Source organism: Ischnura elegans, chromosome 9, assembly GCF_921293095.1.
Source record: "Ischnura elegans chromosome 9, ioIscEleg1.1, whole genome shotgun sequence".
In the NCBI taxonomy this organism is placed as follows: domain Eukaryota; kingdom Metazoa; phylum Arthropoda; class Insecta; order Odonata; family Coenagrionidae; genus Ischnura; species Ischnura elegans.
Window position 1 is genome coordinate 88,898,561 of NC_060254.1, and position 72,089 is coordinate 88,970,649.

At 38.8% G+C, this 72,089-nt stretch overlaps 4 protein-coding genes across 5 annotated transcripts; 1 reads left to right on the forward strand and 3 right to left on the reverse strand.

The window, feature by feature from the left end:
• Window positions 1-2,316: 2,316 nt before the first annotated feature.
• On the reverse strand, window positions 2,317-12,008 carry LOC124164989. The gene is made up of 17 exons (XM_046542228.1): window positions 11,779-12,008; window positions 11,418-11,634; window positions 10,479-10,701; window positions 9,267-9,480; window positions 8,439-8,602; window positions 7,754-7,902; window positions 7,335-7,471; window positions 6,987-7,119; window positions 6,661-6,888; window positions 6,061-6,213; window positions 5,421-5,606; window positions 5,140-5,324; window positions 4,920-5,059; window positions 3,862-4,016; window positions 3,261-3,409; window positions 2,809-3,030; window positions 2,317-2,424 (listed from the first exon to the last, which is right to left on the reverse strand). The coding sequence occupies exons 1-17, from the start codon at window positions 11,943-11,945 to the stop codon at window positions 2,346-2,348; spliced, it is 2,901 nt and encodes a 966-aa protein (XP_046398184.1). The 5' UTR covers window positions 11,946-12,008; the 3' UTR covers window positions 2,317-2,345.
• A 3-nt stretch (window positions 12,009-12,011) lies between these two features.
• Window positions 12,012-30,099, reverse strand: LOC124164990. The gene is made up of 16 exons (XM_046542229.1): window positions 30,014-30,099; window positions 26,873-26,954; window positions 26,700-26,750; window positions 25,994-26,244; window positions 23,778-23,905; window positions 22,083-22,124; window positions 21,845-21,996; window positions 20,799-20,933; window positions 17,765-17,893; window positions 17,272-17,430; window positions 17,044-17,186; window positions 15,615-15,789; window positions 15,347-15,534; window positions 14,032-14,200; window positions 13,764-13,908; window positions 12,012-12,274 (listed from the first exon to the last, which is right to left on the reverse strand). Exons 1-16 carry the CDS (start codon window positions 30,097-30,099, stop codon window positions 12,012-12,014), a joined length of 2,298 nt encoding a protein of 765 aa, XP_046398185.1.
• A 1,405-nt stretch (window positions 30,100-31,504) lies between these two features.
• Window positions 31,505-33,754, reverse strand: LOC124165608 (piggyBac transposable element-derived protein 4-like). Of its 2 annotated transcripts, none has more exons than XM_046543069.1 (3): window positions 33,334-33,754; window positions 33,122-33,235; window positions 31,505-33,015 (listed from the first exon to the last, which is right to left on the reverse strand). In XM_046543069.1, exon 3 carries the CDS (start codon window positions 33,011-33,013, stop codon window positions 31,652-31,654), a length of 1,362 nt encoding a protein of 453 aa, XP_046399025.1. In that variant the 5' UTR covers window positions 33,014-33,015; window positions 33,122-33,235; window positions 33,334-33,754; the 3' UTR covers window positions 31,505-31,651. The 2 variants fall into 2 exon arrangements, with proteins under 2 accessions (XP_046399025.1, XP_046399026.1); XM_046543070.1 differs by having other exon boundaries at window positions 31,505-33,018.
• Window positions 33,755-41,309: 7,555 nt separating this feature from the next.
• LOC124166032 lies at window positions 41,310-42,815 on the forward strand. Its single transcript, XM_046543611.1, has 5 exons — window positions 41,310-42,103; window positions 42,251-42,304; window positions 42,386-42,469; window positions 42,551-42,616; window positions 42,712-42,815. Exons 1-5 carry the CDS (start codon window positions 42,058-42,060, stop codon window positions 42,813-42,815), a joined length of 354 nt encoding a protein of 117 aa, XP_046399567.1. The 5' UTR covers window positions 41,310-42,057.
• Window positions 42,816-72,089: the final 29,274 nt, after the last annotated feature.

Sequence of the window (72,089 nt, forward strand, 5' to 3'; positions counted from 1 at the left end):
TGAAGCCGATTGCAGAGCTTTTTCTTCAAAATCCTCCATGAAGAGGTTGGCAATAGCTGGAGAAAGAGGAGATCCCATAGGAACTCCATCCATCTGCTCATAATATTTTCCTCCATAAAGGAAATAGGTTGATTTTAGGACATGTCGGAAGTGTCTAACTGTCATCTCGTCAAATTTACTTTCCAGGATGTTAAATGCGTCTTCCAATGGAACTCTTGTGAACAAGGAAACTACATCAAGGCTCACCATGATGTCTGAAGGTTTAAGCCGTATACCTCCAAGTGTCTTCACAAACTCGGCCGAGTTTTTAATATGATGTACGCAATGCCCAACTATAGGCGACAACACGGAAGAGAGATACCTCGGCATTCAGTCTCAGCCCTGAAGACGATGAGTGAGGTACTCATTGAAACGTTGGCCTCAAAAAGCCTGACCCGGTGCTTAACCCGAGAAGATTTTATTCATTCGATTCGCCGGGAAAAACTACGATCATTTATCCACCGAAGTGTTCACTTTCTGCGTCTTCTTGTAAGCGGTCGTGCATCCCCACACATAACAAGTTCGAGAATTGCAAATATTTTCCAAAGAAAATCTCACAAATTGATGAATTCCGGAGCTCTGCACACAAGCGTCCGTTGCCTAGCGTTGTAATGTAGTGACTAAGCAACCCAGAGAATATTTTTGGCGCGACAAGTGGCAAAAGTGGGGAACTAATAGACGCGGGAGTCGGACCACAGCGCTTTCAGATTACAACTGGCAGCAAGACAACTAACCTGTGTAATGTATTAATCATGCGTCGGGCTCTGGAGGGGGACATAACTGAAGCGCCCGTCTGGGGCGCCGGAAGGCGCTTGAGAGGGCTTACAGACTTGGGTCGGGAGACTAGTACTCTCCCAGGCGACAAATAGTCTCCTTTCTCCGGCGGGGCGCGCTAGAGACTTGGGGCGGGCAACAACTTGAAAAATGATGAGCAAATATTCCGAATTGTAATAATTGTTAATTCAAGTCGTCAAATAGCATAATTTACAAATCTGTCATTTTTGTCCAGACAGGAATTGTCTGAAAAGTGTAGATTGTTTTATAAATCTAAATATATTTGGGCTCAGTGATTTCCAAACCAAATCCACTCCTTATCGTCTTCTTTTGACCAATATGTTGTTGTGGAAGTCGGTGATATCGCTGATTCGTGAAGTAAGGAAGGACTAATTCGGAATGAAAGTACAAAGTTTTGTGTGCCATTGCACCGGAAATGCTTTCACGTATTTCATAAATAGTAATTATTTTTGCAATTCAATCTGTGGTGATAAAAATGTCAAATAGAAACTGGGAAATGCGTTATCTTCTGTAAAAATATTTGATCTGACTCATTTCTCTCAGATCTCAATGCATCTCTATTTTATATTGGATTTAGGTTAAATAATGCAGCATCTCATTGGAAACATACTACCTAAGAATTTTAATAGTCAAATATAACGATATCTGTCAAATAAGTGGCACAAAAAGGCGTAGGGATTATATCCGACAGTCAAAACGGTATATTCCTACGAGATGGCAATATATGGCAATGCGGGTTGCATAACGGCCTATAGATACCTGATTCGGCCAGTTGCGAAAATTTCTTATGTTCTTTCACCGGGTGCGGATGTAACATCCTGTTTGACCAATACGTATCGCTGAGCTGAAAACTCATTAAATACACACCACTAGTTTCTAACATTTGATATATGTATAAATGCTGAACACTTGATACGTAAGCCTCATTAATTTGTGTACAAATGCGTCTGTTCTTTTTCAAATTCATTCTGCGGGTCAAGATGTGACAAAAGTATTTCATGCTAATAATAGTTTTCTCTGGCTGGATCTCGTGTATCGAAAACCAAAACTTACGGATCCGTTTAAGTGGAAGGTTGTGAAAATTTTTGCGAATGTTTGATTCGAAAGGCTTAGCATTATATTGATTTCGGCATTTAAAATTTGGCGTTTGAATACATCAGTTATTTACTTTCAGTCCTGTTTATAAATTTTGTCTCATCCGTTTGGGATAGTTACTATTTTCATCTTCTGTGTCTTCCATCGTTAATTTTAATGTGAATGTACTGCACTGTTGTTCCCATGCAGTGTCGTAAATGTGCGAATAAATACCTGGTAGCACTTTCCTTTTAAATGTGAGACGTAATAATTTTTGGGTGTTTCTTTGACTGAATAATGTTCATGATAATGAGTTACGGAAGGATTGGATGTAAAAGAAACAACAGTGTTCAGAAGGTTTTTTTATTTGATATCAAAATAAGCAGCTGAGAGCGGTTGGCTCTCTATTCTCTCAATACGAGCAACGAAAAGTTGATTTATTGGTGATCGCTGCATGTTACACGCTTAGCCATATCCTTGGTGATTTCGGGACACTTTTCACCCAAAACGGTGTACCTGAAAATAAATGAAGGCATAGTATTCAGTTCATTTGTTTTAATTTGGTTATCATGATCCTAAATGAATAGGATATTGATATGTTAAGTTATCGCTGAGAAAGATATCTTTTCGATCTCTGTATAGGTTGATAGTAATTGTTAGATTCACCACGTAAGATTCGATATAGTTTCGTGCAGTTCACGATTTACTTATTACATGTTACCGTTAACTGGATCATCATAAAATATATTAATTCAAAGTAAAAAACGTGATCAGTTTTTCACTTCATTAATGAGGCCCAATTGAAAATATTAATTAATACCTATCAAGATTTTTGCCTGAAGCTTAGTGACTTAATGGTGAAAAGTTTTTGTGGCATTCTGGATACTCTTTCGCGCTTACCTGTATCCTAGGTAGTTTCCGACTTCAGCGTCGAAGGGGCAGGTCTTTGAGACTTCCTGCCTCTCGGTGAAGGTGGTGTCGCTGTTGTAATTGCCGCAAATGCCGCAGTTGTGTCCACGGTACATGCCGGGAACAGTTACACTGACGGAGTGCCCTGTGTATTCAACCATCACTCTTGAGAGCTGAGAGAAGAGAGTCACAAATCCGTCCTTGTGCCAAAGCCTGTGGAGGAAAAACATTGGTTTTCTAATATGTGGATTGCGGGGTGAAGGACAATGATAGTTGAAAATACAGAGCTGTATCCGTTTCTAGAGACAGTTTAAGTCGGTAGAGATAGGTTAATAGGTGACGTAAGGCGACGTTTACAGAAAAATTATTTTTCGCTCACTGGAGGAGACCACAGAGAATTGCCTCAAGGGAGGTTGAACTACTGCAATTTAATTTCCACTTACTTGAAGTCGTAGAACTGTTCACCCTCAGGATATTGGTATCCGTTCTTAAGGCCATCGGCGACTTCATGGCCATTGACGTTCACGTGGAAGTGTCCACTGACGTCGGGAACGATCTCGAGGTAATTTCCACTGACGTAAAATTTGACGGCCTGAAAATGGGTGAAATAGCACCGTTATGAAGCTAATGAAAAAGAAATAGAAGGCCCTCATTCCTCTGCTTAAGATCATTGAAAGTGGTTCTCTGAAGAATTCTCTAATTCTCAATAGAATTTTTTGAGATATTGGCAGACCATTTTTCAGCTGCAGTAGTGGTAAAAAAAACATTTTTGAAGCTATTTCAGAAAAATAATCATACACATCATGACTGTGTAATTTTTTTGGGGGAGCAGTATAGCAATGCAGGAACTTGACTTTCCTGAATTGAATTTTGTAAGAGCCTTGCTAATTGAGGCTAAAGAAAAGTAGAACTCCTCTATGAAGCCCAATAAATCATTTTGAAATGATTGCGTTGCGGCGGTGATTATTATTTTTAGTTTTTCACCAATCATTGCTCATTCGATGTGTGGAGACTTAAGTGATAATATGTGAATTTTTCTCTTACCAGATCGTAAGGTCCCTCGACCCTCTTGGTGAAGACGGCGTACTTGGGGTGATCGGAGCAGTCGGCGCTGGAGAGGGTGTAGCAGTGGGATGAATGGTAGTGGTAGGTATCGTTGTCAAGGGTGAGCACGGTGGATGGGGTCACAACACAGGAGCCTAGAACATGATTCGGTAAAAATAAATTATAACCGGATATCTCAATGCGATATATTTATAAATCTTGAGAAGTTTGTAAAATGGCTAAGTCTTTCCGGCTCACATTGAATAAATTTTTTTATATTAAAATGGAGTTATGAAATGTTGGTTGAAGAATTGAAGAAATTGATATTCATTTGTACCAAATGGGAAGGGGAGGTAAGTTTGCATCAATGTGCAATATTGCATGATTCGATTATAATTAATTATACCCTGAGATCAAATCCAATTCATTTGAAATATTTATTAATCTTGCATAAATACTATAAAATGGCAAGGTCTTTTCGGTTGACATTGATTTGTATGCGAAAATTTCACAGAAAAATTTCACTCGCCTTGACCGGGATTCGAAGCCGACTTTTCCAGTCGAGTGCTTTAGCCAGTTATGCTAAAGTGAAGTTGTCACTGTGAGAGACTCCGTAAAGATATCTTCGTTTCTAATCTCGGTATACTTAAATTAGTCAAGAGCTCTGACGTAGTGCGTACGACTTAGTCTGCTAGTCGCATAATATGCTCAGCAGTCCAAGCATAATCTTTTACGCTATAGTCCACAAATTTCCACCAACTTGAATGACGCCTTGGTAGCTTAACTGGCTAAAGCCCTAGTTGGAAATTGGGTAATTCGGTTTCGAATCTTGATCAAGTCGAGAAACTTTTTTCTCTGTTGAATTTTCGCACAATTTGTGCGTTGCGGGTGACCCCGAAAAGTTATCACCATAGCTGGTCCCGTTGTATTAAAATACATTCCTTATATATTTAGATACATTCAAGTGATAGCAAAATTGTGGGATGGTTCTGATAAATATCCGTTTCAAGTTGGAAGTGGAGGCTAGTTTAATCGATATTAAACTAATTATTCCTTACTTAAGAAACCAGTTTTGTATCCCCAGCGCCTGAAGTAGAAGAAGCGAGAGCTCAGTATCGCCAAATCTTCTTCGAAGTCTACCAAGAAGTGCTCTTCCTCCTCTTCTCCTTCCCAGCCAAAGTGGAAGTCAGCGTATGGCCTGGAAGAAAAAAGAATTGTCTGGAAATGCTGATATGGAACTGGTACACATTATTGTAAACAATATGTCATGAAGCCCACCTGTCCTTTTCGAACTCGAACTCGTATTTCAAAACTCCGGTCTTGCCCGAGCCAGTGTGAATCTCGGTTGTGGCTGGCACCTGTACGGTGATGTGATGATGATCTTCGGAGATCTCGTGCACGTGGAAAGCGTCCCCTATTGTTTCGTACACCATCTTGGCAGCTTCGATGAACTCCTCTGGTATCTAAAAAAGAAACAGGAAGTTTATTTTATCCGTCTCTTCATCACATATTTAGTCAGAAATTTTAAATATTGCCTCATATCCGTGCCATACACTCACATTGTAGTATTTGGCGTATCCAATGTATTTGCGAAGGACGGTGGAGTCGTAGGCGGCTTGGAAGCAGGCAGTTGTCACGGGCTTGTATGGTTTTCCCTTCCACTCTGGCTTCTCGCTGTCCTTGACGCACTCGCTATAAGGATACCGATCGCGGTCAACTTCGACGGGAGTACCCGTGAATTTGGCCTGGGGTAAAATAAAAATGGTCCATTATATTTCGTGGGGGAGATAAAGAGAGTAAACGTTATTTTAAGTTAGTAAGGGGAACTAGGAAATACAGATAACAATAGATTGCATTCACAATGCGTTCAATTCAGCAACGCGAGATGTGCGTAATAAATTAGCGGTTGACATTATTCGTATTTTATATAACAGCCATTGAAATGGTCCCTTAATTGATTACCTGCGTTTGAGCGTTAGCTTAATATATATTTCGATTTACTCATTGGAATTTTCAAAAATATTTACGTATTTAATGCAATTAGCTCCGTTATCGACCTAGGGTGATACTCATGATTGTTGGGTTTATCCTCTTTGGCGTTTCCTATATTTCTTTTTAAATAAGGATTGCTCATTAAAGAAAAGATATGCTCGTAGGAAATTGGGATTTACCAGCGGGTGGATGCAATTGATAACATACCTTGAAGCCGTGGCCGTTGGTGGGGCACTTTCCGTCGGTTGTCTCTCCCCATGCCACAGAGAACTTGCTCGTCATTTCCTCATCCTTTGGCTTCCTAATGGCGAAGTGATCAGATGGCCAGTCGGGGTACGTGGCCTCGGCGTCGACACATACCTAGAAAAACAAGAATTTTGTGCATTAGTAGGCCGTCGGGTGGATCCGAGTTCAAATGTCGCCATTTTCGTGGTGTCAATTTCTTGTAGCATTGGCAATATTATTAGTAGTACAATGGATCAGTGATATGGGAAACTACAAAACGAGATCAGAAATGAAAGTTTTCATGACCTGGTGCTAGAGAAGGATGATTATGATCAAATTAACGCATAGAGTTAGATACAAGGTGAGGTTAAGAAGAAAAGTGCGTAGAAATGGACAACAGTATTCCAGAAAAGGCCCAGGTCGATTTGGCATGTCAAAAGACATAGTAATTACATGAAGGAGGAGGTATTATAATGGAGGAAAAAATGGAAGCCGAAGTCCTCGGAGGAGTGTCGAGACGTTAAAATGGAAAAAAGAGCTGCAGAGTAGAAATCCTAAGATTTCAGTATTATGATTGAATACCTTGTAATCCTTTTCTGATGGAGTACTCTTGGTAATCCTGATGCCGAGATGGTTGTTGATGTGGTTGGGAGGCATATCCAGGAAAGCATTGAAGTTGAAGGTGTGGTAAACCTTGGAGTCATCCTTGAACATCACGGATCCGCGGACAGTGCTTCTTCCACCAGGGAAGACTGAGGCGCTTTGGACCTCCGTTTGATCATCGGTTATCATTTGAACAACTCCTTCCATCTGATGATAAATGGTACGACAAGGATGCGTCAGTGAAAACATCCATTAACTAATATTTCACAGGTATTATACCATAAAGAGATTTCAATTTCTCTAACCTGGTTGATGGGGTATTTTGTGCTTGGAAGAGCCTGAAGAATGATTCCACAGCTTCCTGCTTTCGGTGAAAGGCCAAGGTATGTGTGCATTTTGCGGAATAACATGTTGATTTCGCCGAGAATATTTCCTTGTCTGAGGACGTAAGTAAGTATATATTAAATTCTGTGGGTTATGGTCAAAATGGACTTCTGCCATTTTGGATATATTCGTGAACTATTTTCTTGGGAGTGTTATTGGGTGACAAATTTTCATTTCCGATGGCGGAATGCCTCAGACCATGTCATGGATAGGGATTGTACTCAATGCATTTGGCAATTGTGTATTTCTGATGTCGCTTTATTACTTACGCATTAATGTGGCTGGTATCGAACATCCTTTCCACTAACGGCAAGAGCTCGTAGCGTTTCTCATACTGGTCGCAGTCGAATACATCAACGGAGTACTTCATTCCATCATACTTGTTTTCGAAGGTGAATACGTTGAACTGAAAATTGAACATAACATTTTATTAACTATCGTCATCCAGCTTATATCGTTGAATTTTATTAGCTATCGTCATCTAGCTTATATCGTTGAACATTTTATATTGTATTTATTATGATTTGTGGGATTTTTTTTGATGCATTTGCTCATGAAATTGTATTGACGATTTGATGTATTATTTTTTGATTTCCTCTGGCAGAATAGTTGAAAGTTCACTGAGTAATACTTTTCGGTAAACACTCCTCAGTGTTCATGTTGGGGTTGGCATTATATTTCAACTTACCCCGCGGTCTCCGCGTCCGGACTTGTGAACGGTTACGAATCTGGAGCAAGATGGGCAAGACTTGTGAAGGGCATCGTCGGAGATGTGATCAGTGGCGAAGGTCTGAGTCCTCACGTGGTACACCAAGCCCAAGTTGAGATCCTTAGTTTCTATTGTTTTTTTACGGTAGAGGAATTGAATGATTTCGATTAAAATAATTTTTTGATAAGTTAAGGAAAGTATTAATCGATATCACTTCGTTTATCTGCTATTTTAGGAAAGTTTATTTGCCACATTTATGAATAATAAAAATAATGTACAGTATTATTGTGGAAAATAATTTGTTTTTCTTTCTGTCTACGAATTTAAATTAATTATGACAAAACATACTTGATAATTATTATCACTTAATAAAATATTTATCAACCTTTTTAGTTTGATGCTGTGTCCTTAATTACCAACATTTCACGAAGGACAAAATATATTTAATATTTGTAGTAATTAATATCAGGTTTTTTGCAGTTTAAGATGTTATCATAATTAATTAAATTGATGTTCATTACTGCAAGCTTATTTATTTTGAATCTTTAAGCGAAATTAACTTTATCATGCCTTTTATTGTGGTCATGGTGGTGCATTTGTAGCTATTCTTTCAAGTAATATTCAAATCAATAATTCCGTTTGCACTTTTCGTTTGCATACTAACCGTCTCTGGCCATGGTGAACTTGAAGTGTTTCTGTGAGAAATCAATGCTCATGTGATTGTTGATGGGAATGGTGTACATGTGGACGTATGTGCGATAGGATCCTTGCCACATTCCTCCGAAGGGGTTGTAGAAGCTCAGGGAGTTGCCTCCGGTGCGTCCATACCTAAAGGAAGGAAAGGTAGATGAGATGTGCGTGGGTTTGCATATCATGGGTTTTTATCGTAGTGACTATTGTGGAAAAAACGTAACATTAAAAAGAAGAACTTTGTGCTTTCACATTAATATTTATTCTCAAATTTACGGCCATGGTTTCAACGTTAGACGTCATCATCACGTTCTTCTTTTTAATGCTAATTATGAATCGCTTTCACCAAGTTTCGCCTCAAACAATCAATTTGAAAAAAACGTAACTTCGTGATTTTTCATTTAGAAACATGACGCGACGGATAATAATGCCTGAGGCAATTTTTAGAAGGAATTAAACTTTTTAACGAGTTGGGTGTTTTAACCTGACGACAAAGGAAGAAATATTAAATTTTTCGTATCGGGAGCGAATAAAATGTCTTTATATCGCTATGTTTTTATCAATTATTATCTATTTATCACTCATTTTAAACAATTCAATTGTGGGAAATGAACGTAACTATCCACGCACGGAGAAACAAAATTTCAACTACTACTGAATCCTGTAATAGTATTTTAGCTCTTATGCTTATGTGTCGTTTTAGACGGGAGAATTTACAAAAGTTAGGAATATTTGTAAAGAGTTAACGAAAATGAGTGAAATGTCCCATTTAGGAAGCTCAGCGGACGTAGTTATCACTCGCCTGAATTCCAAGGAGTTCTTGCGAGTGATGCGGGGTCCCGTGGTGTCATGAGTGAAGTCACCAACGATGGTCTGAATGTAAGGCACGGCCACGTTCCAAACAGCTGGCAGACCCATGTCCGTGGGCTGGACATACTCGTGGATGGTGGTGTAAAGGATGTTGTGCTGGCGAAGCTTGAAGTCGCGCTGAAGGCTGCTGCCGATGCCCTTAATGTCTGTGGAATGAAAGCGAAGATGAAATGAGTCTACCGTACATTAAGTAATGATTGTGTTAAGTAAGTAGGTAATGATTGGGCTAAAGCTCGCTGAAAATCACGAGTAATTGCATTGAGTTATGTATGAATTATAAGTTTTATACCTGAGATGGCTTAAAAGAGTACGGTAATTTAGATTTGTTGAACGAGGACTATCCGTTTGCTTATCCGTTTATCAAGGTTTGAGTTTCTGGCGCTTACATATGTATAATAGAGGTCAAAGTTATTGTTTGTCTTTATTCTCTGTCGCGAGAATTCGATGAATACTTTTTTCACTGAGAAGCGTGGTGGAAGGCTAGTTGGGATGACCAAGAAATCACTATAGTGATAAAATGAAGCTTAAAGCCGTGAACTAAGTTGCGAATGAAAGTTACCATGTTACAAACCAATTTATTTCAAGGTTTCCTCAATGAATATCGTTCTTATCAAAACCACTTGGCCTTTTCATCTGTCATATTCTTCGTACTTGGTCAATGTAGCTCATAGTATCAGGAATACATAGTAAGGGTCAGTAGAAGAATTCTGTCGGAAAGACGATTATATATATCGATATCCAATTAAGGGAAGGGGTGCCCATAACACTTTCGTGGATAGTTCTCCTTCGTGTTCATACCTTGTCTTTCGACGTTTGGAGGCATTTTAACTCACACGTGATGTTTTTCATGCAATTCGGTGTGCTAATGCTCTTATTTAAAGTTCAAACTTTATACTTCACGACCCCTTATTATATATATATATATATATATATATATGCATATAAATCCACAGGTAAGGAAAGAAAGGAAAAGGAACATGGAATAGAAAAAGGACAATATATATATATATACATTTTTTTATATCACGAGATGTGGGTCAAATCTCGTGATAAAAAAAATATATATATACTTATTTAAAGTTGTCTTCCTTTTACTTCCGAACTTTATGTTTGATATATTTTAGTATAAGGTTGAGATACGTACCGTCCACTAACTTCATGAAGTTGCTTTCGTCGTAGTACAACGTCTCAACAATACGCAGGTTGGTGGAAAATATGAATTCGACGTGGAATGGCTCCAATGCTGTGGGCTTGATGTGCAGTCCCTCCAAGATCTTAATTAAATCTCCCATCTTGACAGCTTCTCTGTCTACCTTGAGCAGTTGGTTCGTGATTGATTCAACCACTCCACCGAGTCTTACATGAACCTGCAAATTGAGGGAGGATAAATTATTTTGACTCATCCGTAAACACTAATGAAAAATAAATCAATTCATCCAAATTTCTTAAATGTACTACTTTCGTAACAAAAATGAAGGAGCTTTAGGTAACTTCGGTCGTCAAAACACTGGTATGACAAAAACAACAGCTTCCATCCTAAAATATAATGCCATGCTTGTCCAACCAAACATAATTTTTTTAATTGTAGATAAATGTATAAGTAATAATTTGATCCGTGGCATAAAAGTATCTTGAGAATAAATGGAAATGAAAGTTATAAGAAGAGATAAATAAGAGCATATAAAAAATTTTTGCATGCTCGTTTCGGGAATTAACAAATAGGCAAGAGTATTAACCTTGCAGAAAAAATATACGTAACATTTTTTTCTTTATACAAAATATGTAACTGCAAATATTTATAAAACAATGATGCATTTGGTATGATGTATTTGAATATTTCAGGGCAACATACTAGTAATTGCCATGGATTGAAATAATCTCTGCAACTCATGTAAAAGACTGAATGCATGAAATAAGTATAAATCAAAATAAAATGCAAACATCTCAAATGCAGATCAAAATGATCCCTAAAATTCACATAAAAACAACTTACATAATGAAATGGTTTCGACGACAATCCATATGTTGTAATTAAGATGGATTCTCGTGGTTTCATTTCATTATTAGTTCGTAACAAACTTACAGCAAAGTATCCATTTGTGCAGCCGGAGAAGTATCCTCCCATGGAAAAGTAGAAGAGGTTAGGGGCACCAGTGTGAGCATCTCCAATCCATGAGACGAGAGAATTACCTCCTATGGAATGCTCAGGGTCCATGTAATCCATGTAGTAATCTCCAGTAAAGAGATAGGTGGTGGTTGGTACCTTGGCGTAGCGGATGAAGCGCTCAGCATGGTGTCCACTGAAATAGTTGTTCAGTACGGTAATTTATCACGGAAGCAAGACACCTAATGCTGATGAATGACTTTGGGAAATAAGAAGAGATACAATTCGCGTCGACGGAGTTCAATTCAATCAAAATATCGCTAATGATTAATTGACTTACATGGTCTTGTCGCAAGGATGCTGGGTGGTGCTGATGCTCTTGAGACCAGTGTAGAAAAAGTAGTACAGCTGGCTGCTTGGCTCTGATTGCATGTACCAGAAAATGCTGAGGAAGCGGTCGAAGCTTTTATCCGTGGTCATGAGGAGTTTCATGGCTGCTGCGCGCATTTCCACTGGTTCTTTGTAGTCGGTGAATATGGGCCAGTACAGGTTGTAGACCTGAGGTCACGGATTTTAGAATAGATTGCAACGTGTATCGAGAAAAGGAGATGCATCATTTGAAAGATTAAAGAAGGAATCATGGCTTATCAAAAACTTTCGTACCTTGGTTGGGTTTTTCATTCCTCCGGCGTGAGTTCCCCAAAGTGCGACGTATCTCAAGTGACTGGAGATGCTCTTGTCTTGCACCACCTGCACCAAGTAATCGAAGGCTTCTCCGTCGGCAAGGTTAACTAGCGCGGTCAAATAGTTGAGTTTCACCCCATACTTCGTGGCAGCTGAAATACAATTTTCGCCAGGCCATTTATTTTTAATGAAACACTGCTTGCAGAATTATTTAGTCTTAAATGGATTTGCTAGGATTCCCCATTTACCGATTATAGTCGGCTTGGGATGGATTTGAACATGGTAAGGAGGCCCCTGCGGGTTACTCCGTAAAACATTACTTTACTAACATCTTTTTACACTTGGTCATTAGTAACTTTGTTAACTTATAATTTTATTTGTTGATTGTAAATAGAAATATATTTATTTTTATGTAATTTCTCTGCGTGTAATTTCGTGAGCAACTTGACAATGTATTTAACTGCATATATTTCATGTTTGACGAGGGGTTAGATGGAAGATAGGACTCTCTAGTCCCAATCTCGCCCAATGAAGACGTTTATTATTATTATTATTATTATTAAAAAGCATACCACGTTCTACTACGCGGTGAAGTTCCAAATAACAAATAACACTGGGGAACAATTTTTAATATATTTTCTGTGGACCTCAATTTTCGACCTGCCTTATGAAAAATAGGCATGTTGATTTCAAAACTGTTGCTGGTTTTCTTCTGCCACGTCAAGTTTTTTCACTACACATCTCTCTGATATATTAGGCGTCGGTCAGAGGAGGCATCATTGCTCTCCAATTGGCTGACGTTAGCCTTATCAGACTGGCTCCGAGTTGCTGATGCCGTAGGAAACCAGCGACAGGTGCATAGCAGTTTAGTTATGCAGGAGATACTATAATTATTTCTTTTCTTCTTATCTTGACCTCGTTTAATACATGTTAAAATATTTCCACGAGTTAAGGTCAACGTATGTTACGCAAACAAGTTATAGCCAAGATTTCTGCTTATTTAAAACCATCATCAGGGCTATGAAAGCAAAAAAAAACATAAGAACAACATAAAATACAAAGATAAAAATGTATGTATGTAAATTTTTATGTAAAAATATTGTATATCTTTGTTATCTTAGTATTTTTCATTGTTCTTATGTTTTTTCTTTCATAGCCCTGATGATGGTTTTTAATATATAGGAACGTTGGCTACAACTTGCTTGCGTAACATACGTTGACCTAAACCACAGGAAATATTTTAACATGGAGATACTATAGTGAGACGAAGACTCGTAGCCCGCCTTTCACTTCTTGGGGTAGGCTTTGGTAATGCCCGTGTTACATACGCGGATATTTTTTGTTGTCAACACACGCGTGTCGGTAAACCATACCTTTAAATTAATTACGTACACGTTTCCTGAATGGACAGTACACAAGCTATAATTTTTTTTTAAATTTCTTCATTTGAAATTTTTTAATGACGTGTGAAACGTATAGAGGTTTTCCTGTAGCTCAAATCGTTGACGTGATAGATAAAAACTGAGGTAATTTTCTTGTTCCTAGCTCAATAGTTTGTCAAAAACAAATCTCAGATCTAAGGCAACAAAATGACATCCCCAGTGTAGTGGTATGAATGAATTTGAAAATCTAAGTACTCACTCTTGAATGACTCGAAGAACTTGTCGGCGAAGTGGTTGAACATCTCGGTGTCGTGGACTTTCTTGTATGCGACAGACGCCATGTTTGCTACGCTGAGGACTGCACTGTTCTTCACTCTGGCGTCCATATCTACATTGAGTATAGCCTGAAATTCAGGGAAACGGATGTTTATGCAGCTACTTCGGAATCATTTTCTGAAATCTTATTTAATAATGTAAAGAAAATGGTATACATTGCTCTCATGAAGGGATTAAATAGTGTTCAGTACCTCGTATTCCTTGGCCATGGCGGCGGTTGGATCGCGGACGTAGAGAGGCACCAAGCGTAGAATTTCGGAGGCAAAAGAGTCGGGGATTTTGTGGCTCACAATCATGTCGCGGATGAACATCACGCTAGCCTTGGACCCGACTTGAGCGGCCATCTCCAGGAAGGCGACCCTGCAATGGTGTGCGTGTTTTATAGCTATGCATTATGTACGAATGAGAAGGAAAAAAGGTATGAACTACACACAATGAGTAGGAAATTGAAGAGAGTTATTCACTATATACGGTGTCTCGACATCACTTCGCCATTATCGCGTTGAAATGCAATTTGCAACGTGAAAATGTTTTTGCACTGTTTCCGTCTAATCATGTTTGTGCACGTTGTTAAAAAAATGTGATCGAAAAAAATGGCAAGGAAAGTAAAATATACCAAACGAATAATAATAATAATTATTATTATTATCTTAATTTCTTTGAGATTTGATGTAAAAATTTTCCATTCAGCAATTAACAAGTTTATCTATTTTAATCCAATTAAAAATTTACGGTTTTTATTACTACTAACATTAGCGCCACGATGTGAAATATGTACGTTGTAAAAATAACTTACCCCGTCAATGAAGTAAATAGTCACACATTTATATTAAACCTTTTAAGCAAAAAATTAGCCACTACCCTCCGAGAAAGCCAGAAATTATCATTATAATTGCAATAGAGGCCCATCACTTCCGATGCAAACTTAAGCCTTCGTTTGATTTACGTTTAAGTTATAGTTAAGTTAGTTGTGTTGTAATTGTAGTAATTTGGAGAGTTATTCACTATGTACGATGTGTCGACATCACGTCGCGATTTTAATATAAAAATGCAATCAGCGACGTGAAAATGTTTTTGCGTTTTTTCTGTCAAATTATCAATGAAATTAGTCAACAAAATTTGAAGTAACAAGTTCGGATAAGGAAAGAAAAACATTGCAAAAGAATAATTATTTTGTTTTCTATCAGGTTTATCGGTATTTTTTTCAATTTGCTATAAATTGTTATTTAAGTTAGCTTTAGGGTCTGTTTTTGTTACGACCATCATTTTTTGGCCGCAGACGGAACTCTGTAAAAAGTAGCATCCCAAGGAAAATTGTAATATTGCCGGCATTAAATCTTTAAGGCGAAAAATTAACGACTCTCCTTCAAGAAAACCGTAAGATATCATGAAAAATATATGGGAAATCCATCACAAACGAAACAAACTTATTTTAACTTAAATTGTGTCGTTAGTTGCAGTGAATTTTGTCGTCATTTATTACTGTGAACTCAGGTCATTACTTACCTCATCTTCTCCTCGAATGGTGTTTTAGGCTTGGTGTACTTCTCGAAGCATTCAGCCAGACTAGTGGCGTCCAGCAATCCGAGGTAGTAGGTGACTGGTTCTATCACCTGGCGGTTGAGTGTTGTTGGGTCAGCGACGACCTTCATCTCGTCCATGTAGTGGACCAGTTTTTCCAAAGACTTGTATGCCTGGAGTTAAACATGCATTGTGCGTACAGATCGGCATAATTATAATATATATTACTGCATAACATATTAATAATATTTACCTTATCCATAATTTCTTCCTTAGCGAAATGGACGCGACCGCCGGTGACATCAGCCATTGTACCATCTGCGTTGTAGTAACTAGGAATGACGTATGTGAGGTCCTGTTCCTCATTCGCCGGGGTGAAACTAATCGGTTGAACGATGGGCTTCACGGACACAAAGGTGAAGTTTTGCCTAAGGAATGAAATATTTGTTGTACATTTATCTCAAGACACCGCCTGTTTTGACAAAATTTAGAATAATTGCATCAATTGTTGGTATAAATTAACATTACAGTCAGTCGGTTTTACTTTTTACCGAATAAGTTTCTGAATTCGGTGCACAGGACGACTTAGCAGGGCATGAAAATCCCTCTGATGAAGTCGAGTTAGATTTATTGGTTTTGAATTTTTTTACTCGAATTTTGGGAAACTTAAGTTATTCATACCAAGTTCTTTCAACGGAGGCAAAATGCGGGCGTACGTTCAGTTTTCCAGCAGAGATACTGTAAGCTGGTGCTAGATTGAAAAACATCAGTTCATATTTACCAATATTCCAATTTTACTGTAATTGTTCTTGGCACGTGTTAAAAAATTTGGTTTGCTAAGTGGTGGTACAGTCATTATAAAAAAGAAATGATCACGTTCTCGCCTAGAGTATAAGTCCTGAAAATGTGTATTTCACTGCATGAAACTTGGAGGAGGCGATTAATAGCTAAGGTCATATGCGCCATGAGGGAAATGTATGGAAAGAATGGTGGAGAAAGAAGCCCGCGTCGACATTAGTGTACCCTTAACGAAAGGCAGTAAGGGGATCACGGTTTAACGTCCCCTAAACGGGTGTTATGGGAGCACATTTCATGGAAAAAACAGCAAAAAATAGAAAATTCGCATATTTTATTGTTTTTCGCGGTGTTCCACCACCTAAATGATCCTTTTTCATTACATTAGACGAAAGGTATTAAAATACTCCTTCGAAACACATTTATTCTTTGTGGCCCTCTCAAAAATATTCTATGAAAAATAGCGTTTGAAATTTTCAAATAGACGCCATTTCTCCTTATGCTACTGAAAAGTTGTGAAAAAAATTGGGCAACTGCCCCATTAAGAAAGCCATCAAATGACGCAAATTGCATTGAAAATATGCTTTCTATCCCGAGATATTTAATAAACGGTGGAAGTCGAATTTTCGAGCTGGCCGGCCCTGGTGGGCCTCTAGCGGGCTGGAAGTGAGGGGAGGTTAGTCCTTTTTGATCCCAAATCCTATGCTCCAAGTCCGAGAAAAATCCCGGTGGGGGGACTTTTCACCCTCTTATTCGGCTATGCCCTTTAAACTTCCGTCATTTTACGGAGGGAGTGGTTTGTTTGATAGTTTTTTGTTCTGAAAGAGGGCTTTTTGCGAGTAATGGACTTGTCTGAAGAGAACTTTAAAGACCGATTAACTGCTTACCTTACGAGCACCGATTGATCATCTGAAGCACCGTTGAAGGGCACAGCTGCCGCGACGGATTTTGCGTAGATCTCCTTGATTTTCAATCCGCCCTCTGTGGATAGTTTGTAGTACCTGGTTCCACCCATCAACAGATAATTCTCCTGCGGAAGGCGAATATATTTATGATTTATATGTCCTCCACAAGCTCCCTTGTTGATATCACATGCTGTGAAAGTTAAAACTTACCTGATGATCATATTTGCATTTTTCGTATTCGCCGTTGCTGAAGTACCTGGTGGGGAATTTTTCGCACTGACTGTATTCCTGCATCTTCATGACGTCAACATAGCCAGATTCCTTGGGAAGGATTGTGTAACCAATGTTGCACTTTCCAAACAGTGATTTCTGTAATGGAACAAACCAATGAGCTAGATTTCTCTTTATATGGTTATTGCCTCAAATAGGGATCGCACCAAAAAAAGGTGGAAACAAAACAAACATATTCAATGGAAGTGTTTTCACCTTGAAGAAAAAATGATTTTTTGGAGACTTAAATTGATACGGTGATATATTTTTATTTAATTGAGTATTTGTATCGTCTTTCATAGTACAAGGATTTTTTTTAGCAGCCAAAGGGTTTTCTTACACCACGCTGCAGTGACAAGTTGTTTATAGCTTAAGCGGCTATGGTTATGATTAACTCCTACATTTGCGAAACCGTATGTGAACGATCACTCACCTCCTCGGACCAGAAATTACTAGGCTGATCGTAGTGGAGTTGTGGAAGGTCCAACTGGAAGATGGCTGCAACGGCCTTCTTGATATTCGTAGACCACAGTGGCTCCTCGAAGGTCAGCACGGATTTGACCTGTGAATGCGATTGGGGAACATGCTCAATTTTTTCAAAGTACTACAATAAGAAGGTCCCTACCAGGCCTCGCTCACTCCCATAAGGCCCTATAGTATAGCTTTTTGCCCTCTCTCTATCTCTCTTTCGACGGTGGAGACATCTGGCTCGGACTTATTTGGCAGCTATCGATAGAAGGTCTCATGATCGATTGTGGCTCTCACAATCGATAGGGGTTGACACTATCGATAGAGATGGTCACCGATTAGGATCGAAGTGTCGTTACCCGGATGAATTCCATTGTTTGTTTTGGAAACGGTGATGCATGTGTATCAGTGTGTATCGTTATTTTGATCCCATTACGCGCTCCTATTTAATTATAACTTGTTTTTGTGTGCGTGTACCTGTACTCCGGAGTGTTTTCTTGCTCGTTGGGAGTGGTGCCGAGCTTTTACAATATGAATAGCGGACTTTGAAAGAGATGTATCTGGCGATTATACCACGGACTTGTGAAGTTGAAGTTTTGTGCCTGCGAATCCCATCAGTTTATATCATGATGAAGGACAAAAGAAGAAATAGTGACTTCTTCAAGAAATCCAAATTTGATTAGGTTGGCTCGTTAATGATGCTGTGACTTTCGCATGTTCAGTGAGTAACGCCATTAACAATGTTGTAGTAAAGTAAATCATTCTCTTTCTCAAATTAGAGGACACTAACATAGTGAAGCAATAAGATTGGATGAATCGAAAAAATCCATGATTAATGTAAGGTATCCAGCAAATAAATTCCTAAAAGACGATTGCTGTCTTATTCTTTATCCTTGTAATATTATGTTAGTAACATGGAAGGAGTAGGAGGATTGCGCTCCTCTCCTCCTTCTTCCATAGTAGTAGTCTATTTCCTTTTTTTTGGAATTGATTCTTTTCATATTATTGGTTTCATTGCATCCAATACCATTTACTGAGATTTTCCTCACATTGCGTACTCCTAATACTATTTATGCATATTAATTTAGTAATGTCGTTTATGATTAAAATTTAACTTGGCTATTGTTAATGTAAAGGCATGGTATTCTAGTTAACTGCTTACTTAGTCTCAACAGTGGACAGGGTCGGGCGACATAGCTAGGGGACGACCAAATTTGATAGTGGGCTATTCCATACCAAACCCCAAGTAATTCGGGGATATCTCATGCCAAAACCCCCAGTAGGTGATTGACAAAACAGTAGTTTTCCGTGGTAAGTATTTTGCCTTGAGCCGGCCCTGACAGTGGACGTCGAGAAAAAGAGTGCTGTAGGTCAACGAAGTCACCGGTAGTATTATTTAAATCATAGAGGTATCTTGGCTACCTTCGTTTCCCAGCCGGTGAACAACATGAACGTAATGCCTCTTGCTACAAAGTTGCGGCATTATAGCGAGAGAAAAATCTTAGTCAATAAAGACATAAACTACGTACAAGGATTTCCCGATTTCCCCTGTGGATTTTCGAATTCGCGCTTTAATCAGTGCCGAGCCGCCAGAGGCGCTGTTCCCGGCGACTGCCCTGACATCTTCAGGCATTCGTTAGCATCTGCCTAGTGAGCGGGGCCTGGTCCCTACCTCAAATATACTCGCCGAAAATTTCGCGGTTGAGTAATGTTTTTAGCCGAGTTATGAGTCTTAGAAAATTAATCTTCTTCGGCTGCTTGAAAATACGATGTCATCGGAGCGTGACGTCAAGGAACGGTATCCGCTGATGACAGACTGAGGAAGTGGATAGAAAATCGGTCTATGCAGGGGCTCAAATGCAAATATGGCGAAAATAATTTTTTTTTAACGTCAGACAGCAGATTGTGAATATGCTGGGTTGCCAAGACGTTATTGAAACAAATGAAGGGGATTGTTGCGTGAGATTTGGATGCAATCACTATTTTTCAGAAAATCAGCCTCCATAAGGGAGTCGACCAAAAGTAAACTGTCGTATTGTGCTTTCTTAAATCCCTCTTAAATCATCTTGTCCTTTGAGGAACTACTACAAGGTCGTTGATGATTTTTACTTCGATATATTGCAATCAAGACTCTGCCCTTCTACTCTCTTAGCGAAGTGAATGGTGTACCGTGCGATGACGTCAGAAGGCGTTTCAGGTCACGTGACATCAAGCGATATTCTACCACTTTTAACAAGCATTTAATGACGTTTGTGGAGTTCTAGGAGAGTTTTGGCTTACATATTTGGACTCGTGAGAAAATTGTCTATTCAATGAGACTTACTAGCGTGATTAACAAATTTCATGCATGTTCCCCGTTATCTTGCGAAGAATTAGAATTTTCGTGCGCCTTTGCTCAATCAGGTTGATTATCGAATGACGAGGCAGAATAGTCATTAAATAAATTTGTGAAAGTAAGTTTGGTAGCTCAATGCGTAAACGTAGCTTTTAAATGAAAATTGAGACTGTCGAGAAAGTGCTCTTTATATGTCGTTTTAAGTGTGAGAATTCATAACTGGAGATACAGAAATATAGCAATCATTCTTTTTTGCATCTGAAGCAGATATTAGGTTTAAACTTCTGCTCAAAATCATCAATTCTCCAGAGCATTCCTTTAATTCCAATTTTGTTTAATTTCGCGGTGAAGTTATCTTTTTTTGACTCGTTCAGATGCACATTGGCATCGCCTCTATACATTTAGTAATTTTCGCACTGCGAATGGTCTAGTACAATGCTTTTATTCGACACGTTTACGCGCAAAAAATTCACTTGCGTGGAAATTTGAATATTGTTCTGCACTTCGCATTCTCTTCTCTCCATTGCTATGTATGCCTACTTTCGTGCTTATTCGCGAAAATTAATATTTACGAACTTTCCATAATTCTATTCGTCATATATGGCATATATGTTGGTGGGATGTGTAGGTGATCATTTATAGATAAAAGTGTTTTAGATCTTACCTTCCCTCCCTCGTAGACGACCTCGAACGGCTGCTTGAGGACATCGCTCTCCGGTGGTGAAGCAACGAACTTAGCATCGGAAAATTCGTGCGTGTCCAGCTTCCCATTTGACACCTGGTAGCTGACATCTTGGAACTGCAATGGAGAAGGTTTCACGAGATAAGTTCTTCTGAAAATTCAATACTCTTTATTTATTTAATTTATGAGAAACATTGCGTGCTGTATTGCTGTATGGGAAATCATAGTTTTTCAATCAAAGAAAATGGCCACCATTCTAAATATTCCCCAGTTAAACAGAGTAGTGCTTGGTGTGAGAATGAGTAATTTGCGTCCGATGATCTCTCAGTTGTAGATGCTTTGTTAAGATCTGTCCTATGCAAGCACTATGAAGTATCACATTAATGGTATTGGCCGTTTTAATTCAGAAATTCAAACTTAAGTTTCAATGGAGATATAGGACTACAAAATATGATTTTGAGCGGTGTCGGAGACATCTGTATTTGGCAAGCCCTTACGAATCGATGCAATATCCGGGAATAGAAAAATAATTTCGCTAGCCGAGAAATTATATGAGGCTCATAATGTACTATACTTATCCATGGGAAGTCGTGGTTGATTAGTACATTGCAATATAACAAAAAAGTAGCAGAAAACTCAACGGGATATATGCAATAACATCTTAAATGAGAAATTATTCTTTCAGTGAAAAAATTGAAGTCCTGAATCATTTAGTAACTGGGTAATAATGGCCACCAAGAGAGGTATTCCCAATATATCTTTGAAACGTTGGGATAAATCTAACCATAAGCTAAAGAAAATATCGGTAAGCGGTGTCAATGGTGGAAAAGTATAATATTTACGTAATGATGATTTTGTTCGGCTTTATTTTAACGATTTTTTTAATTTTCGGCTTTGTTTTTACCGTCTGAATAACAACTTATCTGGTTTTTAGCAGTGTATACTACTTCAGATTTTGTTAAATTTACAACTGCATAAGAAATTCTCTGAAGCTCCGCTGCTTAATTGACGTCTCGTGTGGCTCATACCTGGAAGATGGCCTTTGAACCTTCGATGCTTTGAACGTGGAGGTCCGCCTTGATTCCAAACTGCGATGCGTATTCCTGTGGGACTTGGCTCTCTGCTCTTACATCGGCGAAGTATCTGTACACTGTCTCGACGCCACTCCCGAAGAATCCATCTGAGGAAGGAAAAGTAATCGTCATATCCCATTCTATCTAGGTAACATACTAGTCAAATAGGCTTGTATATGTTGTGCGTACGTACCGTCAGCATGGACGAATCCCAGAACCGCGAGCGCGAAAATTCCTGCAATGTAAAAGGGATGGATAAATGATCTTTAGAGACGGGAGCCCTCAAATCATTTGTCTTTGCGGGTATTTAGTGCAGTTGCAGGTGACTCAGTATAACGGCGTTGGCTATCCCGCGATATCAGCCAATCATCTTTAAATTTTTAAATGTAACCAATATCATGCAAAATATTATTTATACGGCTTCTTTTTGTTTGTAATTGCTATGATTCGAGCATTCAATAGACTTCAAGTAGTGATCACACAATTTATGACACACCTTGCAAGACACCTTTCTCAATTATCAAATTTTATCCGATTCCATTAGTATTGGAGCAGAGATTTATTTCATTTTCAAACCACCGAATATAGCTCATATTGGCCATTTTATATCGGGGTATTCAACAAATTTTAATAAGCAACAGACTTCAAGTAGTGATCAAACAATATATGACACCTTGCAAGACTCCTTTCTCAAGTATCAAATTTTATCCAATTCCATTAGTACTGGAGCAGAAATTTATTTATTAAATTTATTTTCAAACCACCGAATACAGCTCATATTGGCCATTTTATACCGGGGTATTCAACAAATGTTAACTAGTAAACGTACACGAATAACCAGGCCCTGGATTGAAGAAACCTGCCCGGGTGGGACTCGAACCCGCGACCTCTTGTTTGGGAGGCGAGGACGTTACCCCGCCGCCACCGAGGCCGGCGACTTACATCGACAGAGGGATGGATGAAATCAAAATGTTGATTCCGAATCTTTCTTGATAACTTTGAATTAGAAGAGAGCGATTCAGTGGTGAATCATGCTGTACATGATCTACAGGGTAAAATTATGTTTGGTGAACTGTAGGGTGAAAATCCTTAACGTAATGTCAGTGCGAAACGGCATATTTCGATAACATTATTAGATTCTCAAATGGGTTGTGATGAAAATTTTTTAATGCTCAATGTTCAACTTTAATCCAAATTAATTCAGTTTCTTCTATGGTTTGATTCGTATGCTATGATTAAATGTACTAGTTTCAGGGTTTTGCTGGTCTTGATTGTAAATACATTTAACTACCCTCTAATATGCTATTATTTTCCAAGTACCTAGGTAGTAATTCAAAATTTACTCCTTCTGATTTCGAAAGCAAAACATTACATCCAATGCCGATATCCAAAGATGTATATGAGTCTTGCCTATCTTCACCCACGACACGAGTACACTCTCTCCAAATTAACAGTGTTCGGTGAATTTTTGGATAAAAATTCTTAGAGTACTACGTTAGAGAGCATCTGAGGATACATATTTCGCTAACTTCTTGATATCCTCATATGGCTTGTAGCCTAATTTTTAAAATGCCTAATATTAAACTTTAATCTGAATGAATTCAGTTTCTGCTACGGCTCGTTTCGTACCTCATGGTTAAATGCAATATTTTAAGGTTTTCCTTGTGAAACGATTTAAAAATAACTTGAAGGTAATAAAACATTGCATTACCCTCTAGTATATTATTATTTTCTAAGCTTCTATGGAGTTCTTATTCAAAATTCACTCCTTCAGGTTTCTCAAGTATAAAATTTTATCCAATTCCATTGGTATTGGAGCAGAAATTTAAATCGACAAAGGGGTGAAATGAAAACGGATCAAGGGGCATGGGCTGTGACAGGTACTCACCAATAGTCAGTCGTGTGGTCCCCATGGCTGACACTGAGACTAAGCGATGAGTAGAGGGCCGCCGTCTCCTTTTATTCTCCTCCTCAGAGCCCTCCTCCCACCCACCCACTTGGTCCAGGAGGTGGGTGCTGTGCGGGCGGGGTCACGTTAACAATGGAATTGCCAGTGGAAGGTGGTAGGGTCATCGGAGAGATTTGATAGTTAAGAGGGGGGAGAAAGATTGATACTACAAAGCAGTGATTGGGAGGGGGATTCGGGCTCCTCTCTTTTCGCTGGTTATCGCTCCCACTCTTTGCCATCTTCGATTGTTTTCGACTGAGTCGGGGATCATGGAATGATTGCGCACGTGCCGTGGGTGAAGTTGGCATTGTTATTTCGTCTGTTACGCAAGTGTTTGCCGATTCGCCCCAAATTATTGTGAGGAGAACTATGTGTTGCGATTTTTTCGTTAAAAATGCCATCGCCGGGGATAAGTGCGTGTCTAAGCTGTGAGTGTTTAGACTCCTTTGCGATCGAATTCCACGTTTATTCTATTAATGAAATAATCGATGCTCATTTTCTTACAATCGGAAACATTACCCATTTTTCTCGGAATAGTATGTTTAACCATTGAACTTCATCGATTTTTTCTTTGAATTATCTTGGGAATCATTATTGAGCGAGAAACTCATGCCGTCAAATCTGAGATATGTTTGTAAAATGTGAGCGCATGCAGAACATTCCCCGATGACGTTTTTTGGAACCCATATCTTTGCCAGTTAAACTTTTTGCTCAGTGATCGTATAGTTTTTCGCTCGAAATCTCCGATGAGATTACGGATAAGGCTTTCATGAATATTTTAACCTCACTCAAACTCTCCAAATGTTCTCCTGATAGCATAGCTAGAGGTTTCCTCTTCCTTTTTTTCTTTTTTGATTTTGAAGAGTGAAGAAAACGGATATAGCGGTGAAGAGGGGGTAATCGAAATGAATGTTTTGTTTCGCGTACAAACATCTCACTCATCGGTTCCATCTAGTTCATTTATGATATTTTAGCACCTCAAACGTAACATTTCATGGAGGGCTTTCGTGGGGAAAAATTGTCGAACCTTGGAATGCAGCATGGCTATTTTCAATGAAATGATGATTTGAAACATACACAGTAAAGCTGTTGTAATGGTTATAACCTCTTCGACTCCCACGACTCTTCACATGTCATCGTAGGCTCGTTGCTCTGCGAACGGCTTCGATCCCATGGCGGCCCCTACTTAACTGCTTCCTTCTAAAATCTTGCTTTTATCTAAAAACTGAATGCAGGGAAATAAATAAATATATACCAGTATTTTTTTCGTGTATATTACTTCGCATTCCCAATTTATTTCAAATTACCCACATTCTTCCCGAGATCTTCCTGAGAAGGGGAACTGTGTCTTCCGAACTTGTATCGGGGACATCTGAATCCGATTCGATGGATAGGAAAGAATGATTTGTCAGCAAACAAGGCTCTTCGTAGCTACTAGTATCACGTTCCGAGTCTGAAGAGTCCCACGAATCATCGGAGTCCATTGGCAAAAAGTCACTCTCTTACGTATAATTTTCAGTGTTACTGTCACTCTCATTGTCACTGGCACTACTTGCGTAGGCATTCGCCATTTCATCGCACAGTCTTTTCCTTGCCTCACTCATAACGCCAAGCTCAGTTGTTGTCAGAGGGCGAGGGAGAAGCAAACTGGTGGATAAAATTGGGGGAATACGAAGTTAGAACTGACAGCACTGAAACTATAAAGAGACACAATCGGATACCAGGCTCCCTAGCTCGTAATGTCAACACATTAGAGGTTCGAAATTGTCACACAATGTAACTGCTTCTCTCAACTATTCTTGCGATAATGTACTCGTCCCTCGCAGTGTGACCGGAGTCATTACCGGCGTGGCGTCAGGGGAAAAAAATTCGTATGACGCCTCGCCGGTCGTTGTGACCGTAGTACAAAGTAATAGTTAAATATTTATTTTAAAATCAGGTACAATAACACATTTGATGTTTTATGATCCGGGAATAAGTAACGAAATGAAAAACACCAATGGCTTCTAAGGACATATCTACTAAAAACATCATGGCGGTCAACGTGTTAAGAAAAATAAAATTTATAAAATTAAATGATTTATTACTTCAATATTTATGATATAATAATATAACTTGTTAATTATTTTTGGAAGTTTTCCTCCAATAACTCCAACCTTGATTCTAATAATTGCACAATCCTCTCCACACTTTTCTGCTTCTTCTCCTTCACTTTCAATTTCCTCTCCTTCAATTCCACCTTCCTCTCTTCAATCCGCAACTTCCTCTCGTCCACTTCCAGTCTTCGCCTCTCCAATTCCAGCCTCCTCTCCTCTACCCCAACAAAACTTGCCACCAGTTTCCTTCCTTGACCACGTCTCTTCACAGCCTCCGCCTCTGCTAAACCATCATCAGCTTCATCACCGACCTTAAATATAACATGAACATGCACACTCATTTCAAAGTATGTTTTTGCATAATTTTAATTTCCTCATTCATTATAATTTGGGTGGGAGGGAATTTTTTCAGTTCTATTGTTATTATTCGTCTGATTTTAGGTCGTGAAAGGGCCTCTCAACACCTCATAGCCCTCAACTTGGTCTTAATAGCCAATAAAATAATCCAACTCCATCATTTAAGGGGTATTTCATCACGGAAATACTGCATCAATTCTGTTAAATTCTAAATTTTCAACGGTTACTTTGAGTCCTTTTCATGTTTAAAATGTTCAATAAGAATTTAACAACCTTATTCGCCACAGCATTACTGTTATTGGCGATATAGGTATTTTAAAATTTACCGATTCCCATTCGACAACTTGTAATCTCTTAGATGTAGGCAAAATAAAGTCACAATATTAACCAATAGCTAAACAGTTCTTACCGGGTCTGACACCTCGCTCACTTCTCCCTCCCCTTCTCCTCGGTCAATTTCCTGGGAAAAAAAGCTTAAGTTAGGGTTTTTGAAGGGAATTATGCCGCTCTCTCTGTTAGGTACAGGTACATCGGCATCATTTGGAAAAGACAGGAAATATATAAAAACTCTACAATACTTGCCTCTTCTCTCGGAGGTGGTCCTGCCTCAGCTAAATTTTCATCCCCTTGGACACCCTCCGGAGTAAGGAACAAATTAGCCTTTCTTCAATTGCATTTAGGTCAAATGGCAATGGTGACCCTGACCCTGTTGCCGACCGATGGGCTCTTATTCGGATATATATGTTTTTTTGGTGTTGCATTACCAATCCTGCCATACCTATTAAATAATAATAGTAATAATAAATAAATGTAAGCAATATATTTTTCAATCATGCATGAAAATACATTTGATATCTAAATATAGTAACCGGCCCTGTGCAAGTCTTGGGTGCTGCTCCATGAAGTGGAGCATTGCACCCTGTTGCCCATTTGAAATCCTAGCTTCTCTGTAATATTTTTTACTGAGAGATAATTTTTAAATGCCCTGGGTGGTGAATTTATCGTGAAAAGCTGTGGCACAAAAAACAAAAATAATGCTGTCTCTATTTCAAGCAAATTTAAGACTATTTACTCCTTTCTTACAATTTACTTGTTTTCAACAATCACGTACATCTATACCCCAAATGGTTGTTAAACCATCCAGGCGGGCTTTGAAACCGCGACCTCCGAGGCCGAAAAACAATATTGTTTTCAGAAATAGACGAACGAGTAATTCGTAATTTTATCTAATACCGTCCATTATTTAAGGAATGAATGATGGATTCAGAGACAATGGTGGAATAAAAATAACTTCGGAAAATTAGAAAAGGTGAAATTGAAATCAATTAGCGCACAAGGCGATGGAGGAATACGTTGAAATGCTTCTTATAGAATTAATTACTCAATGCAATCAGCGTAAAAGTTTACTTCCGAGCAAAAGTGATCACGTCCGTTCACGCACTTGTTCTAAATGAATCAAGTAAATAAAATACTGATACAAGTTCTCATTTTCTCAAAAACCAACATAATCTGTTAGAATGGTGTTTTTTCTTTAATTTTCCGTAATCTTAAAGAATACAGCCCATCAATTCTTACCGTGCAGTAACAAAATGGCGGATACTGTTTTTCGACCAAGTTTTACATTTAGGTAGAGTTTCAAATAGGTTTTCGGCAAAGTCGCGCAGAGTAACTTATATGAGAGCATTGTTTGAAAATTTCTTCAGGTCTTTATGCAGTTTTCTTTGAAATAAGTTTGCGTCGCCGGAAATTACATTGATTTTTCGGTCGCGCGGCAGGGTTCTCCGCGCGTCGGGAGTTGGATTAGCCGCGCCGCGGTAAGGTTATTGAAGCTATATGGGTTTTAACGCTCAACATTCACCGTTTTTATGCTTTGCTTCAAGACACCGATTCTCAAATGGTCTATGGTGAAGACAGTGGAGGTTTTTCATGCGATGTACTTGCACGTTTCATTGAAGTTCATTTCGTTATCTTTGGATACGATCGAAGACCATGCTTCTATTAAAAGCGTTCAAACCTCGACAAAGTGAGTTGTTTTCCTGGGACTCATACAAAAAGACCTACCAGAAAGTTACCAGCTGAAACCCTTATACCTTCTTCAATCACCGATCCCTGACCCTCAGGATTCTAATTTCGAAAACGGTCGTTTTATAACACCCTGGAGTGTAGCCCTTGGCCGTCTTAACGGAGGTATTTCCATGGGAACTTCTAGCTTTTTTAAAATGTGCATCATACCCTCAGTTCTACTTTGACATACAGATTTTCATGTCTTTACACGTTTACCATGCGTTCCTCCCCGTGTACGCATTAGGGCATTGGGATATGATATGTGATTCACTAATTGTAAGATTATAAAACATAGTGGTGAAAGTAGTGTGCATGGGATCATCTCTCACTCGAGCATTGTCCAAAAGTATTCTCATATTAGGCCAGGTGATATATATTGGCACTAGGTGCTTTAAGGTTTGAATTATCTCCTTGAAAGCACCATGGCATGTGCTTCTTGATATTCCAAACCGGTCTCCGACAGCGAGAAAACTCTTCTGGGGGGTTACCACGTAAACGCCGATTCCGAACTCTCGACTTCGGCAAGCGGAGCCGAAGTTACGTCACATTCGAAGAGGTTCCCGATTGTTGCGACCACGTAAGCATTTCATTCCGAACTTCGGCACGACCTTCGTATCGAACTTCGGCATGCGAATTCGAAGGGGTTTGAGGCTTCGAGTACTCAGTGCCGAATTCGGATTCTCGGTTCAAGGCTTGGCGAGCTTTCGTATATCGTGATTTTTGTGTCCTCTGAGGTTAACCACGCTGCTTAAATTATGTTACTATTTAATTTAATTACTTTTAAACATGGCACAGTAACAAAATCCGTTCACAGGCTTCGAATTGTAGATATTTGAATCAATTCCCGGTTTTGTGTTTTGGCCAAGATGATAATATCGTGTATCGTATTATGTTGAATATAGTTACGTTGAGGTATGAGTAAGAAATTGAATATATCTAATATTTCTGAAGCTTTCTTTGAAGTCATGAAGTAGTCAAGTTTTCAAATTAAAATGCCCAAGTTATGTTATCGTTCGAAATTACTTCATGCAAGTTGGTATGCAACTAATACATTCGCGTTGTTTGGGCCGGCATCTTCACGATTAATTAAACATGGAGTTTTTAAGCTGCATCGGTAAGTAATCATCGTCATTACTAACGTTTCCATAATGCCATAGCCAATCAATTATCTCAATAAAAGTCCAATATGGACAATAAACACACATTGATGAAGTTAGGTTGGAATATTACTGTCACGAAAACATAATGTCACTAAACATTTTCGATGAATTCGTTAATTTATTTCCGAAATATTGCAATTTTGGCTGTGGCAGAAGTGATGCTTCACTAACTTTCATATTTGAGGCTAATATAACATAATAAGAGCTACAATTCGAATGGTGAAACGGATTTGTCGTCATTGCCATTTAGAATAATTATGATATTTTAATCTCCATGTTATTTCTTTGGACATAAAAATCTTACCTTTGATTGATCTGTGATGCATGATGAAACTCTGAACTAAAGCTATGGATGCCATATGGGGACTCAACTTTTTGAGGAAAAGACAAAGAGAGAGAGAGAGAGCAAAATATTGCATTCAATCGCGCTAGGTTGCGTGGAATAAGAGATTCCTCTGACCCTTTTGCCGTGGACGAGCTCGTCTTCAAGGGGCTCTACCGCCTGACAAAGGATATGGTGCGTGGACTTGTGGCAGAGTTGAGACCACACATGGCAGTAGCACGGAGGAGCACAGCCATACCCATTGAGTTAAAAGTAAGTTAAAATAAATTACGGCTAATAAAATGATCTCCGTGTGTGACTTACACGCTAATGACTTATTCCAATTACTTACTTAGGTCCTCTGTGCACTTCACTTTTATGGTCAGGGGAGCTACCAGAAAAGCACCGGCAGTGATAGCAATTTCGGACTCTGCCAAAGCAGCGTGTCCAATTCCATCGAGGAAGTAACCGAAGCTCTAAACACAAATGAAATCCTTACAAAATGGATCCACTTTCCATTGCGGAGAGAGGAAAGGAGCAGGGTGATTCGCAAGTATGGAATCAGTATATTTTTAATTCTTGATTTATTTATCATTAACATTACATAGTTATTGATTCATTTAACAATTTAATAAATTAAAATATAAATTTACTTTATTGAAAAGAATAATTTGGTTTACATGAAATCATATAATTAGAATTAAAATATCGAAGTTATTGTCTTCTAATGAACTCGATGAATCTATAAAAGAGAAATCGAGTATTAATAATAACATACATATATACTTTCTCTTCACCCAGGAATTATCTTGCCACACAAATACCTGGCACGATAGGCTACATTGATGGAACTCATGTAGCCATCAAAGCTCCAAGAGAGCAGGAAAATTTATTTTTAACACTCCGGGAGTGGCGCACCTTTTTGTAACTTGGCTAGTGGCGCGCGGTCTGTGAGACCGCAAATTTTGTACAGGATTTATAGAAGTAGTTTATTGTTTTTCATCATTATTTATTTTTCTAGAGGTTTTGTTTATCCATTTTTTCACTATTTAGATTGCTTTTTAGTTAAAATTATTTTTCTTTTTGAAGAAAATAAAAACAAATTCAATCTTCCGCGAAAAGTGAAATGCATAAATTTTTTAAGCGATAATAATATTTAATATTTTTAATAAAAGCATTGTATAATTCTCAGTAAAACATAATACAGACTCAAGCATACACAGTGTTACAAAAAAATTCAGCTTTACATCTTTCAATAATTTGGTTAGACATACAGGCACTAATATGTAAATTTATCCAACCATTGAATAAATTGACAGCTATATTTTTACAAGTACAAATGAAAAAAATACAAATACAAAATATTTTGGAAGGACAAATTATTTCAATATACTACTTTTTTGTATCAAATCCGACTACGTGGGATATGCATTAACTTTCACTCGTGAATGTCGTCAGAATTTATGTTCCCTATCACACAGTTATTACAAACAGAGTTTATATGCTCAAGGCACATGAATTTTCTGCATAAGTGGCATGCGTATCGAGTCTTTCTATTTTTGGAACGGTCGCAGAAACTACAACGTCCAGAAACTCGGAGTGCTGACACTGAATCCTGCTCAGGAGGAATTTTCAGCATGGTTTGTATTCGTAGTCGTCGTAGTCGTATAAGTTTTGGAATATTTAGGCATGCCTGTCGATAACGAAGTTGATTGTCCATAAGTTTATAGGCCAATTCTTCAATATATACCCTTCTCAAAATATTTTTATTGCTGTTAGCCTCAAATATAATCTGTGAGTTTATGGTAGCCACATTTAGAAGAGTGTAAAAATCACAACTGGCCAACGATTTGTGTTTCTTTGACAGTTATATGAACTGCACATTTTATCTACAATGTCAACTCCTATTTTTCCTCGGTTGTAATCCATGATAATGGCTGGCTTATTCGTTTTTGAATCTATTTTTTTATCATGGTGAATACTTGACAACAAAAGAACTGCCTTATTCCGTTTGGGAACATAGGAAACCAGAGTAATTTCATTATGAAAACCAAACAATGAAGAATGCACTGCGCGATCTCGAGAATTGAGAAACTCAACAGGAACCTGTCTTTTGTTTTTCCGCAATGTTCCAATCATTGTTGTCTTATGTTCAGAGAGCATAGTAGTCATCAATTCAAAACTGGTAAACCAATTATCTGTTACTACATTTCTGCCTGAACCTAAGATGCAATTACAAAGACGAGGAACCAAATCAATAGGTTTGTTGCTGCATCTGTATGGCCCTTCAGGTTGTGTGCCGACGTAAACCTCCATGTTCATCACATAAAAAGTTTCAGCGCATGCAGCTGCTTCTATTTTGATGCCGTATTTATTTGGTTTACTTGGGATAAACTGCCTAAAACGACATTTTCCCCTAAATGCTGGGAGCATCTCATCCACTGTGACCGTTGGTGAAACTGTAAAACCCATCTGGCATTTGGAAACAAAATTATCAAACACTTGCCTGATTGGAGAGAGCTTGTCAGATTTGAGTCTCTCTACTCTCGTTGTTTTGTCATCAAATCGAAGGCATCGAAGCAGAAATCTAAATCTGAATTCACTAGTGAGGAGTCTACAAACTTCAATAGAGGATCCATTGGTTTTGAACAAATCTTTGGCGTTCATGCGACTACATTTTCTAATCCCACATAGAAGTAGCAAACCAATCAATCCTTCTATTTCGCATGCATTTGTTTCATAGGCATATCTCTCTCTCTTGTAGTTACTTTTTATAGACCTTATGTGCTGATTGGTACATTTTACAATTATTTCAATGATATCATTGCTTACAAAATACCTCCAGCATTCCTCGACGGTTTTCAAGTTTCGAGTTTCTGGTGTGACTGATGGCATTGTAGTTCTGATTATGTCACACTTTCTTGCTCGAGAAAGGAGTGGAGGGTCGCCTCTCCAAGGTGTGCCATCCTTTCCCTTGTACTGCTGGCCTTGAGTCCCGTCGTCGTTTGATGCTTCGTGGCCATCCAGATCAGAATCGCTGAATTCCTGCTCTGTGTCTGTAACATCGTCCTGGGTATCAACATGATCCTCCTCATTTTCATCTGCCGAATCATCACCTTCCTCTTCAACTTCCTCTAAATATCGCTGGATCCTTCTCTCCGCTTTCTCGTAATTCATCCCTACTTGAGAACAATCAACGTGGAATATATTATTTTTCTCATTGTAAATCCTGTTACATGGGCATGAGAATACAAGCAAATGAGATTGAGAACTAATTCAAAATACCTGCAATATTTTGGACGCCTTCCAAAAAACAGGTTATGTGGGTATCCGAGACAGCAGCGCATTCATGCAAAGTTTACAAGGTTCAGCGTAGAATTTACTCCCTTCCACTCAACACTGTAAGTTATCAAAAAACGTTCAAAATATAAAATGTATAATTCTAAACCTCATCAAGACACAATAATAAAAAAATTCTAATAGTGAAGGTAATTTACCAGCAGAATGATGGGCGACACAGCAAAAGTCAATTCAGCGGGTACCTGATGAGGGTGCTACTCTCGTGTAGCGTGTGTATTCAATGAAAACCCACCGTGGAATGACTAGCAAGCCTCGAACAGCGCACAGAAGAACACATGACTGCCGTAATCAAATGGATACAAAGTAATGAAACGGAGAAAGAGCACTATGGCAATTACGGCGTCAGGCAGTCGAAGAATGCCATAAGAAGTGGCGCGGGTCTCTGAGACCGCAACTATGTTTTATGCTCGAAGTATACATTTTAGGCTAAATCTCTCTAACCAACAGGAAAGAAGTTCCCAAGATAGACAAAGTAACGAAAGGATATCCACATTTGTTTTCTAACAAAAAAGTTGTAGACCGTAAAGCAGGTGCGCGGTCTCAGAGACCGCGCGCCACTCCCGGAGTGTTAAACAGAAAGTCATATCATTCAATCAATGTTATGATAGTAAGTGGATATCTAGTAACATAGTATTTTTCCAATCAATCCTATTAAAAATAGAGTTATCCATTTGATGACAGTAGTTATTCGAATGTAAGGCAAAAATAATATATTTTTTCATGAATAATTTTTTGCAGGTATGTGATTGTGACATGATTATTTTAAATTGTTTTGGGCGGTTTGGGGGAAGCACCCATGACTCATACATCTGGAATGAATCCACATTAAAGACTGTTATAAGGCAAATAATGGGGAACTGGTGAACAGTGCTGGCTTCTTGGCATGTACCATGATATTTTCCACAGTAATTACGGCAGAATTTGTGCATTTAACGTAATTGTATTAACATGAAAGAGGTTATTTTGATTTTGTAGGAGACTCTGGATATCCTCACCAGCCATGGCTCCACACTCCCATTTTAAATGCGCCTGATGGGTCTCCGGAAGCCCGGTATACTTACCTGCACATCAGGGCAAGGAGTAGAGTGGAGCGATGCATAGGTTTATTGAAATCTCGATTCCGCTGTCTCCTAAGACATCGGGTGCTGGATTACACTCCCCTGAAGGCAGGGAGAATAGTCAACGCCTGTGTAGTACTGCATAATATGTGCCTCAGAGGAGGATTAAATAATGAGATCATAGAGGTGGAAGAGGAGGTAAATTTACCTCCGGAAAGACTTCCATTGGAGCAGATGCCACAAATGGCCCTACTCCTAGAAGCTAGGGCTGTTAGGCAGCGCATCATTAACCGGCTAGCCAATCAATGAGAGTTTGACTGCATTTTAGTCTAGCTGCTAGCCTAAATAGTTTTTAGTCCAAAATAATTTCCTGATTTTTTTGTTCCTGACTGTTGCAAATGTTTTAATATTTTGTTTTGAGGTGTTTTGTTTGGTCATTTCATTAATATGTGTTCATCCATGAGTTAATGTATTTTTAAGTGCAAGGTTATATGATGGAGTGTGGTAAGGCAGTGGCTGGAACACCACTGATGGGAAATTCCTAAATTCAAATCCCATATGAAGCCTTCATACACACTAAAAGAAACTTTTTCAAAATGCAAGGTGACCCAGGGAAATGAACTGAATTTCATACCCTGAATTATGAACATCCATCCTCTTAAGGCCTAATAAAAATTCTATAATTCTGGGATCGTTGATAGGTTCTCAGTTTTAATTGGGATACTATAACAAGAAGCTAAGAAGAGTGAGAGAAAAGAGCCTCCTAAATACCTTAAGCAGAAGATGGGACAACTTAGTTGGCCACATTTTCAGGAAGGATGCCCAGATGAAAACAATCATAGAAGGACAGGTGAAATGGAAGAAGAGCAAGGGACGGCCCCGAATGAATTAAAATAGGACAAAGGGTTACCCTATTGGAAAAAATCTGCTGATTCCATTGAAAATTTCAATTGAATTCAATGGAATTTGCCAATTTTCAATGGAAATCCACAATTTTCAATGGAAATCCACAATTTTCAATGGAAATTCCCAATTTTCCATTGAAATTCAGAAATTTCAATTGAAGTTCCCAAGTTTCAATGGAATTCAAAGAAAAAATTCAATGGAAATTCCCAATTTTCAATGGAGATTCCAAATTTTCAATGGAAATTCCCAATTTCCAATTGAAATTCCCAATTTCCCATTGAAATTTAGAAATTTCAGTGGAAGTTCCCAAGTTTCAATGGAATTCAAAGAAAAAATTCAATGGAATTTCCCAATTTCCAGAGATTCAATGGTATTTCCAAATGTTCAATTGAAAGTTAGGAAGTTCAATTGAATTCAAGAAAATTTACAATTGAATCCCTAATATTTAATTGTATACCCAAAAATTATATTGAATATCCAAAGATACAATTGAATGTCCAAATATTCAATTTAATATCTAAGATTTGAGTTGAATTTCTCAACTATCAAATGCGAATACACATATGTTTATATTTTTCAAACTATTCCAGTTAAAAAGTTTTTAACCATAAATTTAAAACACTACCTTGAAATAATAACCATACATATCGACTGATCATATGCAATTAGAGTTGTCATTATTGACTATAGTTAGCATTTTAATATAGATCAATATCAGGTGCTAGTATTAATAGAAGGAAAAGGGAACATAGGCAGAAATTATTTGCCATTGTTAGGGATTTTACTTAGTGAATTTCTATTTTAATACCAAATACAAGATCCATAATTTCGAAGTGTTAAAAGTTAGACAGGCCTCTGTCAGCCTGGACTGACATTTCATCATTATAACTCGCCCATAGCAATCCTAAGATTTGTTTGACGCAGCTCTCCACTCAACTCTCCTATCAGATAATATATTCACACCTATGTATTTCTTCTCTTTCACATCCTTCTTTACCTGTTCCATACATTTCGCTTGAGGCCTTCCTTTTTGGTTCTTACCGGCTTCCAACATAATAGATTTCATCCACATCAACCACCATTTGCTTCTCTGTCTTAATTTTGGCCTTGACTTCTTTTCTGCTGCATACTAATACCTTATTGCTTTGCTTTGTTTTTTTTTCAGCTGCTTTTTACCCATTACCCTACCCATACTTACCAGAATATTAGTAGGTTAACCCAGGCCAACCTCAGCTCAGTAGGTAAATGTAGTACATATATGCAGATGCAACAAGAGGGCTTATAGGACTTTTAATGAGATGCAAAATGAAATAAGCCATTATAAAAAAACATTGTCATGTTTATTCCACTGTTTCATTTCACATTTCAAAATGTTTATTCTACCTCAACACAATATATTCATAGAGATGTACAATCCAACATAGCAGTTACCAAAAGTGGTACTTGACAATAATTCCAATAGTTACAATAGAACGTGAATTAGAGAATTCATTTGGAATGGAATTCATTTAAGAAAACATAACAAAAAGAGGTATCAGTTGTGGAACAATTACGAAAACGAATGAAATACATCTCACAACACAAATACAAATAGTAACCACTGCAAAACTACTGAAAACTGATTTCACAAATTTAACAGAAAGTGCTCAGCAGGAATTGAACAAATATAGCGCTCTTCCCCGATGTCGACATGAACACTAACATTTTTTACAGAGGAAAATTCTAATACTACTGTTCCTCCTTGCTCATTAATTTTATGGATATGTTCTACACCTGACAATTTCTGCGTTTTAAGCATAACCACTGCAGCATAAGCTCTTCCTACATTGGTTTCCCCATCATATCCCGAAAGTATATGTTTTATTTGAGCAAAGGAGCCATTTCTCAATTCAACATAAGAATTGTCTGTTTTTCTTTTACCATTTAACACTTTCTTTGAGTAGGTAACACCATTTCTCACAAGCCTGCCGTACTCCACTACGTTTGAAACATTTCCAGGAAATTGTGAAACACAGGAGCAGGTAAAATGTTTGTTTTTTCCCAGTAAATGGTCACTTTCCTGCTCATTACTAATTCCTATTGGGAAACAGTTAAAATCTGCACAAAATTTGCTAACATCTTGAGTGCAATTCGCACTCAACAGCAGTCTGCAGGACTGGCTCACTTCAAAGTTTCTCAATATTTGATGTGGCACACCCTTGCTGGCCTTAAGACTTCTCCTCAACTTACCAATGGAGGATTCGAAGGGAAATCCACATCTACTCCATAGTGGACCCCATCGACGAGCACTTTCAGCCAGGTGACTCAATTGGTGGATGTTGTAAGTCATCTCCTGCCTCCCATATAATTTCTCAGTTTCATTTACAAATAGTCGCAGCATCATCTCCACTCTATTGATGTCAGTATCTGTAAAAAGATCCTGGAGAAGAATGTAAACACTGTTCACTAGCAGTCTCCAATGCTTCAAATATGGCTGTGGCAATGTTCCATTTAAAATTGGAATGCTGTAGAACATCATCCAGTTTTCTAACTCCCTGGCTTTCATCACTTTTCTTTGAGTCAATGTAATAGGCAATCTTTTTAGAAACTTAGGAGGCTTTATTCCCTCTATCATTTTATCCATGTGCTGCATAGTTTTTGGAGCCCCTATATAGTATGGCATACCAACCTCTGACAGCCACATTTCAAGGAATCTTTTCACAACTCCCAACAGAACACAATGCATATAATCTGGGGTAAATCCCCAGACCATGGAAAAAGAAGACAAATTAATCATAGGGCTAACACAGTTCACACCATTGTCTTTAATCCCTGTTGCATGGAATTTTGTGCAACTCTCTTTAAAGTTGTCCTCTGTTCGAGGCTTCGGTGCTCTTGTTGTTGCAGTATACTTGATTGTCCCATTCACATTCTCTCCTGCATGCAAGCACCAACTGCATCCTCCATATCCACTGAAGGTGGAAATTCCCTGCATTGGCGCTCGTGCCACAGAGTCAACACAACAACAGAGTGTTAATACTTTCACTTTAATTTTTCTTCCTGACAATGAGAAAGAAAAACCAATCCTTTCCAATTTGTTCATCTGTTCCACAAAGGGCTGAAGATACACTTCCATCCTTGGCTTTTCTTTGCCATACCACAAACTAGTCAAGATCAAATTGCTTCGCCTCAATTTTAAGGGCAATTCATTGACCATCAGATAAATAGGCCATATTGCTGTTCTGGAGTCCTTAGTAATAGGAGCTCCATCAGTATTGAAAGTGACCGATACATAGATTGTACTTGCACTGTCCACAGAACCTTCCAATGCATCACGGTACATTTTTCCATCACAAATGTCAGAGTAATCACCCTGGTCATTGGCTTTCCTGCTAATGATGTCATCATAGTTGTGCTCAACAACTTGGGAAATGCCTTTTTTCACATCAAATGTTGCAAAGCAGTTTTCATAATTATAACCGCACACAGAGTTCAAAAGGCCGCAGCTTGAGCATTTAAATTCATTGCTTCCCTTTTTAATCCCCAAGTAAAACCCACAATGCTCACATACGCAATGGAGAACCATGCCACAGTGAGGGTTAAACATTTTCTTATACTTAAATTTAGAGGACGGAAATAGTTTTGTACCCAAAATCAGATTCAACATTTTCATTATATCGGTTGCAGCAGTAAGGGTGAAATTGTGCTCCCTATGCTAACAAAGAACCATAAGAAGTATTTCAGAAAATGATTTGCTTGTTTTCCAATCAGAGAAACTACCGTATGTGTTCAAGAACTTGAACATGTCCTTAAATAAATGGGCACTCTCGCTGTCTACATCACCTCCCAGAGAATCTGCATCCGATGCTGAGTCATTGAAAAACCCACTGTTGGTATGACCTTCATCCTCTATATCACTGTATGAGTCACTGTTGTCCCAATCATGTACACTACCAGAAGAGGAGGTTGAATCCTGGTTGTCGTGATTGTCAGGGAATGCCGGGATGTCCCATTCCTCCTGGAAAGAATATATGACACTTTAAACAACAAGCGATGAGATGCAATTTGCAACCGAAAAAACATCTTGCACTCTTGAATAATGCCACTCTCAAAATCTGCTAACTAGTACCTCATTGTTGATCACGTACAATCAACTGACATAAACGTATGACATGATGTTAAATACGAATACAATGGAAGCCGGAACCAGTGGAAAACTTATGTTGCAATTCATTTTCTTGCTTTTGGTGTGCTCATTGCACAGGTCAGGTTGGAAACTGTACTTTCCTGTGTTGATTTGAAATGGAATGACCCTATTGGAAGAGCAAAACTTAACCACTTCGTTATGCGGCATCATCAAAGCTTAATGTTTTGCAGTGGGTGATATTGAAGAAATATTCAGCAGCTTACATTCTTTATGTAAACTGTAAATCGAGGTTAGGAGGTGTTCTCCACAATCGCCCTTAGTTTTCATCTAATCCTATTCACTTAGAAATAATATCATCTTCAGAAATTTTTGGTTGTTACTCAGAAATAACTACACATAAATGGTGACTTTGATATATTTTAACGTGGCTCTTTCTTAGGTGAATTCAGTAAAATGTGCATTGGAAAAATTTAACCTTTCAGTAGTTTCTACTCTGCTCATATGTAAGGGATATTTTCATAGCAAACATTGACGATATGACTAAGCAAATCTCTGCGTTAACAACCTATATTTCCATCTTGATCTGTTGAGGATAATCGGGCATAACGAAGGCATAACACGTATTGCGTTCAAACCACATCAAGATGTGTGGGAGATAGTTATGACCTACAAATGAACCCACCAACAATTTTCCTGGCTATAGTTTTGTTCCAAAGAGAAAGATTTTAGAACCTCGAGTAGCCATAACTCTTATGTTCCTCGTGATAAAATTCTGTAATTTCGTATTTTTCACTTTACTTGTTTTTTGGTAAAGTTCTGTATATTTCCAATGAAACGAAGAGGATCTGGTTGGACACTGCGCTTTCCTGTGTCGATTTGAAATGGAATGTCCTCATGATATAGCAAAACTTAACCTCTTGAGAGACAAGTACAACATTTTACTTACCGTCTCACACTCAGGAAGTGCTGACTCCTCCATGCGATCAGGATTAGTGCGGGGAAATTGGCTTGAAGGGTTATTTGAGGGTGGAATAAACAGCCTTTCCATAGAATCAGGGTTCCAGGACTTCAGAATAAGGCCCGTTATGTCGTCAGACGTTTGATTTGAGGCTCCATCAGAAGCACATAAAAACTCATTCTTAAGATTATCCTGTGAATAATAACAGTAACATTTATTGGTTCGTAGGCGACAGAGGTTAACAGAATTTCAAATCACGTCAGAAAAATAGAAAACCAAGTTAACATGGTTTTTCCTTACTAAGTAGGTAATAACTGCAGCCAAAAAAGCATTAGTAGTGATAGATACAGCAAATACAATTGGTAGCGAAACAAATTAAATGTGAAGCAATTAAACAACCACGGTCCAAGAATTTCATGATGGGTAAAATACAATATCTCCTACCAGTAATTACTGTGGTTGAGGGCATGAAGCAAAATCGAATGCAAAAGGACTTACCGCTTCCCTCCATCGGGCGAGATCTTCTTGCAAGGGTAGTCTTGCATTGCTTCTGTCCTTCCTAGCCTCACGTCGTCGCTTGGTTCGGGATTGAAAACCTTTCCCTCCTTTAAGAACGTACATTTTGTACCGTCTTCCAGTACACCCTTCACCCCCAAGCTCTTCGCTGGAATTCATTATCACCAATAACGAAAAATGAAGCGACCAGCAATCAATAATAACTATCGTACAATCGCAAGTTCAAACCTTAACGGGTTATAAAGGTAATCACATAAATACTCCACACAGTAATATAAAATATGGGTATTGACATGGTCCGTTTGAAGATGGCTGATGATGGCTGGCACCAGCATAGAGGGCATAAGCAGCTTAGGGAAACGAAACAAACGAATACCGTAACACCCACAATCCTGTGTTGATACCCATTGTTACTCTGCTGTACAATACGCCATATTGAAACCTGTTGAAACCAACAACACGCTCACGTGGTTAATGGTAAACTACATATCCTTAAGACATGTATTACGCCTACGTTCGGTATGTGGAGGATAAGAAAACGGAGATTGTCCCTCAGACCCGGGTGAAACATTTGGACGGGGATAAATTCTCACCGGAGAGTGATGTAGATTTCGAGTTGACTAAACTGTATCTAGTGAAGTGGACCGCGGAAAGTGAGAGCAGTGGGGACGAAGAGGAAGTCTTCTATGAGGCGAGAGTACTTCGAATTAGTAAGTCAGAAAGTTCCCTGAAGAATTGGGTGAGGACCAATTGTGAAGAAAGAAGACTCGCCGTGAGAAAGATCCCGTTCAGCCCTGAGCCCGAAAAGACGGCCGGGTCGTCACGGGCGGAGAAAATGTTGGCGAAACGAGTCGTTTCTGCGGAGGCTCAGGTAATCTTTAGTTTTGATTCTATCCCATGCTTTGAATTTGATACATTTCACTAACAAAATTAAATGTTAAAACCGTGCCAATCATGTGCTATTTTGCATGTTTTCCTTGGTGGTGAAATAGTTTTCCTAACGGTAACGTTGATTTCGTCTCTTACTACTCTACAGAAAAAAAGAAAACTTTCTATACAAACGGCAAGAAAAAGGACGCAGTCCTAAATACTGGAAAGGAGTATAGATACAGATCGGCGTAAAAACCATGAACGAAGCGAGGAGAGTAAGGAAATTTCGCGATTGAGGAGGAGAGTTCAGGAGGCGGAAAACACTATTGAAAAATTGAAAGAAGAGAAAGAGGAATACAGAAGGCAGTTCCTTCGCCTGTCAAGGAATTTAGCAGACATCTCCAGTATTAATGTGGAACTGCATAAAATGCTTTCAAAAAACAGTGCGGCAGTAAGCTCTGTACGGACTAATGGTGAGCAATATTGTGATTTTAAATTGAAATTTGAACATTATCATTTAACTTCCTAGTATTCCGAACTTATTGTTGGACTTCAGTGCAATGGCTTGGTTGGGAATACATACATATGTTTGTGATTGTGATGGGATTCTTATATTTTAGGAGCACGTGTGGTGCAGCCTGAAGGCAACAGTTCCAACGTCATCAGCATTTCTGGTGAGTAAAATATCTGAAGTAGCTGTTTTAATATCTTCATTTAGTTCTTATAATTAATCTACCCGCTCTCTACTGGCACAGGTGCAGCACTTAAGGAGAAAGAAATTTCAACAGAAGTGCTATCATTACCATTTAATGATGGTTCCAACGTCATCAGCATTTCTGGTGAGTAAAATATCTGAAGTAGCTGTTATGATATCTTCATTTAGTTCTTATAATTAATCTGCCCGCTCTTTACTGTCACAGGTGCAGCACTTAAGGAGAAAGAAATGTCAACAGAAGTGCTATCATTACCATTTAATGATGACGATGGTAAGGAATTTTGAATGTGATGGAAAATATTTTGTTTGTTGTCATGGTGGTTTCAAAGCTTTTTAATGATTGGCATGAAATATTTTTCATTCCAGATTTTGTTCTGGCTGACCCAATAGAAGAAAAAGAAAATTCTGAGTTAATTCATGGTGAGTGGCATTGCATTTTACAGAGTTGCATTACACAGTTACTGGGTTGAAACCCCTTCAAGATGTTTGGGAGATATTAATGACTGTAGCCCCTACAAATGCACCCGCCAACATTTTTCCTGGCTATAGTTTTGATCCGAAGGGAATACTTTTAGAACCTCAAGTAGCCATTACTCTTATGTTACTGTTATATGCATATTGCATTTCGTTGCTTGATTTGGGGTATGGGCGTTTTTATAGCTTCCTTCTAATATTGTATCATTTAACCGACCATAACAATAACTACCTCAAATTGTACATTTTCCTTCTTTCTCTTTAGATTTTGTTGTTAATAATGCATCAAAAGAGCCAGAGGTGTGCTCCCTCAACGCAACTTTCATGCTACATCCCAATCGTGGGATTGACGTCATTTGAAATATGGAGAATGATGGGTATAACACTATGTCGATTTATATGGACCAAAAAGTTTATGCAATATCTCAAAAAAATAAAGAATATAAAGATATCAATAACGATAAGGAATAAAATTGTGACAAAAACACATAGACAAATGTACGATTGTCATGTCTTTTTCAAGAATAAATTTTAGGAAATTATTACAAATAATTTCAGCCGTACCTCCAGATGGTTGTTCATCAGACAGTAATACATGGATAATAAGATCAGGCAGGCAAGAGCAATAAAACAGAATGATGACTTTCAACAATTTATTTCTCCATAAGTTACACTGCCTTCTTTCTTTTTGCCAGGCTTGAACTCTTTTCTCCGATCCACTGACATATATATATATTCAGCCAGTGGAAAATTAAATATGAAATAATAAAAAAATTTAAACTTAGTCTCTAATCCCTCAAAATGTTGAGAGATATATGGATACCTTTGTCCTCTTTCAATTTAACTTACTCATTTCCAACAGCCTGGAAGGTCTCCGCCATTTGGGCCACAGCAGCACTTATCACTTCAGCTGCCCTGACCATTCGCTCATCTAGCGTAGTGGAGTTATCGTCTGAAGTAAATTTATTCATGATGCATTAGTCTTCCCAAAAAGTTGAAATTGATGTATGCTTATGAACCAAATATTTATATGGAAGATTACAGCCAATAAATAAATACTTTGAGATAGCATGCAATGTAACACTGAAAATATTTTAGATATCCATACCTTGCAAAGAAAATAATGGAAAATTGCATTGAATGGTAATTATCATGTTAAGAAAATATGCAGAAAGTGCCTCTGCCCTTCTAAAAGTAACTTTGTGATTGCTCTCCATCAAAAAGTGAAAATTGCTCTAAGATTTTCAATCGAATGACTACCTGCATCTCATTAAGCATAGACTCACTTAGTCATGAGCATCAAAATGTTTGTTCTGGCTGTAGAAATTACGCATGAATGATCTTAATTGAAGCTTCATTACAAATAATGTCAGGTATTACTTTCATTCCCTTCAAAGATAAAAGTGTTTGACTACCATAAATATATTATATTGCTCTTTGGGAGTAGTTTCCAATAGATGCCATATGTATTAAAGTTATTTCAGTGCTGGCTGGCATGGAGACAAAGATAACCCAAATACCCTATGGAGATATTCTTTTTTAACAAACTAAATGAAAATAGTGAAGACTAATATGATTATGACAAATTACAGCAATATTTGAAAATCCCTTACATTATGCATATTGTATCCAATGAGACAGATACTTTCAGTTACTCTATTTCAAGATGCCACTCCATTCCAGACTAAGTAATTGACAAGCAGTTATCATCACATAGCAAGAAAACTTACCACTTCTTTCCCTCTTCCTTATTTTCCCCCTTCCCTTAGAGGCTTCGTCTGCAGGTTTGGGGGTTGAACTGGGGGGGTCATGCGACATAGAAGGAACAGGAGGTGAGGCAGGAGGAGTGCGGCAGGGTGATGTGCAAACCTCAGGAAACACGAATATTAATTCGTTTTCCTGAGGAATGCTGGATGTGGCAGGTTGATGTGGACATTCAAGTTGGACCTGAAAGAAGGAATTTCTGGATAGAAAAATTACATTGAATGGTGTCAACTGCAATGTCCTTATAACAGCATCAGCTTTTTATGCCAGGCAACCATTTCTATTTGACCATGGGAGAGATAAGTGTTTGCATAGTATAGTAGGTATTATACATTATTGCAGCATAGAACATGGCGCATTTTATGCCCTAAACCACACATGAACCAGGCAAAATGTTTCTTGTACTTACCTGAATGGGGTCTTTTAAGTCCTCCATGCCCACAGATGCTGTCTGCCCCATGACTTGCAGCAGCCGATCCTCAATGTCTGAGAGGGGAGGCAATGGAGGTCCTGCCCCTGTACCCCCAGCATGCCTCCTCACCGTCTGCCCCTTACACTTAGTGTCTGACTTCCAATCCTGCCAGCACTGAGAACAGACATGGAATACTTGGAGATGAAACAGCTTTGAATTCATGAATTCCCACTGAAAACATTTACAATAATGCATATTGATATTGACCTTCATCCACTTCTCCACCGTTTTACTGGCCCCTGTGGGACAAGCATTGAGACTATCTCCCAGTTATCTCCATAGCTTTTGTCTCATTGCAGCCCCTTGTGGGCCGCAGAGCTGGTTGCGAGCCAATGCAGGGTGCTCCTCCATAAATTGGAGCATTATGGCTCGCTGCTCAGGAGACACCCTGACATTGGCTCCTTTGCCTGCATCATGCTCTGAAATTGAAAATAGAAGTACTCTAAAATGATGAATTGTGAATAATCAATTATAACAAAACTGTTGACTACTTAAATTATAATAATTCACATTCATTTAACTAATCAAAAATTTTGTAAACTTAAGAGAATAGATGTATCATCGGGAACATCATTATGGATTTGAAGACATGTGAATGCTGGAAAAAATATTATCACCTAACATATGTTTTTTTAAGGTAAAATTGTTATAAAAAACATATTTTAAGGTTACAGTTTTTCTTTTTGGTATAAGTACGCCTTCCTTTCATGCACCAATAAACAATATGTAATCTTTGATGGTAGAGAAACATAAGCATAGATTTGAAAACATAATGAAGCAATAGAAAAAACATTATTACATACTCCAAAACATCTTACCTTTCAGACACACAAATATACTTTCTATTAATGTAAAAATCAATGACATTTGTAACAGCGGAACATCTGAATGTCATGAGAGTAACTTTAAGATCTGATTAAAATTGAACATATTTTAAACACTACATAGAAAGGCCTTCAATTAATATATTGAAATATATATTGTAATGGTTCAAGCCCCATTACAATATATTTTGAAATATATATTGTAATGGTTCAAGCCCCATTACAATACATCCACTCGGCGCATTTTCTTCCCTACCAGTTTACCCGCTCGTTCCACGACCTTTCCAAAACCCCACCCCCAAACCAAGGCCCGTGGAGGAAGGCGTGGATGAGTAAGAGGGGATGAATGTGTTTTCACCGATTTTTGTATGGTTGTGTGTGAGTGTGTGTGTGTGGGAGGAGGGGAGCTCGGGTTTTCCCTGAGTGAGTGGCGTATTACTCCTCCCTCCCTTCATTGTGCATTACCCCCACCCCTAGTTGAGGTATGATAAAAAGGTGGTGCGCATAAGCGACCAGGGAGAATTCCTAAGTGACTGTCGGGCGGAGCCTATGCCCAAAATCAGTGCGACGCACGGCAGGAGGAGACAAGGGGCCCAAGTGTTTCCAGAAAAATTGATCTGAAGAAGAATCCCCCCCCCCCCGTCCGAAGGAGCAAAGGACCAGCTGAAGAGGACGCATTATCTCCGTTCCGGATGCAGCTTCCTCCAACAAGGGAGAAAGGAGTGCAGTAAATGGAACGAGAGAGTGTTGGATCCGACCTGGTCGAGACTCGGACTACGACAAAGTAAGATTGCAGCTATTCCCCCCCCCCAAAGCCCCCTTGTGTCTCCTGCCAAGCCAAGTTAAGACAAACTGTCACGGAACGCACCCGTTACATTAGTGAAAGTGAAATCAGTCATCAAGTACAATTAACGTTCGCACCCCAAATTTATATTCGACGGGATGGACTATCATTTACCTCCCCAGTCAAGAAATCACTGAATTTGTATCATATTTACGTGTTCATCACCGAACTTTTATTTGTTATCATCATTTTCTATATTGATTTTCATCTAGAAACCAAGTTATATTGTTGTTTTTTTTATTGTAATTTATCATCGATGTTTCATAAGTGGCTTTCACCAATTCATATTTCATTAGCGTATAAGAGGGTTCCTTTTGTTTTTATTTTGTCATATGCAATCTTATTTGTGTGAATTATATTTTGTTTAATTGAAAGTGTTTGAGAGAGTGTTTTTGTTCTGGTTCCTCCACGGGTCACCCCATTGAAAATATCCTTCGTCCTTCCTTTCGCCCCGTCTGATTTCCTTCCCGTAAATGCGTGTTGGACGAGTGCATCAGCGCCCGAACGTCACCCATCAGTTTGAATCGGGAACCCCCCACCCGCAATCATCTTCACAGAAGGGGAATATTTTCTTTATTAATGTGAATTACGAGAAGTGAGTGGCATAGTTTTGTCCCGTAGGTCCCATGCGGGAGGGATCTTCGCGGATTTGTATATTTCTTTTTATTTTTGTGCGACGTCTCCCCCCGGTTCTATTGTGGTATCCGGGCGAGTCGGGGGTGGGATGCCACAAGTGGCGCCCGAACAGTAGGACCCGATTATTCTTTGTGTGGTGTAAATGTTCGAGTAAGTGGCGCTTTAGCTTTTGGAAACGAATGACTGAGGGTAATCATAGGGGCAAAATATTGGCACATTTTTGGACATTTAGATAATTAATACAATGGGTACTCGTAAGAAGGATCTGAAATATATGGAAGGACGTGATATCGATGAAGTAGAGGTTATGGAGAACAGCGAGGAGGACGAGACGGTAGAGGAAAGCGCAGTTGGAGTTGAATCGACCGTTTGGTCAACTCCCAACTTTCATTCCATACCGGCCTCACCGGATTCAAACGATCCGATTTTAGTATTTAAAAAATACTTGTTTTCAGAAAGGGAGGAGAGACGGAGGGAGGAAGAGGAGAACGAGGAAAAGAGACGGAGGGAGGAAGAGGAGAAGGAGGAAAAGAGACGGAGGGAGGAAGAGGAAAAGGAGGAAAAGAGGCGGAGGGAGAAAGAGGAGAAGGAGGAAAAGAGACGGAGGGAGGAAGAGGAAAAGGAGGAAAAGAGGCGGAGGGAGAAAGAGGAGAAGGAGGAAAAGAGACGGAGGGAGAAAGAGGAGAAGGAGGAAGAGAAACGGAGGGAGAAAGAGGAGAGACGGAGGGAAGAAGAGGAGAAGGAGGAAAAGAGACGGAGGGAGAAAGAGGAGAAGGAGGAAAAGAGACGGAGGGAGGAAGAGGAGAGACGGAGGGAGTACCGAGAGCTGTTACAAATGTTGAATGGTAAAATAGAATGTGTAAAAGTAGAAATTAAACGGGAGGTTGACGTTGTCCGCGAAGATTTGTCGGGAGTTATAGAAATTAAGGAACAGGAAGCCATAACGAGGGAGAACGGTTTGAAGGCTCAAATCGAAGAGATAGCCCAGCATGATGAGACAAATGAACAAAGGTTGAATCAGCTAAGTGATAGAATGAGGCGTATGGAGCAAGTTGGCTCCGGACCGGTGTTGGCCGCCTCAATAGCTCCACCAAATATTGGCCTTCATAAACCTGTATTCAAAGGTAAAATTGATCAGAAATTTCGAGTGTTTTTAAATGAGGCAGAGGAGTATTTAAAGTTGCTTGCTGTCCCACTGGCTAAATGGCCATATGTATTTTTAAGTATAATGGAAGGAAACGCTCGTTTGTGGAGAAATGCCTTATTTCCTGTACCAGAAACGTACGATGAAATTAAACAGAATTTTTTGCGGAAATATTGGAGTGAAAACGCGCGGTTTGAATACCGAGCTAAAGTAATGACAGGATATTATTCATGTGCGAGAGATGGGAAAATGAGTGAACATGCGATGAGGAAAATTGCATCAGCCAGGTCCTGCGAGCCTCCAATATGTGACGAGGAACTTAAATTTTTTCTCATACGCCAATTCCCTCCCTGGGTAAGGAATCTCTTAAAAAGTGCGGAGACTTTGGATTTAGAGAAGTTGGTCATTCTATTGGAATATTATGACGAGAGTGTAGAGGAGGGGCAAAACGCTAGGCCGCCGCAAAGGGAAAGGCCACCGTGTGTAAATACCATACAATGGTCAACAGGGGCGAACGCAAATCGTAGAGTGGCAGAGAAACAGTCAGTGGAGAGGAGTGACTAGACCCGAACATGATAGCATGACGGAGATAAGAAGGGAGCAGGTGGATAATTCACTATCCCGTGGCGTGAATCAGGAAACGGGTATTGTGCCTCAACAGCGGAGCCAAACACTTAGTCCAGGGACGGAAAACTAAAAGGGTCCGAGTCGAATTGCCTCGCCGACGCGGATCCCGAGGAGAGAGAGGCAGTAAAGAGGGTAGCCACAGTAGTGTTGGAGGGAAATCCTTTTGATTACCTCAAGGCGGAGGAAGACGTGACTCTCCCACGGAGAGAATGTCCTCAAATAAAAGCAAAATGTTTGGGAGAATCTGTATCGGTTTTGATAGATGCCGGAAGCGAAGTTTCCGCGATTGAAGAAGTGTGACATTACGTCGTAAAATCTGGTTGATTTTTCACGTAAGTCCAGACAAGGGAAATACTCCAACCGTCGGTCACATGCTGGATCAGGGTAAGACTCCACAAACAAGAAAAACAGCTCACAAGAAAAAGGTAGCCAAAAACAATTTACGAGTTATTACCGTACGATATCTATTCAAAGTAGAGTATTCAAAAAATCAGAAGTATTACAGAAAACAATGATAGTAAATTCATGATCCCAAAAGAAACATTACCAGCAGAAAATTGCTCTAAAAATCTCATGGCTCACAAGACATGTGACTCCCAGCAGGTCACGACCAGAAAGAGAGCTTGCCTATGCAAGGCGAGACAGCATTTGAGGGGAGGGCTTCTTCCAGGGAGTGGAGGGGTAGCCAGGCGAATTCAACAACCGCCCACTGATGCGTCACAGCCCCTGCAGAAACGGCCGCTCCACAAAACACCATTCCCTGGTTTTGAGACAACAGCCAGCACCCAGAATTTTCCCCTCAACTTCTGGGTTGGAGACATCAGAGGAATCGTTCATTGGAACACATGGAGGGGAAGGAGATACTGGGGTGAGGTGTTGGAGGGAGAGAGAGTTTGTGATAGGACAATGGTAAAACCTTTCACTCCAAGTGCAATACTAAGGCCTTAGCACCGATTTCCCCTTGCTTGCCAAGGAGAAGTATTTCTCCGCAGTAGTCCTATATAAGTCTTGCATTGCAGGTAGGCTGGTTCGGGGCTGGTTCGGAGGCTGTTTCGGAGGCTGTTTCAGAGGCTGTTTCCAGAGGCTGAGTTTCCAGAGGCAGGGTTTTCAGAGGCAGGGTTTTCAGAGACAGGATTTTGCGAGACAGGGCACTTTGCTACAGGGCCCCTTTGCGCAAAAAATCCTTTGCGCGAAAAAACCTTAGCGCGAAAAGTTCTTGGCGGGAGAAGTTCTGCGGATAAGTTCGGAGGAAGTTCGAGGAAGTTCGAGGAATTTCTGGGGGGGGGGGGTACCAGAAATTTTTGGGGGGGGGGGAACACTAAAAAATGCCACAGAAGGGTCGTTTGAGGTAATAGGAGACGGAGAACAGTGCAAGCCAAACATGGGTGAAAACGATGAATTCAATGACGTTAGGGAGTCTGTTTCACAGAACAGTAAATTAATAGCCCACGAGAAAAACGAATTTCAGATGTTATTAAACGAAGACAGTGCAACTTTCTCACTCTCACCAGGTTTGACAAAGAATTTCGTTCGCAGAATTGAATTATGTGACGAAACACCATTTGCGCAAAAGTCATATCCAATTCCTCACGCATTAACGAATAAAGTAAAGGATCAACAGAGGACAAAAGGACATCAGTTCAGGGTGGGAGAAAAAGTCCTCTTGAAGACCCCTCGGTCATCCGATTCTAAACAAAATTTATTTCGCAAATTCTTTCATTTGTATACCGGTCCCTTTAGCATTACCAGACATGCGGGGCCAAGCTCGTGTCACTTATCTGATCAAGAGGGAAAAGAAATTGGGATATATAATTTTGGAAATTTAAAGGTATTCGGAAACCAAATCACCACTAGCGGCGCTGTCGTCGCTGACGTCATAATCCAAAATGGCCGTCAGTCCGGGTATACTTCTCGTGAATAACAACACATTTCAATTGCAATCTCCGTGATTCTCCTTATTGCTGTGGATTCGATTGCGCATATCGGCACCGTTCTTCGTTTTCGGACTAAATTGTATTCTAAGGAACATGAGTAGCAAAGTTTTTGTGACCTTCTAAAAAATTGTGCGATATTTGGGTGGAAATTGCAGCCAACGAAATATCTTTGAAGGGGAGAGCGTTTTAAACGCGGGTTTGGTGATCACTGTGGGGCTTCACTAAGGAAATGGCTGTGAATTAAAAATAATGGCTCTTGTTCTTCAAACAAGTGGCCTTACCAAGGAACCGCTTCAAATAAACGGTCTCATTAGCCTAACAATCGATGAAAAAATCGAGATCCGGAAGTTTGATTGTTCTCGCAAAGCGGGAATTGTTTAGGAATAGGTAGAAACCATTCGTAGACAACCCAGTTACATTAGTAGCTATTAATGGTTAATCATTTATTGCTGCATTAATTTAACCTTTAGTATTCATGAATAATAACGCAAAAAATGCCAATCATTTATTACTAGTTTGTGGATGTTGCAGTGTCCATCAAGTCAGTGGCAAGAGTACCATCCAATTATGGCAGAAGAAAGCTAATATGAAGGAAAGAAATTTAACAAATAAGCAGTCACAAAGGAGAAATTTCAAGCTTCTTACTAATTTCAAAATAAATTAAATTTACATTAAAATTGTTTTTGTTGGGATATAATTGAATGGAGAAAACTTTTGTGTCAGGTACCTTAAAGAGGAGCTGTTTTAACCATAGACCACGACCACTTTGGGCTACACTGACCTCTTTCTCTGGTACATATCCTTCAATTCTCTATCCTATGCCTCGAATAAAAAAATAAATGGAGTTACAGCTTCGATCAAAAACTAAAATCAAGCCGAAAGATAATTAGTTAGTTAGGTATTACCTAAACAATTCACTGGTCGTATATGACTGCAATTATACATGTAAATACTTAGATTAAGGATTAAAATTGGGCCCACTGAAAAATGTACAGAACTAACCTATCTGTATGAAATCATCAATTCATCATAGATGACAGCAATACAACCACATACTGACTCATAGGCGGATTTATCCCCTCCCTCCCCACACCCATGAGATACCAGCAGCCCCTTCAGCTAAGACCAATTATACCCCAAAAGGTGAGACCAATGCTTTTCCATAATGGCATCTGTTTCTCAGAAAATATGCGCAGATAAAAAGAAATTCATATATTTTATGTACGCCCATTGTCCCTGCATGGAATACGTACCTTCTTCCCTCAAAAAGAGTATGAAGTGAAAAGATGTCATTCACAGTAAGCTACATAGAGAACATAAGAAATACTTTCTAACATACGAAAGAGGTAGCCTTGGTGACATGGACAGCAAGCAACTGGGGTCTTGAAGGAGTTAAATGAATATGAAGATAACAAAATTTATATCAGTCGATATATGTTTTCCAAAGAAGTCGGAGACATCAAATGGGAGATGTATACAAAGATAATACACAAATAACATGATTAGCATTGACAACATTATCATTCATGGTACACTTGATGCGAAAGTACGTGGTTTAAGTACATTATGAAACCATGGAATAAAAAAAATATAGTACAAAGCAATACAATAAGTAAAATATGCCCAAGTGGTGTAATATCCAACATTTGTAGTCATATCTTGGATGATTTACAATGTTCAAACTAGATTTAGATTTTAATAACAGCCAGTTTGCAAAATGAAATTAATTATATTTATCCTTCTTTATAAGGAAGGCAAAACAATGCAAAAAAATACACTTGATATGGAAGTTTGTGGTACATTACTGAAGGCAGAATGATAAAATATATAATAATATAATACAGTGCAATACAATAAGTAAAATATGTCCAAGTGGTGTTACTCCCCACAATTATACGATGGTATTATCTGGGCTGATTTACGATGTTGAAACTAGATTTAGACTTCAATAACACCCGAGTTACACCATGGAACTAATGTCATTCATCCCCCTTTTTAAGGAAGGCAAAACAATGCAAAAACAAATAAAATTACACTTGATATGGAAGAATGTGATACAAGTACATGATGAAGCCATGGAATGAAAAAAAATATTATATACTGCCATACAATGTGTAAAATATGTGCCAGCACAGCAAAGGATAAGTTTAGCTTCATTTTCATGAGCGATAAAATTATTTTGCACTTGTTGTTTAAGAAGTACCTCATGTTATCAGGCTGAAGTTCCGAAAACAAAGTAACTAAACTGGCCAATTGCAGAAAGGAATCGAGGCCAGTCATCATGTATAGGTTCCTCTCACTGACGATCATGGCAGCCACCGTCGAGTGAAAGTCACCACTAGTTACCTGGTACCCAAAATCCCTTGTCTCATTCACACATTGAGTGCCAGTACTACATTGTACACCCCTAACATCTCCATTTCCAATGGATATCAGGGCCTCAGCAGCTGCAACCTCTTGAGTTTCCATCGAAGAATCTTTAGTGGGCTCATCAATGGGGCTTGCAATAATCTGGTGGATATCGACCTCATCACACTCAGCAACTGCCTCCACAAACCCTCCACTTTGGATCTAAATAAAAAATAACCAGATTACAATGATTCAAAACAGTACTTGACATTGGTAAAAAACAATAACACGGAAAAGATCCCTCACAGAAGAATGGTAAATGACAAATGTCCTCAGTGAAATTCTTTCCAAATCTCTATGAATTCGGGCAATTGAGACAACTAAAAAGATGAGGCCAAAACGAAATATTTCCTGTTCCCCTTCCTCATTGTTTAAGGTAAATGACGCATTAGGGACTTTTAAGTATAAATTCCATAAAATTAACAAAAGCTTTCAATAATCATCATTTGTAAGTAGAACTGAGTTTTTTACGGTGAGACACATGAAATGCTAACCATCTTTCAGTACTGAATTTGGTAATACTTAGCTAAGATGGACCAAAGAAACGACTGAAGATTTAGTTCTCTACAGTAATATGTAAACTGATCTTTATCCAAATTATAAGAGATAAAACGATAATATAATCTATGAAAACATTTTTTCAATCCGATAAGTTGATGCCATAGAAATTTGGCCAATAGGTAAACAACCAAGTGTATGGTCTTAGTGGAAACTTTATTTTAGAATAACCATAAATACCATAATTTGTTATTTTTCTAACAATTTCTCTAGTGTTACTCACGCAATAACTCAAGATTGACTGTTCCCATATTTATCTAAATTACATGCCTCTATTTGTAAACCTAAAATATCTAAATATAGTGGTGGACTGCAAGATTTCAAATCCATATACATTTTTTTCAATAGCTGCATGACATCACGCTGATATAATGCAACCTTTTGAATGATGTATCCACTGTTATTTTTCGGCAACGTTTTTAAACATCTGTAAAAAAATAGGGCTGCACTTCCAAGCCACAATTCATTCGAAAAAATCACAACTTATGTAGTGTCCCAGTATACTACCACAACCACTAAATACGAGAAAGATAGCAAGTTCAGCACTCTATAACCAAAACAGCCAATAACCACTTCCTTGTTACTACCCAGTTAGACAGTTGGCCCACCTATGCTCGCATTAGTTTCCGCCTTAACTATGGTTGCTAATCAATGAATTTTGATTTTTAATATACGGCTGAAAACTACAAGATTAAATAATACATTCCTTTGAAATACCTACCCTAATTGGCTCTCCTCGTCGTCCATGCCGTCTGTGTACTCAAACTGGAGATTTTTCTATCGACGATATTGGTAAATTCATAGACGGGACAGCACATCTCTTCAAAAATCGATGCCTTGCTGGAAAATCTATTGAGAAAGAACATGTTAACACATACATAACTACAAGGAGGTTAACATTCGCATCGACTTCACAACGTGATCTCAGCCACGTTGAAACAAATTAAGAGAAAAAAAGTGGAATAGAAAAATGTATACGTACCCGGTAATATATAATCGTTCTTCATGAAGTGCAAAGAACACACCAGCATGCTCTTCGTCACCTTTTTCCCGATTTTCAGCCGGTGGATCCAGAAAATTCCGTCGATCGACCTTCTCCATGTCACCCCAATCATTCCTGCGATAGAAAACATCGCCTGGCTTTTGAAATTCGAGAAATCGAACTACGGTGTCCCTACAGGGCTTGGAAGAACACTGTGGCACACAGCAATTCTTGTTCGATTTCCCTTTTCTTGGAGAAAAAGTCATCGGAATATTCTCCATAGCAAGCAAACGACACTGCTTCTCCTCAGAAGAACCTTTTCTAAATGAGCCGTGCGCAAAAGTATACCCGGACCAGTGATTCTACTTTCGCCCGGTAGTTGGCGTGTAGTTGGCTGGAACCACGAATACCATGAGCCTATTTAAGAAATAGAGGTGATTTTTTTTGTTTTCACATTGGGCAAAATTTAATTTCAATCCAATCCAAGGCGGATGGAGTTGTTTTTTTTTGTTTGTCATTAAACTGCGGATCCGTCTCCTCAAGAACGGTATCCACAGTTTAGGGAGGGGGCTATGTAATGGTTCAAGCCCCATTACAATACATCCACTCGGCGCATTTTCTTCCCTACCAGTTTACCCGCTCGTTCCACGACCTTTCCAAAACCCCACCCCCAAACCAAGGCCCGTGGAGGAAGGCGTGGATGAGTAAGAGGGGATGAATGTGTTTTCACCGATTTTTGTATGGTTGTGTGTGAGTGTGTGTGTGTGGGAGGAGGGGAGCTCGGGTTTTCCCTGAGTGAGTGGCGTATTACTCCTCCCTCCCTTCATTGTGCATTACCCCCCACCCCTAGTTGAGGTATGATAAAAAGGTGGTGCGCGTAAGCGACCAGGGAGAATTCCTAAGTGACTGTCGGGCGGAGCCTATGCCCAAAATCAGTGCGACGCACGGCAGGAGGAGACAAGGGGCCCAAGTGTTTCCAGAAAAATTGATCTGAAGAAGAATCCCCCCCCCCCGTCCGAAGGAGCAAAGGACCAGCTGAAGAGGACGCATTATCTCCGTTCCGGATGCAGCTTCCTCCAACAAGGGAGAAAGGAGTGCAGTAAATGGAACGAGAGAGTGTTGGATCCGACCTGGTCGAGACTCGGACTACGACAAAGTAAGATTGCAGCTATCCCCCCCCCCCCCCCCCAAAGCTCCCTTGTGTCTCCTGCCAAGCCAAGTTAAGACAAACTGTCACGGAACGCACCCGTTACATTAGTGAAAGTGAAATCAGTCATCAAGTACAATTAACGTTCGCACCCCAAATTTATATTCGACGGGATGGACTATCATTTACCTCCCCAGTCAAGAAATCACTGAATTTGTATCATATTTACGTGTTCATCACCGAACTTTTATTTGTTATCATCATTTTCTATATTGATTTTCATCTAGAAACCAAGTTATATTGTTGTTTTTTTAATTGTAATTTATCATCGATGTTTCATAAGTGGCTTTCACCAATTCATATTTCATTAGCGTATAAGAGGGTTCCTTTTGTTTTTATTTTGTCATATGCAATCTTATTTGTGTGAATTATATTTTGTTTAATTGAAAGTGTTTGAGAGAGTGTTTTTGTTCTGGTTCCTCCACGGGTCACCCCATTGAAAATATCCTTCGTCCTTCCTTTCGCCCCGTCTGATTTCCTTCCCGTAAATGCGTGTTGGACGAGTGCATCAGCGCCCGAACGTCACCCATCAGTTTGAATCGGGAACCCCCCACCCGCAATCATCTTCACAGAAGGGGAATATTTTCTTTATTAATGTGAATTACGAGAAGTGAGTGGCATAGTTTTGTCCCGTAGGTCCCATGCGGGAGGGATCTTCGCGGATTTGTATATTTCTTTTTATTTTTGTGCGACGTCTCCCCCCGGTTCTATTGTGATATCCGGGCGAGTCGGGGGTGGGATGCCACAATATATGTACATATTTCTTGGTATTCCTTGATGAGGTATTTACCAAAAGTATGACCCAGGTTGGGTAAAACACAGAAAAAAAGACAATAAAAAGAGCCTCACAGGAATCATGGCATCTAATCATGGAAAGGAATTAATTGCACTTACACACAAACTAAAGATGCGCATAATTAATATTTCTGGAAGATTGCCACCATTCATGTCACTGTCTATGCTTTTACTACAGAATTAGAAGCTTGTTTTAACAGCCATTTCAATTCAATGCAAGTATTATTACAGCCAAAGTTACTAATATCCAATATACGTTGCTTTCTCTGGTAAATACCTTCCTTCATGAAGTGGGGCAGCGAGGGGGGGGGGTTTGGGGGATAACCCCCCCCCCATAGCTCATAGAAATTTTAAGTTAAATCTATTTTACTTAATTTGATTAATATTGCTTATAGAACTGTGTGAGGATTAATGAAATATCCCTTAAAAGGCCGTAAAAATCACCATTTTAAATCTTTTATCTTAATTTTTCCGGCGGAGGGCCTCCGCACCTCCCGCTTGCCCTGGCGGGTATGCAGTACCCCCAAGCCCCGAGTATAAGTTGCGTCTGAAACCCCCCCTAGCCTTAATTCCTAGCCGCGCCCCTGCATTCATGGTATCCAATATGCCTTTCGTGGGACAAAAACGTAATGCAAATTCATTTACCACATGACCTCAATGTAACTAATTTTATAACCTAATAAGCACTCAATTCTCAGCTGTACCTATGATATTCACAACACATATATAAATATTTCCACCACCATATAGATAACCAAATAAACACACAACATACCTCTCCAGGATAAGACTTTCATTTCGTTGGTAAAGGAAGACATAGAAATTGCAAAGCATACCATATCAATGTTACAGCATACTTAACTCATAAAATGCACCAAATAATTATGTTATACCTTAATGTGTATACCACTTGCCTTCTCGTTTATCCCCTCAGTATTCATGGAATTATCAATGCTCACTGTTATCACAGGAATTAAAAAATGATCAAGTATGTGCTACCCCAAAAGAAGTAGCTTAACAAACATCGTAGTTCACCTTTATGTAGTTGTCCTTCCATCTCTCCAACCTTCTAAACTTTCTCTATAAATAATCTAGAAGAAAACTCCAGTAGGTATATATGTATTAGCAGTAGAGCTGGTGAATAGATGCAGCCGCAACGGTGACTGATGACTGAATGGATATTAAAGAATCAACGCTATGGTTAGATAATAAATACAATTGATGGGTTATTTCTTGATGCCTTAATTCAATTGTCGCTTGATTACCCATTCATTAAAGCCATGAGTTCCAACAGTGGACGAGCGAACGAATTAGGCGGCATGTAACGTTTGCTTTGTTGGAATACGTTTAACATATTATGAGAGACATACTCTGTTGAACATTTTAAAAGGTTGTTTATCTATTGTTGGAGCAAAAATAAAAGCCTAAATATGATGAAACATCTGTTGTTTCCCATTCCGACATCGTTGGCCTCGATTTCATTGACTTGTGTATTCATTATCATTCATCATTATTTCGTTATTTACCATTAAAATCGAAGGAATTAAGTTCATGAGAAAACAACAGCTTCTTGCGCCTTAAAAGTAATGAAGGATATTTACAATACGAGCAACTACTTATCCGAGTTACTTACCTCATATGGAAATACTTACCTCTTATTCTGTGTATTTGTGAAGCAGACGGAAGCAGACACACCCAATGCGGCACACGTTCTTCATTGGCTGCAAATGATTACGTCATTGTTTCATGCGTCAGTTATTGCGTCTCTTCGAAAAGCTTTTCGAATTCGAAGCCGGCGAGTCGAAGGTCGTTACCTGGTCGCGCCGAAGCGCCTTCGGCTTCGGCAAGCCTTCGGAAGCGGACCCGAAGTCGAATTCCGTGCCGAAGGCGAATCCGAAGACGGTCTCGAATTTACATGGTAACCCCATTGTCACCTGAACTTTCTTTTCCAGGTTGAAAAATCTGTCCCTGTTGCCTTCCATCATGTTCCCAATTAAAGTAACTAATGCCTTAAAGAGAATTCGTACTCAAATCAATTTTACTCAAAGGATAACTCTACTCACATATAAACTTTTTGATCAGAGTACATTGAATTGTGAAATTGTTACGAAGAGATAGCTATTATGATCTGGTTTTTACATCAATACTAATTTTTAATGCATAAGGTAGGTATTAAAATCGTAAAACATGAGACAAATTTCCAAAAACAAAATATAATTTTATCGGTATTGGGACATGCTATACTAGGACACGATAGAACACAGAACTTCTTGAATGTCAATATTTAATAGTAATTTCTTCAGAGATTGAAATACATTGACTTAAATGAATTCAACGCTCGCTGGGAATTACTGTAATAAATCAAATACATAACTACACACGCACTCTACGTGTGTGATTATCCACTATGGGTAAAATACTTGTTGTGTTGTATGGGATGCGATGCTCTCAAATACGGAATTAAGACTTTAAACCTGTTCAAAAGTACCTGAAAACTGGCCCTTGACATCCTAAAATGCTCCTTGAACAAATCATCATTGAAGAGAGGAACGACTCTTTCGAAATAATTTTCGTTCCGCTGAATAATTCTTCGCTGTCTTATGGCCAGCCTATTGTTGCGCCTTACAACAACTTCATGTTGTATCATATTTAATATTTTTGGCATGAAATCGTCGTCGGCGGCGATAAATATAGCCAAATCTATCACTTCATCGTTGGCGCCCATTTTCGCATGTCTGTCTGCTACAAGTCACGTGGCCAGGATATGTACCGGTTGCTGATTTTCACGTTCAGCCGATGGCAGCGCGCACCGCTTACCGGTGAGGCACCGGTGACTCACCGCAATCTACGCCTGAACGCGACCAATTACTGACATTTACATCAGCAATGAATAGATTTCTGTATGCTGTGTGGAAAGGGAAATGAGATTTTTCTTAGGCGATGCATGATTACAAAGGCACCGGTGGGCTCCATGAGCTCGGGTCTGTAAATTCTAACAAACTTGAAAAAATTTCCGGATCAGCTGTTGCTTTCAATTCTTTAGGAATATTTCTTCTATTACTGTGCATAGTTCCCGCCATACTCAATCCAAAATATTCATAAAGTTCCTCTGCTGGCTCAACAGACTTATAGTATCAACCCGTTGCACATTTCGCCTTTCATTCTTGATTGGGACAACCAGATGTTCAATATGTCTTTGTGACATCTGCTTGTTGATGGTTCATTATTTTCTGAGGCATGAACTTCCATGTAAAACACATACCCTTGTCACAGTTGGAAAGCATTCTCAAAAGCATACCGTACTACCCTGGTTTTTCTTTTCTGAATACTTTCAATAGAAACCTTCCCCTAAGCAATGTCAACATTTCATCAACTAACATGTCAGGTCCAGGAATGGAATATTTGGGGAATATTGCATTGACCATTTGGAATACCAAAAAATTGGCGCAAATGTATATTTTTCTCTCCATTTTTCCCCGAGTAGACTTAACAAAACTAATGATAGGCAATAGTTCCAGATATCAGTTTCGACTCAGCACAGGAATATAGGAAGGCCTTCCGAATGTATGAAACCATCAGTCATGCAAATCTAATTTTCTATCACCGTTGGCAGCGAACAAAATCAACACTCCTATGAAGGATTTCAGTTATACCATATCCGTGTTAGACCTCGAGCTCGTTCTGCTTCCTCAATTGTATGCTGTAAAAATCATATCAAGAGTTTCAGGAGTAAATTTTTTTTCAAATGACTTGCGCATACTCTTTTCCTTACCAGGTGATGGTAAACATTGCTTTTTCCGCCATATATTCTTAATGGTTTGCTTAGTCACACGAGGAAGATCAGTTTATAATTATTATAGCAAAAATTTTAACAAGTCGACCATAAAGTCGGCTGCTAACATAAAATCAGAAAGTATATAAGGACAAAAATATAAAATACCAAGTACCAGCTTGGTTGATAGGTTTCATCACACACAAAAATATACGAAAAATCAAAATACAAAACATGAATACTAAGTACAAAAAATTGAAAAAGCCCTCAAAATCCATGTTTATACAATACGCATACAATAATATATGAAGACCAAGGAAATGTTGTTGCAGCTATCTCGATATCTTCACAACTGCCTTTTTCCCAACAAAAATCACTTCCTTTATCTGCCTCACTTTCATTATTTGAATTGATTTCACTCAGATGGACTTAAGTTTCATTCAGTTCTTCATCACTGATTTCTTCTGATTCACTTTTAATTTCCAATTCTCGTTCAACGTCACTCTTAGTCTAGTAGATAGAAATCCTTTCACTCAAAAGTCACCGCAAAGCAGCAGCGTAGTGTCTCTAGGTTTCAACATGATCGCCAAAATTTCATTGTAGCTCTGCACACAGCTTGAAATGCATCGTAAAAGCTCGCCAATTTAGAGGTTATTTCGGGATTTACACCATTGGGTCAAATTTGACCCCTTTCGGGCTTGTGGTTCTTCAATGATGTCGTTCGGATCATGGCGAGAGGAGAATCCACGAATAGTGAAGGCTGTTGTCATCTCAGTTTCCGTGGCCCAGGTTTAAAATTGGGCCTTCTGCTCTGTACACGATACGACACGAGAGCATTAAAAAGTGGACTGTATATATTTTTTTTTATGCGCCGGGAATCCCACACCATCAAAATCACCACTCACCTGAGTGTCGGGCTCCCGTCGATGGCTTCCTCAGGCAGTGTCGGCTCAAGATCCCTCCGACTTTACGATACATTCACAACTGCCGTTCACGGCCAACAACCATGAAAACAATACCTTTAAACAATTAAACTCTCGCTCATACGGGCGCCCAACAAACAACAAATCAAGCGAGTGGCGGTTAAAGCATTGGACCCATTAAATTGGACCAATTCAACTTAGATAACACAATTCTCGACAGCCCACCTTTTGTTATGGGGGCACAGAGGCGGACCCTAATGCATTCGACCCCGGTCCTTCAGCATGAAATGCCGTGGCCATTATCGCTTTAATGTTGTGGTACACAATCTCCAACTGCGCTATCTTGGCCTGAAAACTCGCAGCTTGGTCAACATCAGAGAAAGACGATTTTCGTAATTATTTCAGGATAATTAGAACCAAGTTAATCTATTTACTCCGTCATTGCCTTGAATAATGCCACATCTTTCGCGTCACCCGAATCCCTTTCTATCCTGACGGCGAACTCCTCGATACGAATAATCTTTTGCCTCGAAAGCTCTTCTTTAACGGGTAAATCCTCAATCCGAGCCATGATATATGTAGTAAATCAAGAATCTGAGTTACTGATATGGAGGCAACTCCTTATTTATTAATTCCAACTGTATATGAATATTGATTATTGCACACAAATCAGCCTCCTTGGCATAACAACCGGTAAATAGCAACCACAAACAAAACAGTGCCAATAGGCAAGTTACCAGAGATACCTAGCAACATAACTGAAAATAGATATACAACAATATACAAACTACAAGTTTAGCACTACGATAAGCCCAATTGAACTCAATACCAAATATGCCGAAACTTCCTGAGATAGAGACGAAAAAATCAACGGCAACGGGTTAAATATCCCTAGGCATCCGGCCCGAAGGACCAAAAACTGAACGCGATACGACACGAGAGTATTAAAAAGTGGACTATATATTTTTTATGCGCCGGGAGTCCCACACCATCCAAATCACCACTCACTGAGTGTCGGGCTCCCGTCGATGGTTTCCTCAGGCGGCGTCGGCTCGAGATCCTTCCTACACGATGACACATTCACAACTGCCGTTCACGGCCAACAACCACGAAAACAATACCTTTAAACAATTAAACTCTCGCCCACACGGGCGCCCAACTGACAACAAATCAAGCGAGTGGCGATTAAAGCATAGGACTTCCTATGGCGAGAACATGCTCATTTATTACGTGCCATGGTGCCGGGAAGTCAGCCGCTGTGAGTAGCTGCACCATCTACGAGATAGTAAAATGTTGGTCTGAATCAGATGTTTTGATGAAGGCCCTGAGAGCCTTGAGTTCCTACAGGTAATTAACAATGATGTTGGGAGGCCGCTTTGTCTATACCGCAGGCTTAGATGTCCCCCTGCCGGAAGCCGTGTCGGTCATATTTGGGGACTCATTTTCATGAATCGGCTTTTTTTGGTCTCTGGCTTCTTAACACATTTTTTTTTACGATTTTTTCTTTAATTTGGCAATATTCACTGTTTGACTAAATATTTTTTAAATTAAAATAAATCTTGGAGTATAGGTCAAATGTATATGATGCAAAAAAGTTTTTTGCCTACGTTTCAGTTTATTTAATACTATCAGGGCTATTAATGAAAACATGAAAACAATATAAAATACAATGATATACGATATTATTTCGTAAATAAATGTTACGAAAGAGTTTGTTTTACAATAATATAAATAAATAAATATATGTATATAAAAAGAGAATACACAAAAATTTTTGACATACCTTAGCTTTTCACATATTTATTGATATTACGTTACTAAGCTATTACCAAACCTAGTTACCATTGTCATTTACAAAATACCATTGCCATTGATGGTCTGAAGTGGAAGCGACTCACCCTGAATACTATCAAAATTCAATTGTCAGACGTCGGGCTATGGCCGACTTTTGTTTACGCACACGATGTAGTGCTCGACGTTTTTTGTTATGCCACCTTGTGGAGGAACTGATATTCTACCTTCAATAACGTGTAACGAGGACGTAAAATCCATCAGATTTCGGTGATGAGTGGAATTATCTTACCAAACTAAGGGAAAGGCTTTCCATTTTATTTCCTTCCATGATAACCTTGTCCTTTGGTATTTCTAATTTGGCGTTTAGGATGTAAACTTTTTCATCATCATAACTCACCAAAAAATCTCAGAAGAGCCTCAGTACTTTCGAAAATAAGATATTGAGAAGGATTTTTGGACCGATAAAAGAAGGAGATACATGGAGGATAAGGAAGAATAGAGAATTGAAAGAATTGTATTGGGAGCCAGATATTGTGGGCGTAGTAAAAAGTAGGAGGTTGAGGTGGCTGGGCCACATTCAACGCAGAAGTGAGAGAGAAATGATAAGACAAGTGTTAAGAGGCAAGCCAGAGGGTAGGAGACCGCTAGGAAGACCAAGGATGAGATGGATTGACGAGGTGACGAAGGACTTGAGAAGAATGGGAGCAGACATAGAGCTGGCAGAAGACAGAAGTGCATCGAGGCGCATGGTTGTTGAGGCCAAAGACCACTTAGGTTTACAATGGCCACAGGAGTGAGTAAGTAAGTATAATACACTGTCCTGTAACTTTTTGCTACAGTGTTCACTGACTTGAGATTTCTTGTCAAATCAGGCACAAAGTAAACTTGATTTAAAATACAGTTGTCGAGTTCGACTGATCCCAAACCTTCTATTGACACAAAATGTCCTTTCTTCGCTATTTTTACAGTAGCTGTATATTCTTTCATATCTGATTTATCTTTTTCTTTTATCATAATTTTATTGCAACCACTATCTACCACCATTTCAAAGTTTTTGCTAGGCTCCGGTTTATTTCTTAATTGACTGTTTAGTGCAAGGAAAGAAATCTTACTGGATCTGTTCTGCTTCTTATTCCTTTCTTCATGTTTATCTTTAAAGAAACATTCTTCTGATTTTCGATTTAATTTCTTCCAATACGTACAAGCTTTAGGTCTGAGGAAACAATCTTTTTCGGCATGGTTTGTTTTCTTGCAAATTACGCGGGCTTTATTTTTACATTGCGTCTTAATATGCCCTCTTTGCCCGCATACGAAACATTTAACATCACTGTTATATTGTCTTTTAGTTTCTGCTCTAAATGATACAGGTATTTCCTCTTTTAACTCTTTAAACTTAGATTTGTCCTATTCCAGCGACGAACGCGATATTAGATTTTCAATTGTTTTGTCTGTTTGTGATGACGAATCCAATGCGCCTCTAAAATGTTTGAACTTAACCGGCAATATTAGCATTGGTTCAGAAATTTCCAAAATTAGAGTTATAATTTTGGAAATAAGCATTGGTTCAGAAATTTCCTCGATTAAAACTTTAAGCTTGAAAACAAAACTTTGAAGTTGACTAATATTAGTATGTGCGTCCTTACTATTATCATATTTATAGTTAAAAAATTGTTGTAACTACAAGCACATCTCCTGGTCAGTATTCTTCTTATAAATAAAAGATCGTAGCACTTTTATTTATTTAAATATGTGTAACTTCCACCAACTGAAGCCTGAATCTGTTGAACTTCTTCTTATAAATACGAAGAAGTGCATCATACTTATCTTTTGCGGTTTCACACGTCAAAAGATGTAACTTCACTGTCTGGTCCACCGTTCTTAGTATCGAATGTTGCAGCGTCCGTCATGCTCCACTTCGCTAGCTTCCTCTCATCGTCTCCGCATGATGCGCGTATGCATGGCTCCATTCAAGACATCCATTAGCTGTTTTGCCGGAAATAATATTTTCATTTCGAAGTGCCACCTCTGAAAAGTATTGTTGTCTTTAAACTTCTGGATACAGGCGATGTCTTCACTCTCGATCTTCATGGCCATAATTATATATGCATATGTATATTTTTAGAAGAGTACTTCACCTTTTTTATATCTTCATTCACAGTTTTTCACAATATATATTTTTTTACTTCTTTCGTGCCTCTGGGCACAAGAAAAAATTGTCTGAAATTATGTTAAATGGGTTAACCAATCGATAAATAAAAAAATAAATAATGACTTGTTATGAATTTAAAAGCTCTACCAATTGATCACCTTATTGAATGGAAAAAAATATTTTTTCCAAAATATTTCATTACTTACCTCAACATCACTTTTAGTGGGCACAACAGATATTTCAGTACATTTTCGAGGGATCGTGTGCTCCTTCAAAAATAAAAGCTCCCGATAAAATTTAAATATAGGCACATACACCTTGAAGAGTTGAAAATTAGTGAAAGTGAAAGAGTGAACGTCCATTTGACAACACAGATGCATCTTAAGGTTTGTATATTTTTACCTCGGCAGTGGAGCAACCGCTCTTCACCGATGTTCAGATGCGCTGCTCTTCAGCTCTAAACTGGCTCCTCAATGTGTTCATTTTGCTCTTGACATCTTGAGCGGAAGTTCCAGGACGGAACGGTTCCACACATTTTACTATATCATTAATACTGCGCTCCCGCAAGAACTTGTTATGGTAATTTGGAGCTTTGTTACTATACAAATTCTCGTGTTTACTATAGTTTTCTATGAGAGTGATCGTCGCCTCCTGCGACCACGAAGCCGATGCATTGCGAGACATCTTCTTTTAACAAAAATTTACGGATTACTGCCAGTGCGATCCTCTCGGCCTTCTCGATAGCTCTACTGCACAAACGCTCAATAATCCCCCACCGAATCAAATCCGCTCATCGAGTAGCCCAACAATACGAATGCGCTGACCTGGCATTATCGGATTGGAAAAAGTTAAAAGTTCCTAAGCTTGGAGAATAGGTCTCTGGACAAAATTTTAATACGCCATCAAATATAGACTCAAGTCGTAAACTGTATTAAAGTTGTCATCAAAGCATCTTTAACGCTCTTATTTCACGTATTTTCTCAAGAATTAACGAAACAAGTGACCGTGACCGATCCATAAACACACCCACTTCAAATCGTAATTCCATTGGCCAGCCGGAAAGTGACGTCAGCTCATGCACTCGTTCGGAATATTTTTCAGTGGTGTTGTGCATTGTTTACCAATTTTCTCGGTGTATTTAACGTCTTTACGTAAGGGTTTGGAGGTTTTATGGTAAAAAAACGCCATGGAATCTGGTTTCACCAAGGTTGACTCCAGAAACTTGCTGAAAATTACGACGGCAGCAATGTTTGCTTACACAAACAACAGCAATTTCTACATACAAGCCAAAAGCCGGGGAGTGAAGATGCAAAGGTATGGAAATATATTATTACTGGCACTAGAAAAATATGCATTAAGTGTGTTTATGAAATTTACCAATAAATTCCTTGTATTAGGGTCGGACAAGAAGATTACAGTGACGATGGCATTGGTTATGTGCAAATTATGCGCAATTAAAACGAATTCATCATTCGAGCTCGTGTGTGTCCCGAGCATAAAATTAAAGGTAAGGCCTATTCCGTGGAGGCACACGTTTTTGAGAAGGACGGCGAAGTTAAGAGCCTTTCTTGCAATGATTGCATAGCTAATTCCGGTAAGCAAATCTTGGAACGTGAGAGCAGTTCAAGTATTATGTAAGAGGGCTGGGCAAAATGCAGGCCTAGGAGTCTTTGAAATGCAAAATACATTTTTCTAATCTACTAAATTGTATGAATCTCCTTCTCCCTTTTTTTGACGTGTCCTATATCTTCTTGTAGATCCTTGGACAAATACAATTATTATTATTGAAATATTGCCCTGGCCTGTATGTAAACCTATTTTTCAACCTCTCTCTCATGCAAGCAAAATAAGTAGCTTTTGAACCGAAAAGTAAGGTAACTCAACCTACCCCAAGCCCAAAGAGTGCCTACATATTACTTGAACTTCCTTTGGAAATAATTTTAAGAATGTATAAAACATATAGTTTTTATCACCTGTGCCTTACTAAAGTCATTCAAAATTTACATAAGGTGGATGCAAGCACTCGCACGCTTTGCTCACGTGGCTGCACAGGAGAAGTGAGGAAGTGGCATACACTTCATTGTCTTGCTGTTGGAAGAAGCCAAGGCTTGCAACTGTCGGGGCAGTAGCGCGAACAGCCTCTGAGTTGAACAGCAGCTCCAAGGAGATGAAACGTGAAGTTTCATTGATAAATAGCATCAGCTTCTTTGATGAGATAGTTGAGGTAGGTAAAAGATTTCCCCATTAATTACACTAGGAGGCCTAATTAATTTACTTCCCTGCTCCATCAACAGACACTCCAGTCCTCTAAATCCCCGATCAGCCATGACATCTACACCTTTTTCAAGTACTGACTGGAAGCCACTCTCTTTCGTGACCTGGATATCCGATAATCTCCCTAAGAAACCATTAGATATGAACATTATGGTCCCATCACGTGATGCCCAATTAAATATTTTAACGCATTGCATTTTTTGTGTTCAGAATAAGTTTCTGACTGATCAAATGCATTAGTAGGTTTCTCAATTTGAATTTCGAATGTGTCAATAATCACATCTGTTGATTTGAACCGAGCCCAAAACGCCAGAGGTATTCTCAGCAACTGTCTGGGGAGGTAACCATCTAATTAGCTGTCTCATAGCAGAGGCAACAGATTTTATATTCAGGTTGAATAACCTGGCTGCATATGATTCAGACACACCCTACTGATGTCCCAATTTCTTGAAAGGGAAATTCCACCTTATCTTTCTCAAATAAGAGTGAGAACATCCATATTATCTAGGTTTTAACCACTTTATGATATACTATTTTTCAACATGCCTAGCAAAAATGAAAACTCACTCGGTACACCCATGTAGTGCATACCATCATGTTCACTATGATATCGAGTAGCCTTAAGTTCCTGTACACCAAAACTGTGAAATTCACCATCCGAATCCGATTATGGCTCATACAAACTGCCACAGTCAGACTGACCTTCAGATGAGCTGACAGAAGAATCAGATGAATAAATTTCTTCCACATTTTGCCTAGCCTTCTTCACACATATGCAAGTTTTTCACCGTTGAGATGCTGCATCCACCACTTAAGGTTTTACGCCCTGATCGATGTTGGTCTGGACACCTTTACTTCGGTAGTAAGGTGACCCTTTGGGCTTCCGCCCTCTCCTTAATTCAGCAGAAACAGGTGACTTGTTGGCATCAACCTCAACGCTGGGTATCATGGGGGCAGGTACTTCAGCTGAAACAAGCAAATTTAATTTTTACTTTTTGTTATGATCCACTCGCACAATATTTTGGCCATTAATCACCGTGTTGTTCTTTTAAATAATTAAAATTATCTTTAATCATAATAATATCTAAAAATGCCATCTTTTATTTTCTCAGTTGCTAGTTCGAGGATTGCACCATCAATTACAACAATAAAAATGATATCATTTTTATAGTCTTTGCTTTTTATCATGTAAACAACAGAATCTGGTGCTGCATTCCTTAGAGGCATATCTTCAATGTGGCAAAAAATTCTATTTAATCATTCAAGCTCAATACTAAATACTTTTATAGAATCAAATGCATGTTAACACCCTGAGTTTGGCCCTACTGCTACGATTAGCACAAATCCAAGTTGATTGCTTGGTATCTGCGGCTCAAAATGTCACGGGATCTTGTAGTATTTGTGATTCTGAAGTCAATTTCAGCTTGGAAATCCGAACAGTTTATGTAGCCATTAATAACTTTAACTAGTAGGCCTACATCGGCTACATCACGCCGCAGGGCAAGAGGAACATCCATGTCGCCGAAACCCATTCGTACACCAACCAGGCGAATAAACGTCTCTGCAGGGTCTCAAGTCTTATCTTGTTAACAAGTGTGTGTGGGGACCACACGGGACTAGCGTACTCCACCAGTTGTCTTACTAGGGAGCAGTAAAGAGAACGTAGAGCAGAAGGGTAGTCAATACCTCTAGAAAACCTTGATATAAAGCCTCTTGTTTGACTTGTTGCAGATAGAGTCAATATGTTCATGAAATACCATATCATAAGAAAATATGACACCAAGGTCTTTTATGCTCAGGGAACGTGGGATCTCACTGTCCGAAATAGAATATCGATGTATGATTGGGGATTTGATTCTGTGAAAAGTGATGCAAGAACATTTACTGGGATTAATAGACATGTTGTTTCTTACACACCAATTCTCTATTGCAGATAAGCTGTCTTGTATTTTTGAAGGTATACAGGTGAGGAAATTGCAGTGTATATCATTAGATCATCAGCAAACGTAAAGACGCAGGCACTCACCTCATTCAGCAGATCACAGACAATGGAGAAATACGGACCCAACGAAGAACCCTGCGGGACCCCTGAAGAAGGCGAGAATTCTTGATATCCATGACAGAAAGGGGTCAGCCACTCCATAACACTTCAGCTTTGATGTGAGAATAGTGTGGTCAACTTTGTCGAAAGCCTTCGCCATACCAATGTATACAGTATGAACTTGTTCATTTCTGCTAAAAGCTGACAAAACATATTCTTGAAAGAGTAGGAGGTTAGAAACAGTTGATTTATCACGCATAAAGCCATTTGATAAGGGTGGATTGCTTTGGACAAAAAAGGATTCAACCTATCAATCAACCTACAACGATGCTCTCAAAGACCTCACTAATTGCAGGGAGGATCGTGATCGGGCGGCAGTTCCGTATGTTTCATGGATTATTGGTCTTATGAAGAGGAATGAGAAGCCAAGTTTCAAAGAGCTGGGGAAGATGCCTTTTAAAAGTGATTCGTTGAACAGCACTTTACCATCATTTCAAACATGCCCGAAAACCTCCCCTTATTTTGACACATGTTGTTGCTCATTATTTTTTCAATCGAATAGCGAAAAAAATATTACTATGTCATCGGCCATTTAAAAAATATTTATGGATTTGAAAATGACGGATTTCCACCTTAAAATACATTGTCTTTATGGGAGAATGATGACCTTCCCTTGTAAAAAATTTTTTATCTCAAATTTGGCCCTAAATAAATCGTTGAAAAATTAGCACAGCATAGAATAGACATCGATGCCCAATATATTTATTTTTTTAGAGGGGTTACCGATATGTTAGCGTCAGTATTTAAGTTTAAAAAACACACTTCCGGTTTTCTGCAGAGCGAGCAGCCATTATGCTGCGGAGATAGTGGCAACGTTGCAAAGTATACGGAGGTAAAATATGAAGAGCGATATAGCACGTGTCGACTGCTGCGTAATTCCGGTGAATTGGATTTTTCGGAGTCATTTTTCAACGAATTCATGAAACGAATATTCAGTTAGTGTCGAAACGTGCTGTAAGCCGAAATATATAATTTATTAGTGCTGGTTGTTAAAGTAATTCCTATAAGCGCCTAAATTTTATTAAACATGACCGGAATATAATAAATCCCTTGAAATTGTAGGTGCATCGCTTCAAAAGCGAAAGTGATAGAATTTATTGAGACTTGCGATAGTTTACCTGTTCTTCAGAATGCTACTTCAAATTGTTTTACGTTTATTTCGAAAAATATACATCGTTTTCAAATTGTATAAAATACTTATTTAAATAGAAGTTCATTATCTAGCGCATTATGTATTTCATCATCAATTTAATTGATATTAAAAGTCTAGAATAAGGCCTAAAGGTAAAATAATGTACCACGAGACAAGCATATTGCTGTTGGGTGCCGACTATGCAGTGGTGGGAAATACAACTTCGCGAACGTACTAATTAATCGAATGTTCACCCATGTAATTCTTCGAAAGTAGAAAGTAGAGTAGAAAAGAGGACCTCTATTTTTCACTGTCCAACCAATTTACGTTGATACGTTTTCCAAAGGTCCAATTAGCATAATTTGAAAAAACAACAGTAAATACATCTATTCATCTAGTCATTGTAGGAGGATAAAAATTAGGATGCATTCTTGAACAATCGGTGACAGCTGACATAAGTGAGTCTGTAGAAGTTGCAATGCCAGCCTTTCAAATCTACTGAAACTTCGGTACTAGGAACAGGAATTATTTAATTATCCTGATACTAATGATTCGAATTGCATTTGGGGTATAAATGAAACATTAGTTTCTAATTTTCAGTAATCACCTCCTTATTAATAGTATGGATGAGGTTATTAAATGGAAAATCTACAAAGAAATAAACATTAAAGAGCTCTGTGTCAGTCATTCGGCAGGGACTTTAATCTTCTTAAATCAAGGCATAAACATTGATTATTTAAACAATTATGGACACTTTATGTTGGAAAATATTGCAAACATTTCTTAAGAAATTACAAATCAGTAGCTTATCGTATCTTTTAAGATTTGAACTTTTATTGCAATTGACGTGTTTTCATCTTCAAAAACCAATGATGATGAGACCTAATTTAAGTAAGTTTGGCGAAAGGATTTGCATTTTCATTTTCGTC

Coding starts and splice junctions, on each gene's coding strand:
- LOC124166032 (XM_046543611.1), top strand. CDS start 42,058: ATGCTTTCAAAAAACAGTGCGGCAGTAAGCTCTGTACGGACTAATG. Junction 42,305..42,385: donor CAACGTCATCAGCATTTCTG/GTGAGTAAAATA, acceptor CTACTGGCACAG/GTGCAGCACTTAAGGAGAAA. Junction 42,617..42,711: donor ACCATTTAATGATGACGATG/GTAAGGAATTTT, acceptor TTTTCATTCCAG/ATTTTGTTCTGGCTGACCCA.
- LOC124164989 (XM_046542228.1), bottom strand. CDS start 11,945: ATGCGCGCAGCAGCCATGAAACTCCTCATGACCACGGATAAAAGCTTC. Junction 7,120..7,334: donor GATACCAGCCACATTAATGC/GTAAGTAATAAA, acceptor TTACGTCCTCAG/ACAAGGAAATATTCTCGGCG. Junction 6,214..6,660: donor CATCAGAAAAGGATTACAAG/GTATTCAATCAT, acceptor TTGTTTTTCTAG/GTATGTGTCGACGCCGAGGC.
- LOC124165608 (XM_046543069.1), bottom strand. CDS start 33,013: ATGAATTACGAGAAAGCGGAGAGAAGGATCCAGCGATATTTAGAGGAA.
- LOC124164990 (XM_046542229.1), bottom strand. CDS start 30,099: ATGGGTATGGCTGTGCTCCTCCGTGCTACTGCCATGTGTGGTCTCAAC. Junction 22,125..23,777: donor GACCACACGACTGACTATTG/GTGAGTACCTGT, acceptor TTTACATTGCAG/GAATTTTCGCGCTCGCGGTT. Junction 15,535..15,614: donor AGGAAGAAATTATGGATAAG/GTAAATATTATT, acceptor GTTTAACTCCAG/GCATACAAGTCTTTGGAAAA.